Source organism: Ranitomeya variabilis, chromosome 4 (genome assembly GCF_051348905.1).
Source record: "Ranitomeya variabilis isolate aRanVar5 chromosome 4, aRanVar5.hap1, whole genome shotgun sequence".
NCBI lineage: Eukaryota > Metazoa > Chordata > Amphibia > Anura > Dendrobatidae > Ranitomeya > Ranitomeya variabilis.
The window spans coordinates 710,039,087-710,111,175 of NC_135235.1; the positions used below are offsets into that span (position 1 = coordinate 710,039,087).

General features: G+C 46.6%; 1 protein-coding gene and 1 long non-coding RNA gene across 5 annotated transcripts; one reads left to right on the forward strand and one right to left on the reverse strand.

Moving 5' to 3' along the window:
* Window positions 1-15,898: 15,898 nt before the first annotated feature.
* LOC143766482 (uncharacterized) lies at window positions 15,899-20,538 on the forward strand. Its single transcript, XR_013213577.1, has 2 exons — window positions 15,899-16,131; window positions 16,228-20,538. It is a non-coding gene; the product is annotated as an uncharacterized LOC143766482 (long non-coding RNA).
* An 11,733-nt stretch (window positions 20,539-32,271) lies between these two features.
* Window positions 32,272-48,843, reverse strand: LOC143766515 (uncharacterized). 4 transcript variants are annotated; one of them, XM_077254264.1, is made up of 8 exons: window positions 46,927-47,151; window positions 45,795-45,943; window positions 45,486-45,665; window positions 45,280-45,403; window positions 45,099-45,196; window positions 44,476-44,566; window positions 33,213-34,654; window positions 32,272-33,130 (listed from the first exon to the last, which is right to left on the reverse strand). In XM_077254264.1, exons 2-7 carry the CDS (start codon window positions 45,870-45,872, stop codon window positions 33,249-33,251), a joined length of 1,977 nt encoding a protein of 658 aa, XP_077110379.1. In that variant the 5' UTR covers window positions 45,873-45,943; window positions 46,927-47,151; the 3' UTR covers window positions 32,272-33,130; window positions 33,213-33,248. The 4 variants fall into 4 exon arrangements, with proteins under 4 accessions (XP_077110379.1, XP_077110376.1, XP_077110378.1 ...); XM_077254261.1 differs by lacking the exon at window positions 46,927-47,151 and adding an exon at window positions 48,708-48,843 and having other exon boundaries at window positions 32,272-34,654; XM_077254263.1 differs by lacking the exon at window positions 46,927-47,151 and adding an exon at window positions 48,598-48,732 and having other exon boundaries at window positions 32,272-34,654.
* Window positions 48,844-72,089: the final 23,246 nt, after the last annotated feature.

Genomic DNA, 72,089 nt, shown 5'->3' on the forward strand with positions numbered 1-72,089 from the left:
GCACCGTCCCTGCCCACACGCACTTGTCCACATGTCCGAGGTTAGGTGGACTTTCCCAGTACCAGCATTGTTGAGGGCATAGGTAATGTTGTGGGACACGTGCTGGTGTAATGCCGGTACAGCACACTGGGAGAAATAGTGGTGACTGGGGACCGAATACCTTGGGATTACTACCGCCATCAGGTTGAGGAAAGTTTCCATCTTAACGAGCCTAAATGGCAACATTTCAAGAGCAAGCAGATGAGAAATGTGAGAATTTAGGACTGTGGCCTGTGGGGTGTTGGCTGGGTATTTCTGCTTGCGTTCCAAAAACTGGGGTATAGACAACTCAAAGCTGAGCTGGGACAAGGACTTGGACAGGCTTGATGATGTGCAATTTGACTGTGGGCAACAACAGGTGCAGGGCACGAGGCATCTTCGCATGCCCCATGGACTGGGGATTGGCTTGTACGCAAAACAGTGGAAGAAGCAGTGGTGTCACCTGCAGATAGTGTTCTTGGAGCCTGGGGTTCGGCCCACAAAGTCGGCTGCTTTGCTGCCATTGTCGCACCATGCTGGTGGTGGTCAGGCTGGTAGTTTTGCTACCCCTGCTGATGCGAGCATGTCAGGTACTGGAAATGGTCTGTTTGGGGTTATCGGCAGAGCCTTTAAAAAAAAACAGACTCGGGAAGATCTAACAGTTGGAATGGCAACTTCCGTCATGTTGGTGTTTTGGGGAAAGGATGCATGCCTTCTGTCTGCGGCCACCACACTGCTTCTTCCTGCCTGTTGGGGTGCTATGCATCCCTCCCCATGTGTGCTGCTGTCCTGGCTCTGCGTGTCCTCCTGCCAGGTTGGGTCAGTTACTATGTCATCCACTACGTCGTCTTCCACATCCGCACCCTGCTCCTCCTCCTAACTTACTGGCAATTGTGTCTCATCATCGTCCACCTCTTCTGACACTTTCCCACCATCGCCTTCGTGTGACTGTGGCTACTCAAATCTTTGGACATCGCTACATGCGATCTCATCTTGCCCCACTTCAAGTTGACCAGCCGAGAGTCCAGAATCTTTAAAGAGAAAAGTGAACAGCTCTTCGGAGTGTCCAAGTGTGGGATCAGTTGTCTAAGGGCACTCGACATGGTTGGAGGAAGGAGGATCAGGGTGAGTAATATGCGGTCCAGACTCACGGCTACTCAGACTTGACCGTGTGGAAGATGTGGTGGTGGTGGTGGTGGCAAAGTGACTAGAAGCATTATCCGCTATCCAACCAACAACCGTTTCACACTGCTCTGGCTTCAATAGTGGTGTGCTGCGGTCCCCTAGAAACTGGGACAGGAAGGTCGAGCAAGAAGATGTGGGTCTTTCTTGTGGCCCACTTTCAGCTTGGCCACGGCCTCGTCCTCTGCATGCACCATCAGCATCACATCCACTTCCCCGTCCCTTGCCCTATTTAAATGGACTACTGAAATATTTTTAAAGTTCAATACAAATGGATTAATTTTTAGAAAATGTATATGTGATCAGTGTGCCGAAAAAACACTTTTAATTCAATGGAATGTTGGTAAGTTTTTTATTTAGTTTTTAACAAATGTTATTAATAACTAGGGTAAGACACACCAAAATCAGTTCAAAGGAGCACTCAAATGCAGCAATTTTTTACCCACAGATAGAGGAGGTGCACGGGTGTATTCGTGCACTATTATTCGTGTACATTTTTTTTTCAAAGTACTTTTTTTTTCTAAGTATTCGGCAGTTATAACATGGCAGAATATAACAAGCATCTCTTCTCTCTCTCTTCATACAGGTAAACATATCATTCATTCTCTGAACTGAAATATCCTGCATGTCTATTGCTCCATTCCCTGACAGCAAGCAGCTTGGATGGTAAACATATCATTCATTCTCTGAACTGAAATATCCTGCATGTCTATTGCTCCATTCCCTGACAGCAAGTGGCTTGGATGGTAAACATATCATTCATTCTCTGAACTGAAATATCCTGCATGTCTATTGCTCCATTCCCTGACAGCAAGCAGCTTGGATGGTAAACATATCATTCATTCTCTGAACTGAAATATCCTGCATGTCTATTGCTCCATTCCCTGACAGCAAGCAGCTTGGATGGTATCTGAGTCATTATATCTTCGGCATTGAATCCTGCATATATATATATATATTAGTCATGTTATTATGCATTTGTTTGTGTTTATAGATATTTAACTCACTTCTGCTTGTCCTTATTTAGAGAGATCACATAACTTTTTCAAAGGGGTTTATGATCCATGTAGACCTGGACATTTGTTTATCTGATCACTACATTTATTGTGTCCTGCTGTCTCAACTGAGTTAGATTGATTGGTAATCAGAGGGGGAGAAACACCCCCCCAAAAAAAGTGAGATCTAAGAGCTATATAAATGTAGACATAGCTTGGTGAAGCATTCATGCAGGGGTGCATTCGTGCACTATTATTCGTGTACATTTTATTCAAAGTACTTTTTTTTCTAAGTACTCGGCAGTTATAACATGGCAGGTAGACAGGGCAGGAGACAGGTAAGACAATCTAAATCTATTCCCTATTCATTTGAAACAGAACAAATACCCACCATATGTATCTGTATAATCTATATCCTGGCTGCTGCATTCACTCACATTCACCGCCCTTGCACTAACTCTTTACACTCCATCCATATCGGCCCCTCTGTCCTTGCCTCTCCTATGTATAGCACTCATGCTCTGTTCACATTGCTTAACAGCGCAGATCCACACAGTCCCACCATCCAACACAAGAGACGCTCTCACAAATCACTTAACCATCTGCTCACTCTTTCTATCCTCCTTCTCCTAGTGGCTGGAAACTTCTCTCCAAACCCCGGCCCCCCATGTTATAGCCAGTCAAACCTCCCAACTGCTACACCCAGAAACCCCTCTAACCTTATTAATATTCCATGCATGCCTTCTGTCTCTTTGAATTGTGCCCTTTGGAATTCTCGCTCTGTGTGTAATAAACTCTCCTTCATTCATGACTTCTTCCTTTCTAACTCTCTTAATCTCCTGGCTCTTACTGAAACCTGGATCCAGCAGTCAGACACCACCGCTGCTGCTGCTCTTTCATATGGTGGACTACACTTTTCTCATACCCCAAGATCAGACAACAGAGCAGGTGGAGGCGTTGGTCTGCTCCTTTCACCCAAATGTACCTTCCAAGTTATCCCTCAAGTACCCTCACTTGTATTCCCTTCCTTTGAGGTCCATGCTGTCAGACTCTACGTCCCCTTCTCCATGCGAGTGGCAGTGGTGTATCGTCCTCCTGGCCCCTCTCATCAGTTTCTGGATCACTTTGCCACCTGGCTTCCACACTTTCTCTCCTGTGACACCCCCACCCTTATCATCAGTGATTTCAACATCCCCATTGCTTCTCCCCTCTCCCCATCTGCTTCTCACCTTTTATCTCTAACCTCCTCTTTCGGCCTCTCGCAGCATACTAACTCTCCAACGCATGAAGATGGAAACTCCCTTGACTTGGTCTTCTCCCGGCTTTGCTCACTGGATGACTTCACAAACTCCCCTCTCCCACTCTCTGACCACAACCTTCTTTCATTCTCTATCAAGAACTGCTATCCCGCTCAGGTCACCCCCACTTTCCACACTTATAGAAACATACAGGCCATTGACACCGAAAATCTTATGAAGAACTTGCAGTCCTCATTGGTCCCAATCTTCTCCATCTCATGTCCTGATTCTGCTCTGAAGCATTACAATGAAACCCTGCAAAGTGCCCTGGATGAAGCTGCACCTCCTATACATAGAACAACTCGGCACAGATGGCAACAACCGTGGCACACGCTGCAAACACATTTCCTGCAGCGGTGCTCCAGGTGTGCCGAACGTCTGTGGAGAAAATCTAATCTACCCGAAGATTTCATCCATTATAAGTTCATGTTAAAAACATACAACTCTGCCCTTCACCTCTCCAAACAAACCTATTTCAACACCCTTATCACCTCACTGTCAAATAACCCTAATCGTCTCTTTGACACTTTCCAGTCCTTACTCAACCCAAGAGAGCAGGCCCCAACCACAGATCTCCGCGCTGACGATCTGGCCAATTACTTCAAAGAAAAAATTGACCACATTCGACAGGAAATCATCTCCCAATCTCTTCATACCATGCACTGTCCTCCCTCACACACTGCATCTAGTTCACTCTCTGACTTTGAACCAGTTACAGAAGAAGAAGTAAGCACGCTCCTTGCATCTTCTCGCCCGACCACTTGCACCAGTGACCCCATTCCATCACATCTCCTCCAGTCCCTTTCCCCGGCTGTCACCTCTCACCTAACAAAAATATTCAACCTTTCCCTCACTTCCGGTATTTTTCCCTCCTCATTTAAGCATGCCATCATACATCCATTACTTAAAAAACCCTCCCTCAACCAAAACTGTGCCGCTAATTATAGACCTGTCTCTAATCTTCCCTTCATCTCTAAACTCCTCAAACGCCTGGTCCATTCCAGTCTTACCCGCTATCTCTCAGATAACTCTCTTCTCGACCCTCTTCAATCTGGCTTCCGCTCTTTACACTCTACTGAAACTGCCCTCACTAAAGTCTCTAATGACCTACTAACAGCTAAATCTAATGGTCACTACTCCATGCTAATTCTCTTGGATCTCTCTGCAGCATTCGATACTGTGGATCATCAGCTCCTCCTCACTATGCTCCGCTCCATCGGCCTCAAGGACACCGTTCTCTTCTGGTTCTCCTCCTATCTCTCTGACCAATCCTTCACTGTATGTTTTGCTGGTTCCTCCTCCTCTCACCTTCCCCTTACTGTTGGGGTTCCTCAAGGATCAGTCCTAGGCCCCCTCCTCTTCTCTTTGTACACCACCCCTATTGGTCAAACAATCAGTAGATTTGGTTTCCAGTACCATCTCTATGCTGACGACACCCAATTATACACTTCTTCTCCTGTTATCACGCCGACCTTTTTAGAAAACACCAGTGATTGTCTTACCGCTGTCTCTAACATCATGTCCTCCCTCTATCTGAAACTGAACCTGTCAAAAACTGAACTCGTGTTCTCTCCCTCTACTAACCTACCTTTGGCTGACATTGCCATCTCCGTGTGTGGTTCCACCATTACTCCAAAGCAACATGCCCGCTGCCTTGGGGTCATCCTTGATTCTGAGCTTTCATTCACCCCCCACATCCGATCACTGGCTCGCTCTTCTTATCTGCATCTCAAAAACATTTCTAGAATTCACCCTTTTCTTACTTTCGACTCTGCAAAAACTCTTACTGTCTCACTTATTCATTCTCGTCTGGACTATTGTAACTCTCTACTAATCAGCCTCCCTCTTACCAAACTCTCCCCACTCCAATCTGTCCTGAATGCTGCTGCCAGGATCATATTCCTCACCAACCGTTACACCGATGCCTCTACCTTGTGCCAGTCATTACACTGGCTACCCATCCGCTCCAGAATCCAGTACAAAACTACTACCCTCATCCACAAAGCACTCCATGGCTCGGCACCACCCTACATCTCCTCTCTGGTTTCAGTTTACCACCCTACCCGTGCCCTCCACTCCGCTAATGACCTCAGGTTAGCATCCTCAATAATGAGAACCTCCCACTCCCGTCTCCAAGACTTTACACGTGCTGCGCCGATTTTTTGGAATGCACTACCTAGGTTAATACGATTAATCCCCAATCCCCTCAGTTTTAAGCGTGCCCTAAAAACTCATTTGTTCAGACTGGCCTACCGCCTCAATGCATTAACCTAACTATCCCTGTGCGGCCTATTTAAAAAAAACTAAATAAATAAAATAAATAACAATCAGGTTCCTCGCATCATGTTCTCATACACTTCATGCAGTTAATAGCCTCTGTGTCTGTACTGCTACATACTTAGGCAGTTAACTGGTTCATGCAGCTTTACATGAACACCCGAGCCTTACACTATGGCTGGTCCAAATAACTAAAGCAATTGTTACCATCCACCTCTCGTGTCTCCCCTTTTCCTCATAGATTGTAAGCTTGCGAGCAGGGCCCTCATTCCTACTGGTATCTGTTTTGAACTGTGATTTATGTTATGCTGTAATGTCTATTGTCTGTACAAGTCCCTTCTATAAGTTGTAAAGCGCTGCGGAATATGTTGGCGCTATATAAATAAACATTATTATTATTATTAGAGGAGGCGCCTGACAGAGAAACCACAATGTTCAATATGTGGCCTTTTTTTATTTTTTCAAAAGAAAATTACTGTCACGAAGTACGCTAACACAATGCCAAAAAAGTGTAATGTATGCCTCAAAAGCAAGTATTTGTAGACCACAGATAGACCCGGCGTCAGATGGAGATAACAGACTGTTTCAATATGTGGCCTGGAGTTGTTTTTTTTTTAATTTACCACAAAATACTGAATAGACCAAGGGTAGCAGACAGACAAAAAAGTGGAATGTAGGGAGGCGTGTCCAACCACTGTAAGAGCAGGACGCATGGTGGAAGAGCTCCGTAAAACGAGCGAAGTTTAAAGACTTTCCCAGGCACCCACATCTTACCCAGTGCCCCTACTGCACCAAGGGGGACCTAGGACGGAGGAGATAGCTGGCGAGGGATCCCAGGATCAGAGGAATAGGAGCTGACAGCCCGGCGCGCAGCCACACCAGAGACTGCTGCCTCCACGGATCACAGGCAGGAGACAACGGGAGACACAGGCGAGCCGACTGTGAGTATCACAGGCGGCACAGCAGGAGGGCGGACGAGTCACGACTAGGGTTGAGCGATACCGTCCGATACTTGAAAGTATCTATGCGGCGTGCTGGGGGGTCTATGCGGCGTGCTGGGGGGTCTATGCGGCATGCGGGGGTCTCAGCGGCGTGCTGGGGGGTCTCTGCGGCGTGGGGGGGGGGTCTCTGCGGCGTGGGGGGGGGGGTCTCTGCGGCGTGCGGGGGTCTCAGCGGCGTGCGGGGGTCTCTGCGGCGTGCTGGGGGGTCTCTGCGGCGTGGGGGGGGTCTCTGCGGCGTGGGGGGGGGGTCTCTGCGGCGTGGGGGGGGTCTCTGCGGCGTGCGGGGGTCTCAGTGCGGGCATCGTCCGATGGGACTACAAGTCCCATCGGGCTATGCCTGCTACACTGACAGTGATTGACACATTAGCCAATGATGGGACAGTAGTAGTCCCATCATCCGGCTAATGTGTTGAATGAAAAAAAAAAAAATACTTCATACTTACATTCTACATACATAAATACATATAGACATACAGTACATTCATACATTACATACATGACATACATTACATTAAACATAGATTACATACTCACCATTACTTGTCATTTTGATCCCCGAAGCCAGTGTCATCTATAAAAAATGTGAAAAAAACAAACAACCAATATACTCCCTGTCCGCAGAAATCCACGAGTGTCCCACGACGATCTCCCGTGGAGAGCAGCAGCATCAAATAATGCGACCGCTCTCTAGGGGCTCAGAAACACAATGACGGGAGGAAGGTATCCTTCCGCCACTGTATTCCTCCGCCGCTGTAAAAAAAAAAGTCCCTAGTCTCACTTTATGGCATTGCTGTATGAGACATTTTCCCATGCAGCAATTATATAAAGTGACACTTTGAACTCAGGTAACCTCAGTGATGCACTGCAGGAGCCATTGTCTCCTGTCAGTGTGTCACTGAGGGTCCTATAGAGCAGTGACGTCACCCGATGTCACTGTTCTATAGGGGAGATCGTCGTGGGACACTCGTTATTAATTGGACTACGGCGGACAGGTAGTATGCGGTTTATTATTTTACGTTTTTTGCAGGCGCTGAAGTATGGTAAGTATGGTGAAATGAAGAATATTAAAATACTTTTTCCTAATGTGTGCGTGTTTTATTAACCCTTTTCTTACTATTGGATTAATAACGGATAGGCGTCTTATTGACGCCTCTCCGTTATTAACCCGGCTTAATGTCACCTTACGATAGCAAGGTGACATTAACCCCTTATTACCCCATATCCCACCGCTACACGGGAGTGGGAAGAGAGGGGCTAAGTGCCGGAATTGGCGCATCTTACGGATGCGCCATTTTCGGGGCGGCTGCGGACTGGTATTTGTAGCCGAGGGGGGGCCAATATCCATGGCCCCTCTCTAGGCTATGAATATCAGCCCGCAGCTGTCTGCGTAGCCTTTCTGGCTATAAAATATAGGGGGACCCCACGTCATTTTTTGGGGGGGTCCCCCTATTTTAATAGCCAGTAAAGGCTACGCAGACAGCTGCGAGCTGATATTCATAGCAGGCTACAAATATTGGCCCCCGGCCGTCGGCTTTCCCCCTCTGGCGCAGAAAATTGCGCGGGAGCCCACGCCGTTTTTTTCCATTTTTTTTTTTTTTAAATTCAACGCTCATAAAGGCCTCTTTCACCCTTGCGTCAGTACGGGTCCGTCGCTATGCGTCGAGCCGACGTACCGACGCACGTTGTGAAATTTGTACACGACGTGGGCAGCGGATGCAGTTTTTCAACGCATCCACTGCCCATTCTGAAGTGCGGGGAGGAGGGGGCAGAGTTTCTGCTGCGCATGCGCAGTAGAAAATGGCAGACGCGACGGACAAAAAAACGTTCACTGGTGCTTTTTTGCTGCAGGTTTTTGGTGCGGTTTTTGGAAAATAAATAAACGGAAAATGTGCATGATTTGAATGGAAACATGCATGAAAAATAACGGACAAAAAGAAAAAACGGATCCGGTGGAAAAAAAACGATCTGGCGGAAATCAACGGATCCGACTGAAAAAACGGATCTGGCGGAAAAAAACGGATCCTGCAAATGTGCTCGCAGGATGCATTTTTTTTCCCCATAGACTTGTATTAGCGACGGATCGCGACGAATGGCCACACGTCGCGTCCGTTCTGCAACGGATCCGTCGAGTTTTGGCGGACCGTCGGCACGAAAAAACGTTCAAGTGAACGTTTTTTTGTCCGTCGCGTCTGCCATTTTCTACTGCGCATGCGCAGCAGAAACTCTGCCCCCTCCTCCCCGCACTTCAGAATGGGCAGTGGATGCGTTGAAAAACTGCATCCGCTGCCCACGTCGTGTACAAATTTCACAACGTGCGTCGGTACGTCGGCTCGACGCATAGCGACGGACCCGTACTGACGCAAGGGTGAAAGAGGCCTTTATGAGCGTTGAATTTAAAAAAAAAAAAAAAAATGGAAAAAAACGGCGTGGGCTCCCGCGCAATTTTCTGCGCCAGAGGGGGAAAGCCGACGGCCGGGGGCCAATATTTGTAGCCTGCTATGAATATCAGCTCGCAGCTGTCTGCGTAGCCTTTACTGGCTATTAAAATAGGGGGACCCCCCAAAAAAATGACGTGGGGTCCCCCTATATTTTATAGCCAGAAAGGCTATGCAGACAGCTGCGGGCTGATATTCATAGCCTAGAGAGGGGCCATGGATATTGCCCCCCCCCCCCCCGGCTACAAATACCAGTCCGCAGCCGCCCCGAAAATGGCGCATCCGTAAGATGCGCCAATTCCGGCACTTAGCCCCTCTCTTCCCACTCCCGTGTAGCGGTGGGATATGGGGTAATAAGGGGTTAATGTCACCTTGCTATCATAAGGTGACATTAAGCCGGGTTAATAACGGAGAGGCGTCAATAAGACGCCTATCCGTTATTAATCCAATAGTAAGAAAAGGGTTAATAAAACACGCACACATTAGGAAAAAGTATTTTAATATTCTTCATTTCACCATACTTACCATACTTCAGCGCCTGCAAAAAACGTAAAATAATAAACCGCATACTACCTGTCCGCCGTAGTCCAATTAATAACGAGTGTCCCACGACGATCTCCCCTATAGAACAGTGACATCGGGTGACGTCACTGCTCTATAGGACCCTCAGTGACACACTGACAGGAGACAATGGCTCCTGCAGTGCATCACTGAGGTTACCTGAGTTCAAAGTGTCACTTTATATAATTGCTGCATGGGAAAATGTCTCATACAGCAATGCCATAAAGTGAGACTAGGGACTTTTTTTTTTACAGCGGCGGAGGAATACAGTGGCGGAAGGATACCTTCCTCCCGTCATTGTGTTTCTGAGCCCCTAGAGAGCGGTCGCATTATTTGATGCTGCTGCTCTCCACGGGAGATCGTCGTGGGACACTCGTGGATTTCTGCGGACAGGGAGTATATTGGTTGTTTGTTTTTTTCACATTTTTTATAGATGACACTGGCTTCGGGGATCAAAATGACAAGTAATGGTGAGTATGTAATCTATGTTTAATGTAATGTATGTCATGTATGTAATGTATGAATGTACTGTATGTCTATATGTATGTATGTATGTAGAATGTATGTATGGAGTATTTTTTTTTTTTTTTCATTCAACACATTAGCCGGATGATGGGACTACTACTGTCCCATCATTGGCTAATGTGTCAATCACTGTCAGTGTAGCAGGCTTAGCCCGATGGGACTTGTAGTCCCATCGGACGATGCCCGCACTGAGACCCCCGCACGCCGCAGAGACCCCCCCCACGCCGCAGAGACCCCCCCCCACGCCGCAGAGACCCCCCCCACGCCGCAGAGACCCCCCCGCACGCCGCAGAGACCCCCGCACGCCGCTGAGACCCCCGCACGCCGCATAGACCCCCAGCACGCCGCATAGACCCCCCAGCACGCCGCAGAGAGCCCCTCACGCCGCATAGATCCCCCAGCACGCCGCATAGACGCCCCAGAACGCCGCAGAGAGCCCCTCACGCCGCATAGACCCCCCCAGCACGCCGCATAGACCCCCCCAGCACGCCGCAGAGCCCTCCCACGCCGCATCAAGCCCCGGCACGCCGCATCAAGCCTGGGCATACAGCGCCGGCCGCATAGAATGAGATCCCTGGCAGGCCCGCACAGACCCCGCCCGCACAGAGACACGCAGTCTCCGCCCACGCACCGCCCACTTTACATTATAGTGATTTTAGCACTGTGGGGACTTCCGATTCCGATACCCGATACCACAAAAATATCGGATCTCGGTATCGGAATTCCGATACCGCAAGGATCGGCCGATACCCGATACTTGCGGTATCGGAATGCTCAACACTAGTCACGACACTTGCGATACCGTAAAGGAGGCTCCAGCCGAGAATCCCTGCTCGTACCGCACAGAACGTGGAGCAGAGGTAAGGGGGATCCTGCCCGCTCCCGAACGCTGACCGCAAGGCACAGACCACGATGCAGGCACCCTGTAGTGAACTCGATAAGCCCTGCGTGGTTGATCTTACCCTTGAAGCCTGCCACAATCCTAAGCCTGGTGGAGGGGAACCTTGGGAGGATCTGGAGGGAGTGCGGCTGGAACCCGGGATTGATCCCGCCCTGGCGCCATAGTCTGGAGACTTTTTCCTGCCAAAAATACTCACCGCCATCTTGGGAGACTGACTGCTGAAGGGGCAACTCGGCTTTGTGCCCTGAGTGTGGATGTGGGGCTGTATGTGCTGGGCTTTTTTGGCACGAATCGGATGCTTCATTGACTTTATTTTATACCGCACAAATTACTGTCAATTTTATTCTCTGGATTTCCCAGTGTCTACTAAACTGTGTGATTTTATATAAAGACACTGGAATAAGCATTAAGGGGATTCTGGTGACATCTTGTGGCGAATCCTTAAATAACACCAAATTTAGATTATTCCCACAATAATATCTTTTTGTGGACCGTCTTGCAGGACTCTGTGCATGCCCCCAATACTGAGACATACAGGAACTTGATCCGAGATGGGCTTCCTGATGAGGGGCTAGACTCCATGCAGTGATTGCTCCACTCCCCCATATCCCATCAAAATTATAGATACACAATATTAACTACAGACATCTATGGGTAAAACCAGACGGATCCCTGAACAGAAGGCAAACTTAACTGGGGAGACCACTTCAGAGGATATGAAATGCTATCTAAACCCAACTCCTCAGTCTAGACACACAAGGTCCACAATGACGCCTTCTACTAATCGAGAAAATTCTCCATCTAAGGAGTCAACGGGTACACGTGGTTCGCTTGCTGATGACTATGAGGAGGACAACATGGATATGGAGGAAATGAATATTGTAGAATTAATCAAGTATATAAAAGCTCTCCCACAAAAAAAGATCTTGAAGGATTTGCTTGTAGACTTGAAAATTCATATAAGCAAGAAATCCACAACTTACAGAAGGAATTTACCACACGAATTGAAGACGTGGAAAAAACTCAGGAAGATATTTCTCGAGAACTACAGGCACACAGAGACATTTTAATAGACCCTACCCTTAAGCTGGAGGAGATCTCATCCGGCATGGAAGACCTTGAAAACCGCAATAGGCGAAATAATATTCGCATACGAGGTCTACCAGAATCTATTGGTCCTTCTGATCTAGATCATACAGTGCAGAAAATCTTTCTGGATCTGCTAGATGACAAGGAGGGTAATTCTATTGAGTTCAACAGGATCCAAAGCTCTTTGGGCCCCAAATCCACTTCCGATACTCGTCCTCGTGATGTCATATGCAGAATTCATTACTATAGAATTAAGGAAGCCATAATGATGGCCTCAAAGAAAAAAGAGCCTGTCCGATTTGAGGGCCGTCAAATATTAATTCTTTCAGATCTGTCCAGACGTACACTGCTACTGCATAGAGCTCTGAAACCACTATTAGCTGAACTCAAAAAGAAGGACATCCCATACAGATGGGGGTTCCCCTTCCAATTAACAGCTTTCAAGGGAGGCAAAACAGCTTCTTTCAGACGGATGGGCGACCTGTCCAATTTTCTAGGTACTTTCGAACTCCCTCTGATGGATCTCCCTGAGTGGCCCTTGAGTCTGATGCTCCCAGAAGCCCCACCAAAATGGCTTAAAGTTCAGCAGACCAAAAAACGTGACAACAAGCGAGCTTCATCTGATCCGACATGAGGGCTCCTTCCTTTTGTTTATATTCCCTGTTGTGTGAACCTTGATCACAGATAGATCCGGCTTCACATAGAGGCTTCATACAGCCTGTTTTTTTCTTCTTTTTATGTTTTATATAACATAGATGTTCTGCAATCATTACATAGTTTAACTTTGTTTGCACTTTATTTTCATGTTTCTAGTTTCTCAAGTGTGGATAGTATAGGTCATAGGGGGTTATAGTTTTGCAGTAGATCATCTCCCTCCCCCCCTTCGCCTCCCCCCCTTTTTTTTTTTTTTTCTTCCCTAAGGGAGATGTACTGTGAAGGAAGAAATTAAGAAAGAATCTCCATTTTGTGCTTTTCGACTCCATTTTGTTGTTTTGATATAAATTTTGTTAGTAGGCTGAAGGTTACAGCTGTTATGAGATTTTGATGAGACCTTGATTGTTGCAACCTCGGTAGAACATGAGACTGAGGGTGTATTGTTCTACAAAACTTTGACGCACAGATTGTTCCTGTATTCTTATAGGCTAAGAACCGTGAGCGTGTTCTTATGCTGATTGGTTGAAGTGTAATTTCTATGACTGTGATATAGTCATGCAGAATAAACGGGGGCTAGAGATCAGCTCGATCCCCCATACAGAGACACATGTCTCCGTCTGGTCATTTTCAGTTGCCGGCAACACTTTATATATTAATTTGGAAATCACTGGGTTAACCGTGAAGGATCACTTTAAATCCTCCCTCAACAGTTGGTGCCGAAACCCGGGATCCAAGCAGGAACGCTTCTGCCCCCCGGAGGACAACAAGACAAAGGATCCTCGGGCCGGACACAGGCACTGGAAAATTGGGACTGATCATCCCCCACAACAACTACGGTAAGTTGGCAGTTATACTGTCCAGACTGACCGTTTGGTGTGGTTTTCCTGTGTTTGTTGCTGCAAAGAGGATCTGAGGTTTGTCCCGGAGTGGGATGATTCTTGGGTGGAATCATATAGAGGTGTAGTTCCGTTGGAAGCCCAGTGCTTGAACCGTACCTCATAAGGGACGGACACCCCGGATTAACCAGTGATGTAATTCTCTTTACAGTCAAAATACCCTGAATTCCTGATCACCGTTAGAATCAGGCGCGGTGAGGTGATCGAAGATTGGGTAGGATGCGTAACTCAGGAATACATAGATATATATGTGTAGGTCCAGGGGCGTCCGGAGGGGTTAAGTCTGAGACGCCCTCCTCCTTTCACTGAGTACCGCGATTTGTGCGGTGAGGTGATCGAAGATGGGTAGGATGCATAACTCAGGAATATATTGATTTAAATATTTCCAGGGGTGTCCGGAGGGTTAAGTCTAAGACGCCCTCCTCCTTTCACTGAGTACCGCGATTTTGGGTTGTCCCAGCGGGGGACAGGTAAAAACCCTAAGTGGAATAGACTATAAACGGCCGCTCTGGTAACTATACACGACTAAAGTAGGGGTATTTCGCTTTAAAGGAGAATCAGTCCGTGGAAGAAGAAGACTTTGAATTGTGTGATGAAAATTTGATATTGTTAGCCCAAAGAAGGGAAAAGAAATCTGTCAGGAATGCAGGGAAAATATTCTCAATCTGGTATGTGAATTGTGTGATGAAGATTTTGTAGAAATTAATTAAGTCTAAGAACTGCTGTATTTTGTGTTTGTCTTTGGAATATCCGATGGGAGGGGTTGAGCAGCTTCGCTGTTGTTTTTTTTCCCTTCTGCGCTGAGGAATGTTTCCTTATCTCCCCGTTTCTGGTAGGGAGGGGCAGCAGCAGGTCGCTGCGCTCTTGAGTCTCTCTGTGTTTTTTTTTAGTGTTGTACGCGCTGGTAGATCTGTGAAATATTGTAAATTGAAAGTGAAATCTGGTTGTGCCCCTCAATCCTAAGGCACCAATATATATGTTGGGTTGTCAGAACTTAGTGTGCCTCCATCCTGTGATGCGGCTGCGTGGATCTGTGATGTATGCGGAGTTACTAATTCTCAGTGTAGAGGTCTGTTACAATTGTGAAGCAAGAAGACCCGGAGTTGTAGCCCCCACCTTTCCCTTGCTAAACGCTGACAGCAATTCCCCGCCCCAAATACAGCCCCCTTTCACAGCTGTAAGGACAGCAGCGTTTCTTATCAGCTCCAGCCCTCCCACCTTACACAAATCCAGTCTCATACTAAAATATCCCTTTTAACCCTGTCTGGGAATCTCTCTCCCCAGCCCCACCATGCAAATTCTCAGATCAAGAGCTTGTTTTAATTAGAGTAGATGACAGACCCAATAAATATACTCTTATAAAACCTATCCCTGTGGGACCTTTCCCTGAAGTTACTGCTCAGTTCGTAATCTCTCCCTCATGTCCGGTAAATTTACTGGGGGCAGATTTATTATCACAGTTCCGCTCCAGAATACAATTCCAAGATGATGGTCAGATGGTCCTTGCGTTATATAACCCCTATGTAGATGAATATAAAGAGATGTGTATCCTACTTGCCCTTCCTACGGTTATGATGGTCCTGATAGACCCAGATTCTCCCCCAATAATGCCTGTAGAACCAGTAAAAGTGTTTCTCAAACCTGGTGCCCCTTTTTCTAAAGTCCATCAATACCCTTTGAAATATGATCAGGAGCAGTGTCTCAAGGGGCAAATACAAATGTTGTTCGATAATGGTGCCCTGATACCCTGTGTTTCCCCATGTAACACACCCTTGTTTCCCGTTAAAAAAAAGACCCCACCCGGCCAACCCCCTGTGTACCGGCTGGTACAAGGTCTACGGGCAGTTAATGCAGTTACTGTTCCAGAAACTCCGGTGGTGCCTAAGCCACATACTCTTTTGTCCCAGATATCTCAGGATGGCCACATGTCCATGGCTAGACAGTTGCGACTTCAGTGTGCTATTCTCATGCCTACTAATGTGATTTTAAAAAAAAAAAAAAAAAAGGTGCACTGTCCTGAACCCCGCTACTTTTCCCCTAGTTCCTATGGATCCAAAGGGGGGGAGGAGTAGGTGACATGAAAAAGGACACTAAAGGACACTTTCTTTCTAGAATGGATCCAGAGGAACAAGATTAGGTTTCCAAACCACATGATTGTCTAGAATTGATGTCTCAGGAAACGGCTGGTCTCTAGTGTGCCTATTCTAATGCTGATTTTGAGCTTTTTGTAGATGGATCCCGTCACCAAGATGACCAAGGACGCTTCTGTACCGGATATGCTGTGGTCTCAGAACATGAGGTAATCAAGGCAGAGTCAATGCCAGCTCATATGTCTGCACAAGAAGCAGAGCAAACTAGCAGAAGGTAAGACTGTAAATATCTACACTGATTCCAGGTATGCTTTTGGCATTGCACACGGTTATGGGCCTATCTGGAGAGCCAGGACTTTCCTGACAGCAAATGGCCACCCCATTAAACGTGCTGAGGCAGTCCAGCAACTTATGAATGCACTACAGCTTCCCACCCAAACAGGCATTATAAAGGTAAAGGCACATACCAGCACTGATGGACGGACAAAGGGTAACGCATTGGCAGACCAGGCTGCCAAGAAAGCAGCAAGCACTCCTGTAGCCTCTAAAGTACATCACCTAGACACCCCACCATCTCCATTTGTGTTGAAAGACATCTTAGCCCGGTTACAAGAACAGGCAAGTAAGGAGGAGAAAAATAGGTGGCAAAAGATAGGGGCTTGCTCTGATACCGTCACTGGACTATGGGGGAGGGGTGAAAAGGTCTGCCTACCACAGGTACTGTACCCAATGATGGCACAGGTTCTGCACGGGAATGTGCACCACTCGAAGACGGCCATGTGTGACACCCTACAGAGACAATGGATTGCCCCCGGGGTTTTCCACCTGCGCAGAAAGGCAGGTACAGAGCTGCATGATATGTGCCACACATAATCAGAGTAGGACAGTGAAAACCCCATCCAAACACACTCCCCGGCCCCTTTAACCAATTCCAGAGACTGCAGAATGATTATATTCAGTTACCCAGGGTAGGGACGTATGAGTATGTGTTGGTCTGCATTGATTTATTTTCAGGTTGGCCAGAAGCCTACCCAGTTGCCAAAGCTACGGCTAAGACAACGGCGAAGAAACTGATGGCTGAGATCATATGCAGGTATGGAATTCCTGAAGTCATTGAAAGCGATCAGGGTTCCCATTTTACTGGAGAGATCATGTCAGAGGTAATGGCAGCACTGGGGGTAAGTCAAGCATTGCATAGTCCATCCACAGAGCAGTGGAAAAGTGGAGAGACTAAATGGAACTCTTAAGCTTAAAATCCAGAGGGCAATGACAGAGACTGGTAAACCATGGACAGAATGTTTCTCTCTAGCTTTGTTTTCAGTAAGATATACCCCAAACAGGAAGACAGGACTGTCACTGTATGAGATTCTGTTTGGCAGGGGCCCCAATCTTGCATGTTTCTTTCCACAACAGTTGCAGCTCAAGTACCAGGACTTGACTAGCTATGTGCAGGCCTTACATGGACACCTTGCCAAAGTGCATTTAACCGTTTTCAGTTCTTTTCCAGACCCAGACAAGGTTCCTGGACACCATCCCTTTGTGCCAGGAGACCTGGTGTATGTGAAAAAGTTTGTGCGCAGAGATTGTCTCCAGCCGAGATTTGAAGGACCTCACACGGTGATCCTGGTTACCCCCACTGCAGTAAAACTCGAAGGAAAGAGCACCTGGATCCATGCCTCACACTGTAAAAGAGACTGTTGTTTTTGATCCTGGAACTGAGGGCTATCCTCGCCCCTACCTCTTTGGTCCCTATTGTAAAAATAAGAATTCTGGTCCCACTATTCTCTGGGTAAACCTGACAGCCCCGGCAAATATCTGGCGATTTGATTTTTGTGATGTAGTCAAGTGCCCCGAGACTGAACGGGTGGTAGAGGGGACCATCCAGTTTTATATGTGTGTTACCAGAAATGACAACAATAACTGTTATTATTGGTCAGATGCTGCCTGGAATACGGGAGATGATTGGGGATATAAATCTAGTGAAGCCATGTTCCCAAGGATGGGACGGGTAGGAGTCTCCGTGAGAGAATACATCTAACAGCCCTTCTGCAACCACTTAGGGGCTGTAAATGGGGTAAAAGTTGTCACCCCCTCCTCCTAAATCTCGAAAGCCCCCAATCTGCTGACCTGCAGACATTTGTACTGGGAAGGCATTATAATTATGTATTTAGTAGTGGATACCATGGGAATTTAGGCCCAGGTGAGCGTTTGCAAAATGTAGTCAATGAAGTGATCCCCATTCCAGGTCTCAGTTGGCAAGAGGTTTTCTCCATAGAAACACAAACAGCCCCAAGGAAAAACCTATGGTTAGAATGGGTGAGATACAAAGTAAGAGTCCAGAATATCTCTGTAGGATGTATTGCTTGTGCTGCTGCGAATACACATCTATAGACACATATGCATTGCTTTTTCCTGATGACAACACCACTGCCTGTGTCATGAATCTGTTGAAAGGTTTGAAGTCCACTGATTGCCCAGATTATGTCCCACTATTTCATAAGGAACCTAAACTAAAGGTCCCAGGAGAAGTAACCGTATTAGCTGACAATTACACCTGCTATAATTCCCACGACACCACAGGTACACTAGTAGGGATCTTCGAGACAGGTTTCTGCAAAGGGAGCAGTTCAGTTCTCTAGATACTGATTTGCTAATCAAACATACAGAATATATGTACGACATTTATTGGCTATGTGGAGATGGTAAGCTCCGTCCTAGGTTGCCTAATGCCTGGATAGGCCAATGCACCCTTGTTAAACTAGCCATGCAGTTCAAGATTTTATTTTTGGGATCCAAAGATACCTGATGAACTTACCAGAAAGAGGAGAAGTTTTGATCAGCTCCACATGAGTTATGAAGAAGATCCACTAGTATATATTGATGCCATTGGAGTGCCAAGGGGGGTGCCTGACCAGTTTAAAGCCCAGAACCAGATTTATGCCGGCTTTGTTTCTATAATCCCACAGGTGCAGATTAATAAAAATGTTGAATGGATCAAATATATATATATATTACAGTGAACAAAGATTTGTCAATTATAGCTGTGATGCCTTCTAGGGTATAGTTGAGGATTTGGGCCCTAACACTTGTATGACCCGTGCTGCAACCCGACCTAAGAGAATTACACTGAATCCTGTCCAGACAAGATCACATGCAGTGACATAAGGAGCTGACACAGGATTGTGGTTGGTGGATACTGGAGACATTAACTTTTGGGAGTAGGCTGACAGTAATCCTTTTGGGAAGGAGCTGTAGACCAGCATGTCATGTCGCCCCCACCACCAGAGAACCAACCACATCAGGTAGGGTAAGACAGATACAGGAGTATTATCCCTGGAGGCCCTCTGACTAGCTATGCAAAAACAATTGGCTGACCCTGAGAACCAACCTTTCTCATTTTACAAACAAATAATGACAATATGATGGACGTATAAGTGCACCTGGGCAGGCCTAGGTAGTTAGTGAAAGCAACTCCGACTGGCACCTTCCTCAATCAAGAAGTAGACCCACCAGAGTACGATGGTACGGATCCAGGGGAGATCCCTAAGTATGTCCCCCTCAAGAGAGTAAACAGAACCCCTCATTCTCAGATGATGCTAAGAGATTTAGTTTAGGGACAGTGGGAGAACTCCATGTGAGGATAGTGAAGGGTTCAGATGCCTGGAGGCCTCTCGCTAGGGGAGAGTTTCTGAGGTGTCTGGATGAAGAAATCCACCTCCCCTTTTCCCATCACATGGACAGTCTCGAAGGATCTTTCTTTAGGGGAAAAAACTTAGTATTTAGGGGGGATTGTCAAGGTGAAAATATATTTTCTTATATACTTTTTGTACTGCTATACTCTTACACTGTGAAATAATAACTTTTTCCTATGCTTGCAGATATAACTGTATTTAAAATGGCTGCCAGTATTCACCTTTATCTTTGTTATGTATGTAATACTAAAACTTGTTTTTTGGTGTATTTCTGTGTGTATTAGGAAATTCTGCACTAGGACAACTAGTGATGAAACCAAAAGCGTTGCTACCCCTGCTCTTCTCTACACCGATTTCACAAAGTTATCTGATGAAGATGTTGAAGCCAAGCGCATGGCTGTCTTCAAAGGATCCCCACTACTGTTATCAATAATTGTTATTCGTAAATTCTAGTATACAGGGGGGACGGGTACGCCGCAACAGCCATGGCTGGTAACATGGCACCAGCCATGTGAAGACCAGTACCCCTCGAGCTTAGAGCTTGGGATAGTATCTCTGATGCTGGACATTAATTAACAAAATTTATCTAGGGGGGAATGTGAAGGAAGAAATTAAGAAAGAATCTCCATTTTGTGCTTTTCGACTCCATTTTGTTGTTTTGATATAAATTTTGTTAGTAGGCTGAAGGTTACAGCTGTTATGAGATTTTGATGAGACCTTGATTGTTGCAACCTCGGTAGAACATGAGACTGAGGGTGTATTGTTCTACAAAACTTTGACGCACAGATTGTTCCTGTATTCTTATAGGCTAAGAACCGTGAGCGTGTTCTTATGCTGATTGGTTGAAGTGTAATTTCTATGACTGTGATATAGTCATGCAGAATAAACGGGGGCTAGAGATCAGCTCGATCCCCCATACAGAGACACATGTCTCCGTCTGGTCATTTTCAGTTGCCGGCAACACTTTATATATTAATTTGGAAATCACTGGGTTAACCGTGAAGGATCACTTTAAATCCTCCCTCAACAGTACCAACCTAGATAAGATTAATATGACCCATTCGATTAGGTTATTAACCCTTTTTACGCATAGACGATTATACCGCCATTTTGTATTACATGAAAAACAGTCTTGGCCTTGTACTGTAGTATCTGCACAAATAGTTAATCACCTGGTATTTCTCGGTTATATTTTCAATTAGTAGTATTGACAAATTTCTATATATAATTACTCATGATTATCTGGGATGGGGGAGGGGGGTTTATAGCTCACTCAAGGCTTCCTTTCTCCTGATGGGGTTCCCGGGTAGTGCGCTACCAAAATCTACTTCAACGATGCAAAAATTATTGAGCATCGGCTCCATTGTAACTATTGCTATGTTCTTTTCCTTCATTGCTTCTCTTCCTCTCTACTCTACGCTCCTCTTCTCTTTCCTTTTCCTCCTTGTCTTATCTCTCCTCACACTTCCATACTTTTTAATTCTATGGGTCCCTTCCTCGGGTGGATTTTTGAAAATTTGTTGTACCCTGACATATCTAGATCATGGATAAAATAAAGTTTTGCCCCTTCAATGTCAAGGGGCTAAATGTTCCTGAAAAGCGAAGACAGGTTCTATTCAGAAGCCATAAACAGGAAATCTCGGTTTTAATGCTTCAAGAGACCCATTTTAAAACTGGAGTTATCCCACCACGTCTTTCAAAATATTATCCCAAATAGTATCATAGTTCCAATCTATATGCTAAGTCCAAGGGGGTATCGATAGCTTTTCACAAAAATTTCATGCCTGAGGTGTTGAGTTCCTTAATAGACCCAGATGGTAGATATGTTTTCCTAAAAATTTCCTGCGTTGCACGTCAGTTGGTCATAGCTAATGTATATTTTCCGAATCAAGGACAGCAGAACTTTGGGGCAGAGTGTAAGAGACGCCTCGGGGAGTTCGCTGGCTCTTCTCCTGTTATATTGGGAGGTGACTTCAACATCCCCGTGAATCCTGCAGTGGACGTCTCCTCGGGTAAGACTTCATACTCTTCCATTAGTCGAATAAGGAAACAGATGTTTGTTATGAGACTGGTGGACATATGGAGAGTTCTTCACCCTGACACTAGGGATTATAGTTTTTTTTCACAAGTACATAACACATATAGTAGAATAGAATATTTCTTTATCTCACATAACTTACTAGATCTACCAGTGGAAGCCGAGGTGGGCTCGATACTGTGGTCAGATCATGCCCCACTATATTTTTCAATTCTGTTACATCCAAGTACAAAATCGGGCTTCTCATGGCGTTTAAATGAGAATTTATTCCAAGACATGTTATGTAAATCCGACGTTGTAAAAACGATCTCTAACTTTATAATAGATCACGATAGGGACTCCACATCTCCTCCTATGAAATGGGATGCTTTAAAAAGCGTAATAAGGGGTGTACTTATTTCGCATGGTGCACGCTTAAAAAGAGAGAGAATTGCAGAAATAATAAAATTATCAGATCAAATCCATAAAATAGAAACACAACATAAGCGAGATCTTAATGCAGTTACATTCACACACCTATCTACAGCAAGGCAAAAGTTGCTTGCCATACTGGACCAAAAATCTCGATGCTTTAGAGAAAGGCTCCGGAACCGCTTTTACCAATATGGAAATAAAAGCGGTAAACTTCTGGCCAGAAACATTAACCCACATAGTCCAAACACATTTATACCCTTCATTAAGGATAAGGGAGGAAAGAGGGCACATAACACCAGGGACATCCTTTTGGGCTTTAGTGACTATAATAAAGACTTATACAACATAGCTGACAATTACAAAGATATGTCAACACCTTTACTTCATAACAAAATCAACACATATCTACAACAGAACAATATACCCCTCCTATCAGAAGATAAGGTGTTAGACCTGGAAAGGGAATTTACCCTGGAGGAGGTGTCGGAAACTATTAAAGACCTGAAGCAGGGGAAAAGCCCTGGCCTGGATGGGTATTCAGCTGGTTTCTACAAGCTATTCTCTGTTATGATCTGGTGGCCTAGGAGCAGCATGAGACGTGCTCTGGAGAAGGTGGTACCTTTACTGACCGCAGACCCTGAACTTAACACCGCAACTAGAAGTAGCCGTGGGATGTTCCTGTCACTCCCTAGACACCTCGTCACAGCCTGAGGACTAATTACCCCTAAAGAAAGAAACGGGAAAACTATCTTGCCTCAGAGAAAATCCCCAAAGGATAGACAGTCCCCCACAAATATTGACTGTGAGAGGAGAGGGAAATTACATACGCAGACTGAAAACAGAATTTAGCAAAGGAGGCCACGCTAGCTAAAAAGAAAGGACAGAGTACTGTGCGGTCAGTATTAAAATACTACAAAATATCCACCACAGAGAATACAAAAATCTCCACACCTAACTAAAGGCATGGAAGGTAACTCTGCATCTCCAGAGCTTCCAGCTTGGCTGAATAAATCCTTACACAGACAAAGCTGGACAAGAAAAAACATAGAAATGCACAGAGCTATAAGGTCCACAGCATGTGGACTGCAAAAACAAAGCCAGGACTTATCTTTGATGATTTGGACAGTATAGCAGGAGAAACCTCCAAAACAATGGACAACTGGCACTGACTAAAGGATCTAGCCAGATTAAATAGCCCAGTCAGAATTGGTAGTAAGTGAAAGCACCTGATGACTGCTGAGATCCAAAGGAGCAGCAGTACCACTTACAACCACCGGAGGGAGCCCAAGAGCAGAATTCACAACAATTCTCTACATCGTTAAGCCCAATCTTCCTTACAGTATGCAACTTTATCTCTTCGGGTGGCTCCTTTCCTCCTCAGGGTCTATCCACTCACATTACAGTGCTACAAAAACCTGACAAGGATCTCTCCCTGTGTAACAATTATCACCCAATATCTCTGATAAACCTTGACGTTAAAATATATGCAAAGATGATTGCAAACAGATTGGACCCCCTTCTTCCAAGCTTAATAAATCAAGACCAGGTGGGTTTTGTCCCGGGAAGGGAGGCGCGAGATAACCCCATACGGACCATCTCACTGATAGATCGGGGGGGAGATCCCATGTGCATCCTGTCGATTGATGCTGAAAAAGCTTTCAACAGGGTGCACTGGGAATTTGTATTCCAGGCCCTGAAAGGGATCGGTTTAGGAGAGAATATGCTCTATAGAATTATGGCCTTATTATGGCGCCCTTTCCGATGTGTTTGCAATCAGGAATGGCACGAGGCAGGGGTGCCCACTTTCCCCTCTCTTGTACATCATAACAATGGAGTATCTGGCTACCGCAATACGCAATAACCCCTCCATTAGGGGAGTTAAGCCACGATCGGAGGAGCACAAGTTGGCACTCTTTGCCGATGACATTCTTTTATATGTCACATCCCCGTTAACCAGCATACCAAACATTATCTTAGAGTTGCAGAAGTTTGGTCTCTTAGGCTACTTTCACACTAGCGTTAACTGCAATACGTCGCAAATGCGTCGTTTTGCTGAAAAAATGCATCCTGCAAAAGTGCTTGCAGGATGTGTTTTTTCTGCATTGACTAACATTAGCGACGCATTTGCGACGCATTGCCACACGTCGCAACCGTCGTGCGATGGTTGCGCCGTGTTGTGGCGGACCGTCGGGAGCAAAAAACGTTACATTTAACGTTTTTTGATCCCGACGGTCCGCTTTTTCCGACCGCGCATGCGCGGCCGGAACTCCGCCCCCACCTCCCTGCACCTCACAATGAGGCAGCGGATGCGCTGGAAAAATGCATCTGCTGCCCCCGTTGTGCGGCGGAGACAACGCTAGCGTCGGGGACCTCGGCCCGACGCACCGCGACGGGCCGAGCCCGACGCTAGTGTGAAAGTAGCCTTAAGCAATTTTAAAATGAAATCCCATAAATCTGAGATCCTAAATATATCATTACAATTATCTGAGGTGAATCAGCTGCGCGCCTCCTATCCCTTTAGGTGGTGCTTTGATTCGCTTACATATTTAGGAGTCAAAATAACAGTGAAAATCTCTGGACTGTATGACGCAAACTTTAAACCTGCGTTACATAAAGCGGAATTAGGCCATGTGCACACGTTCAGTATTTTTCGCGTTTTTTTCGCTATAAAAACGTGATAAAAACGTGATAAAAACGCCAAAAAACGCTTATATATGCCTCCTATTATTTACAGTGTATTCCGCATTTCTTGTGCAAATGTTGCATTTTTTTCCGCGAAAAAAATCGAATCGCGGAAAAAAAAGCAACATGTTCATTAAATTTGCGGAATTGCGGGGATTCCGCACAACTAGGAATGCATTGATTTGCTTACTTTCAGCGTGTGGCTGTGCCCACCATGCGGGAAGTAAGCAGATCATGTGCGGTTGGTACCCAGGGTGGAGGAGAGGAGACTCTCCTCCACGGACTGGGCACCATATAATTGGTAAAAAAAAAAGAATTAAAATAAAAAATAGTCATATACTCACCCTCTGATGGCCCCGGAGTCTTCCCGCCTCCCATCGGTGCACGCTGCCGCTTCCGTTCCTATAGATGGTGTGTGTGAAGGACCTGCGATGACGTCGCGGTCTTGTGATTGGTCGCGTCACCGCTCATGTGACCGCTCACATGACTGCGACGTCATCGAAGGTCCTGCACACACACACCATCTATAGGAACGGACGCCGCTGAGGAGATCGGCTGTCTGTAGGTGAGTATAACCATTTTTTTTATTTTTTTTATTATTTTTAAACATTCTATCTTTTACTATTGATGCTGCATAGGCAGCATCTATAGTAAAAAGTTGGTCACTTGTCAAACACTGTTTGACAAGTGTGACCAACCTGTCAGTCAGTTTTCCAAGCGATGCTACAGATCGCTTGGAAAACGTTAGCATTCTGCAAGCTAATTACGCTTGCAAAATGCTAAAAAAAAATGCAAAAAAAACGCAAAAAAAAATGCGGATTTCTTGCAGAAAATTTCCGGTTTTCTTCAGGAAATTTCTCCAAGAAATCCTGATGTGTGCACATACCCTTAGGCTTAGAGAGATGGCACAGACTTCAGTTGTCCTGGTTTGGTAGAGTTAGTGTAATTAAAATGGACCTATTGCCACATCTCTTATACTACTTTCAAACAATCTCATTATATTTACCTGCTTTTTTTTTTCTCGCGTCTTAAGAAGGCAATCACCCGATTTGTTTGGTCACATACTAGATCACGTACATCATACTTTGTATTAAGCAGATCCAAGCAAATGGGGGGAATTGGACTACCGGATTTTATGGTTCATGGTCGTGCATCAATAGGAACCTGTATCTTAGATCTATATCACAGCAGGAATAGTAAGAAGTGGGTTAATTTGGAAGGTGACCTCATTGGAGGTGATCCTCAAATAACATTATGGAACACAAGGGAGGGAAAGGAGGGGGGTATTGCCTACCCTTTATGACTAGAAACATGATCTTATTTATATGGCAGAGCGGCGGGCGCCTACAAACCTCAACATCCCCGGGACCACTTACCTCAATATACAATAACCCTAATTTTCCTGCAGGGCTTCACAGGAAGATGTACCTCAACAAATGTAGAGCCTCAAGGTCCATAATATATGATTACTTAAGTCAGACTGGTATCAAACCTCTACATGAAATATATCAAGGGGAGGAGCCTCCTACGGGCACTTGGTTCTTCTATGAACACTTAAAAAATTTCATAAACACGACATCTAAACAAAACAATATTGTAAGAGCATTGACCCCTTTCGAGAAACTATTGCTGGGGAATCTCCGGTCCACACGGTCTCTTTACTATATAATATTTTCCAAAGGGGTCAAACCCCAACGCACAATTTTCCAATATTTTTTTCGAAATGGGAGAACGATTTGGGGATATCTCTATCTCAAGAGGAGAGGGACAAGATCCTATTATTTACTTTTAGGACCTTGTTGTCCTCTGTGTCTCAGCAGAGGAGCTATAAGATCTTGTCGAGGTGGTATAGATGCCCTTCCTTGATACATACTATGTTCCCGGTGATTCCAGATACATGCTGGAGATGCGCAGAGGAAAAGGGAACATATGTCCACATCTGGTGGGATTGCCCGCCCATAAAGAAATTGTAGATGTCAATCTTTGATCTCTATAATAAACTATCTATTCGTAAGGTCTGGCCCACAGCAGAACTAGCCCTCTTGTCCTTATGTGACTTGTCGATATCTGGGTTTAAAAAGAATCTCCTCAGACATTGCCTCACGGCTACTAGGAACTGGATTCCCCGGTATTGGAAACAAGAAAAAGTCCCCTCATGTTCTGAATTTGTTGCGGAACTAAACGATATTTATAGAATCGAGCAATTGATAAATCGGACTACTGGGGATCCTACAAAATTCTACAATACCTGGGCTCCATGAATTGCATTCAGAGAAACTCCAGAAGTAGACATATGGCTATCTAGACCCTGATCTACATTTGGAATAGCTCCAGATGTCTTTACATTCTGAACACTGTTTATCTTATTTCACCTGCTTCCATGATCTGAAACCAATTTTAACAGTTTATCATCTTCTCCGTCGTTGGTCGGGGATGGGGTCCACCCGAGGGAGGGAATCCAGCTCCCCCATACCCAATTACCCATAATATACCTTCGTGTCCTTATCTCTATTCTTTTCTTTTCTCTTTCCTCTTTTCATTATCTTTCCTTCCTTCAAAATCTTCTCATCTTACATGTGATATCTACTATCAATACATGTAATTTAGCATTTGGAGTTAGGAATAGTTTTTCCGATGATTGCTTACTATAATAATAACAACTAACATTATTAAACTGGAAAATAGATAATATTGGCATTGGCCAATAAAACCTTGAAATTGTTGGGACATTAACTTTATGACAGAAATGTAGACTGTATTCTATTAATTAGACTGATTATGTTCCTACTTTATTTCATTTCTGTATTGTTTGTTTATTTGCTTCAATAAACATGATTTAAACAAAAAAGTGGAATGTATGCCTCAAAATCAAGTATTTGTAGACCACAGATAGACCAGGCGTCTGACAGAGATATCTGTTATGGTTCTCAATGGCAAGAGAACATAGCCCAGCAAACATAAGAACTAGCTCTTGGAAGGATGGAAACTAAACTGACCATGAACTAAACCTGCCGCACAACTAACAGTAGCCGGGTAGCGTTGCCTGCGTTTTATCCCTAGACGCCCAGCGCCGGCCGGAGGACTAACTAATCCTGGCAGAGGAAAATATAGTCCTGGCTCACCTCTAGAGAAATTTCCCCGAAAGGCAGACAGAGGCCCCCACATATATTGGCGGTGATTTTAGATGAAAATGACAAACGTAGTATGAAAATAGGTTTAGCAAAATTGAGGTCCGCTTACTAGATAGCAGGAAGACAGAAAGGGCACTTTCATGGTCAGCTGAAAACCCTATCAAAACACCATCCTGAAATTACTTTAAGACTCTAGTATTAACTCATAACATCAGAGTGGCAATTTCAGATCACAAGAGCTTTCCAGACACAGAAACGAAACTACAGCTGTGAACTGGAACAAAATGCAAAAACAAACGAGGACTAAAGTCCAACTTAGCTGGGAGTTGTCTAGCAGCAGGAACATGCACAGAAAGGCTTCTGATTACAATGTTGACCGGCATGGAAGTGACAGAGGAGCAAGGCTAAATAGCGACTCCCACATCCTGATGGAAACAGGTGAACAGAGGGGATGATGCACACCAGTTCAATTCCACCAGTGGCCACCGGGGGAGCCCAAAATCCAATTTCACAACAGATATCAGACTGTTTCAATATGTGGCCTGGAGTGGTTAAAAATTATTTTTTTTTACCACAAAATACTGTATAGACCAAGGGTAGCACACAGACAAAAAAGTGGAATGTATGCCTGAAAAACAAGTATTTGTAGACCACAGATAGACCAGACGTCGGACGGAGATAACAGACTGTTTCAATATGTGGCCTGGAGTTTTAAAAACATTTTTACACCAAAATACTGTATAGACTAAGGGTGGCAGACAGACAAAAAAGTGGAATGTATGCCTGAAAAGCAAGTATTTGTAGACCACAGATAAACTGGGCGTCTGACGGAGATAACAGACTGATCAAAATGTGGCCTTGATTTTTTTTTTGGGCCCACCAAAATTGTGTCAATAAGTAGGCTATGACACTAAAACAAAAATTGGAGTACTAAAATAGTAAAATATTTAGTGCAATGATATGCGATGCGTTTGGCGTACAAATCACAGTGATAAATATAAGAAATGTAGCTAAATATTTTTGGACCAGATAAAGATTTTTTTGGTTAGCAAAATTGTGTCCAAAAATGATGTAAGGCACTCCAAAAAATACTATAGTGCAAAAAAAAAGGCCATAATTTTCTGCGTACTCTCTGATGCCTGGGACAAAAAAAAAAACATTTTAAATTGTTAGATTTTCACGCTTTTGTATTAAAAGGACCTGGCTGTAGTCTGCAGTGTGACCAAGCAAATAAATGTAGAAAAAATGTATTGTTTTGAAATAAAATTAGCAGGTATAAGGTGCAAAAATAAAATCCTACCCACAAATACCTGTAGCTAGGTATATATAAAATACGCAGCAGCAGACAGTAATAGAGCCTTTTGATGTATGCAGTGTGATCTATATACTCACATACAGTGCCTGCATATTTTGCACTGATGTGGATATGTGCACATATACCTAGCACTTCAATCTATATACCCCCGAATTAGCCCTAAAAAGTACTGTTGATTTATCAGGATTTGTGGATTGAACACTAGTAGACCCACACTAACTAATAAAAGATTGAATCTGACCCTATCTCAGCAGCAGCTCTCCCTACACTTGCTGAGTCCGGAGCTGAATGCGCCGAGCAGGGCGACGCCAGGTCTCTTATAGATCTAATGACGCTGTGCAGACAGCCAATCACTGTAATACCACAACAAAGCTGGCTGCAGCATTACAGAGCAAGTCAGACAATCCTTGCATGTTCGTTGTCGCTCTTTTTTGGCCAAGGTAAATATAACGCGAGGGTCACAGCAAAGGTAGCACTACATAAAATTGGCCATATATGCCAAGCTCACTACAGCCAACACTTCCCTGTCTCTACCATGATGATTACTCTCCATCTCTAACTCCTCATCCTATCCACATAGGAGAGACAGGACGAAGCTTGTGTGGGTACTAGATTATGTTGTGCTAGCAACTAGATCCTGTTCCTCCTCTTCATTGCTATCCAATGCGCGCTGATCTGATTAAATGAGGCTGAGCTAGGTAGTATCTCCCTGTCTCATGTATTCTACCATGTCCACCTCCTCAGCATGCATAGCTTCACGTTTAATTTTCAGCGACTGTTTAAGTAGGCACAGAAGTGGGATCGTTGCATGAACTATGGCGTCTTCGCCGCTCACCATCTTTGTGGACTCCTCAGTCTTAGAGAATCACACAAATGACAGACATCCATGCCCACGATTTAGGCACAGTACCAAAGGGCGTGTTGCAGCTCGTATTGCACAACTAGCCTTTTCTTCTCACAAATCGCTACCCATATGTGCAGCGGATTTTCAGCGTGTGGTCACGTCATATCAGTCGGTAAGCTGGCACTTGCATGCACTGCTGCAGCAGACTTGGGGAAATGGGCACTGACACAGCATACCTTGACCAGAGGCTCTGGCAAATCTGGCTGAACGCTGTGCTGGGACAATGATTTGGAATTGCCTAACCTAATGATGGTGCATCATAATGTTCAAGGACAGGTGCAGGGCAGGAGGCATCTGCACCAGTGTCATAAACAGGAAATTGGGAAGCACCTAGTGCAGGAGAAGAGGCAGTGGTGTCACCCGCTTGCACCAATCATAGACCCAGGCGTCAGGTGCTTAGATGACAGGTGCCTAATCATGCTAATGGTGGTTAGGCGCTTAATGGTTAGGTCTCAGAATTCGCTTTAAAAAAGTCTCAGACTGGGGAACTCCTAACTCTTTGATGGATAAATTCAGGAGTGCTGGTACTCTATGGAACAGTTGCCTGCCTTCTCCCTCTGGTCACCTCACTACCTCTTTATGCCTGTTTCAGTACGGTCGATCTATCCCCCTCAGAGCTTCTGACTTCGCTGGGCATGCCACCCTGGGTCACTTACTTTGCCATTCACCACTGCATCTTGGTCCTCCTGACTTGGTGACTTAACAACAACCTGACTCGTCAACAACTGTGCCTCATCATCATCTTCCTCCTTAGACAAGGTGTGGGTGCTCTAAGTTTTGTGCATCATTAAACAGAATGTCCTCTTGTCCCTCTTGGAATATGCAGGTCGAGAGGCCACAATCCAGAAATTATGTTGTAAAGAGCTTCACGGAGTGTCCTAGTGTGGAATCACTAATCTCCAGGGACTCAAAATGGGACTCAAAATGGGAGGATCAGCATGCTAGAAGCATTATCTGCTACCCAACCAACCACTAGTTCACACTGTTCTGTCTTCAGAAGTGGTGTACCTTACCTTCCTGCAAAGTGGGACAGGAACCTATGTGATGTGGATGGGCACGGTTCTTGTACTTCAGCAACAGGCGCAGTCACATCTGTCCCACGTCCTTGGCATCTACATGCACCATCATTAGTACCTCCACTGCTCTGTCCCTTAAGTCAAGCGTTAAAAATTTTCTAATTGCTAGGTCTCTAGAAACCAAGTTTATATTTATAAAAATAAATAAAAAAAATTGGTCGCCTGCAGCAGTCAACGTGTTTTTTTTAGTTTAACATCATCATAATGTAGCACAAAGCATGTAAAAGTGTATGGATGACAAAGTCAATCCAGAAAAAAAAAATTCTCAATGCTTATTTGGAGTGTTATAAACCACTGAAATGCTGCAAAAAGCAAGAGATATTCTATGGATAACATTATAGTCTATTCCCCCCCCAACCCCCCCCCAAAAAAAGAAAGGAATATGGTCAACTGCTGCTGCTATATATTTAGCAAAGGACTGCAAAGCACTAAGCCCCTGTATTCAGCCAATCACCATGCTCATGCAACTGTCCTACACTAGGCTAAGTGAAGAATGCATCTGATAAAAACAACAAAGCACAAGATTCGTCCTTACAATGACTGTTAATATGATGGTTCAACTTCAGCACCAGTAACAACACTAAAGGACTCTGATTCGTTATACTGTGCACACATAGGCCTGTACAATCACTCTCTTCCTCCAATAAGAACTGTCCCTGTGCTGTGCAATGGCGTCAGTGTGCTGAGCATGGTGGCACCTGTTCTTTTATAACCCCTGATTATAATTATATAATACGGCCAGCCAATAATAGTAATGCCACTACTGAGATGGCTACGGCATTACAGTGACTGGCAGGCAATCCCTGCATGTTTATTGGCTGTGTAACAGACACCAAACATGCAGAGTGGGGATTCAAACTTCAAATCCTTGCAACGGCTAATGCGAACCGAGTATTTCCAAGCACCCAGATACTCAAGTGATATCAGTATCACCGAGCACGTTCCCTCATTCCTAGTAATGATCTTTTCTCATTTTATTACATGACTATCTTATGTTTTTGTACATTTTGTCAATGACATATGTAGTGTCTCCCAGTTTTGATGGTCAACAAAATACGATTTTCTAGTAATTTATTTTTCACACTCTACTGTATGCATGATAATAGTATCTCTCTGTGTGGGATTTGTGATGTTTAAAAGGGGATGTCCACTACTTGGACAAACCCTTCTCACTGGAAAAGGAGAGATTGATCCAGCTTCTACTTTACAAATCCAAGACATGTTTAAAATGATGAATTCTTTATTTTATCAAAGCTAAAATATAGTTGTATCAAAAAGTCTTTCTTTCTTGGTTGAAACATGTAGGAAAAATGTATTTAAGGATCATAGGGAATATAGGGAAAAGACTAATAAAATACCAGATGCGTTTCGAAAGCAAGTGCGTTTTTAAACATGGTTCACTGTCTCCACTTTTGTCATGTCAAAAAATAAGAATAAGTCAGAGAGCAGCGGTGGCCCTGGCTTCCTGCTGATGTCCAATACATCCGAAGGCAGGAACAGTGAAGCCAGCGCTGATTTTGTAACAACTTCACATGAGCCCCGGGAACAAGAGTGCTAAACCCACTGGAACAACACAGTCACAGAAAGGGAGTATGAATATTTTTATTTGAAATAGGCCAAATATGAGGAATGCCAAGGGGTTTTCCTAGCAAAGGACAACACCTTTAAGAAATATATTTTTTGGTTAAAACATTTCCAACATTCTGAACATGAAAAAGGCTTCACCCCCTTTGTGGGTTCTCTGATGTATAATGAGATCTGATTTATGGTTAAAATATTTCCCACAATCTGGACAGGAAAAAGGTTTCTCCCCTGAGTGTGCTCTCTGGTGCCTATCCAAATCTGATTTCTGATTAAAACATTTCATACATTCTGGACATGGAAAAGGCTTCTCCCCTGTGTGGGTTCTCAGGTGGCTATTAAGATTTGCTTTCCAGTTAAAACATTTCCCACATTCTGAACAGGAAAAAGGCTTCTCCCCTGTGTGGATTCTCTGGTGCGTAACCAGACACGATTTCTGATTAAAACAATTTCCCACATTCTGAACATGAAAAAGGCTTCTCTCCTGTGTGAGTTATTTGGTGTCTAACAAGATTCCCTTTAAAGTTAAAACATTTCCCACATTCTGAACAGGAAAAAACTTCTCCCCTGTGTGGGTTCTCTGGTGAGTAACAAGCTCTGATTTCTGTGTAAAACATTTCTCACATTCTGAACATGAAAAAGGTTGATCCCCTGTGTGGGTTCTTTGGTGTCTAACAAAATTCCCTTTAAAGTTAAAACATTTCCCACATTCTGAACAGGAAAAAGGCTTCTCCCCAGAGTGGGTTCTCTGGTGCGTAATCAGAGCCGATTTCTGATTAAAACATTTCCCACATTCTGAACAGGAAAAAGGCTTCTCCCCAGAGTGGGTTCTCTGGTGCGCAACCAGAGACGATTTCTGATTAAAACATTTCCCACATTCTGAACAGGAAAAAGGCTTCTCCCCTGTGTGGGTTCTCTGGTGAGTAACAAGATCTGATTTCTGTGTAAAACATTTCTCACATTCTGAACATGAAAAAGGTTGATCCCCTGTGTGGGTTCTTTGGTGTTTAACAAAATTCCCTTTAAAGTTAAAACATTTCCCACATTCTGAACAGGAAAAAGGCTTCTCCCCAGAGTGGGTTCTCTGGTGCGTAACCAGAGCCGATTTCTGATTAAAACATTTCCCACATTCTGAACAGGAAAAAGGCTTCTCCCCAGAGTGTGTTCTCTGGTGTGTAACCAGAGACGATTTCTGATTAAAACATTTCCCACATTCTGAACAGGAAAAAGGCTTCTCCCCTGTGTGGGTTCTCTGGTGCGTAACCAGATACGATTTCAGATGAAAACATTTCCCACATTCTGAACATGAAAAAGGCTTCTCCCCAGAGTGGGTTCTCTGGTGCGTAACCAGAGACGATTTCTGATTAAAACATTTCCCACATTCTGAACAGGAAAAAGGCTTCTCCCCTGTGTGGGTTCTCTGGTGCTTAACCAGATACGATTTCAGATGAAAACATTTCCCACATTCTGAACATGAAAAAGGCATCTCCCCTGTGTGACTTCTTTGGTGTCTAACAAGATGTGATTTGTGCATAAATAATTTAACACACTTGGAACAAGAAAATCTTTTCTCCACCCTGTAAGTTTTTGGATGTTTAAGGAAAGAATTTTCGATGAGAAAACTGTTTCCATATTCTGAATATGAAAATGGCTTCTTTGATTTAGGAGTATTTCCGTGTTTAATGCTTATTTTGTGACTCTGATTTTCCTTAGTTGTTGCTAATGAATCAGAAGACAGGACCTGTTTCAAAGGATCAGATGGGAGACCTTTGCAGTGAAGGGATGATGGTATATCTGGAGTAAAGGCATTCACTTCAATTGTATCCTGTGGGATCTCAAAATTGTCCGATTTAAAAATTGAAGGTGTCAGCAGTCCCTCTGACCTCTTGGTACAGTCATCTGCCAAGATATAAACCAATTATTATTTATGAATAAAATATCTTTGAATGTCATTTAACATTTCTACTTAAACTGTCTGTAAAAATGGCAAATTATGTAAAAATATTGAATTCTTCACCAAGACAATGACAGCTCACAGTCTAATAGAAAATCTCATAGAATGAACCAGTGGAGCATAGTGTTCAACAGTTTGTTCATTCTGTCTCTCAAATATGGAATTAAAAGCCACAAAGAAAAGTTATGTTGACGAACATAATACCAATAAAAACTTCTATTCATCTCACACAAAAAAACAAAGTCCCCACTCAGGTCAACCATCTGTTAGCGAAAAAACAGTGGTTTCCACATTATTAGTTGCTCAAAGGCTCTTGAAAAGTAAAATTGCTTCCATTATCCAACACACTCTCCCAAAGTCAAATATCCCTCTCTGAGCCTGAGCCTTTCGTTGTGCCCAAACCACATTTAGCATCCATGTATTTGGCATTACTATAGTGAGAAGAACCCACTTAAATTCATGGTGTGTGTGTCTCCTGGAGCACAATCTGGGCACTATGTGTTGGGTAATAAAATGGTATATTTGCATTTTTCTCCTAAAAAAACAGGCACTACTTCGATAGATTATGTCACGGGGGTACTGGGTAGACTAAGGCTGGTTACCCGGGCCCCTGCGATATCCCTCAGACTAGGGAAAACCCTGTCTGTCCCTCTCCCAGAATTTACACTAATGGTGTGCTTGTCTGGGCCACCAGGCCTGACCCTGACTCCTGTTTCAGCCCTATGCTGAAACCTCCACCCGCCACCCAGTGATTAGACCACACACCAACCTCAACAGAAAGCACAGACAGGGAAAACTAAAAACGCACCGCGCCGCAGACACACAGGAAAACACTATAACGTGCACAGGGAAAAACAAATACAAATATAGGAAGGAGAAATATGACAAAGGATAATACACCACCAGATACGATATTTCTACTCCAAGACCACCACTTCAGACAGGAATCACTAGGCACAAGCTATCGGTGACGCCCAAAGTCCAGCAGAACTATTTAAAGGGAACCTGTCACCCCCAAAATCGCTGGTGAGGTAAGCTCACCGGCATCAGGGGTTTATCTACAGCATTCTGGAATGCTGTAGATAAGCCCCCGATGTTACTTAAAAGAGGAGAAAAAGACGTTATATTATACTCACCCAGGGGCGGTCCCGCTGCGGGGCGGTCCCGCTGCGGTCCGGTCGGATGGGTGTCTCCGGTCCGCTCCGGCGCCTCCCAACTTCATTCCATGACGTCCTCTTCAGGTCTTTACGCCGCGGCTCCGGTGCAGGCATACTTTGTCTGCCCTGTTGAGCAAAGTACTGCAGTGCGCAGGCACCGGGCCTCTCTGATCTTTCCGGAGCCGCGGCGTAAAGACCCGAAGAGGACGTCATGGAATGAAGATGGAAGGCGCCGGAGCGGACCGGAGACACCCATCGGACTGCAGCGGGACCACCCCTGGGTGAGTATAATCTAACGTCTTTTTCTCCTCTTTCAGGTAACATCGGCGGCTTATCTACAGCATTACAGAATGCTGTAGATAAGCCCCTGATGCCGGTGAGCTTACCTCACCAGCCATTTTGGGGGTGATAGGTTCCCTTTAAAGGCAGTGGGTGAGACCCAGCCTCCAACCTGAGTACCAGCTAAATTAACCCCAGACAACCTAGATAAAATCTAGTAGGTGCCAATGAGTGAATAGTGGACGAATGTGGAATTACCGCTGTCTGTCGGACGCCCTAGTGTGAATATCGTCCAACATGACAGATTAATTATCAGAGAGTTACAATTTCTAAAATGGAGTCATTTTATGGGGATTTCAACTGCTCTGGTTTTCTGAATTTTTTTCATATTAGGGCTTCTGCAGATGACGTGTCACATCTCTTTTCAGATCTGCTCCTAAGATGCCTGCTTTTGTCACCAGGTGTGTCCTTATCCACATGGCAGGCGGGGCTGGTTATGGAGTAAACGTTGAAACCAGAAGCTCTGGGCAATGTAGCCTCAATTTAGCCACTAAGATAAGGGTGCCTGGGGCAATTAGTGCAAACCAGTCTGGCAGTATGGGTGCATGTTCTGTCCAGCTGAAGTAATCTGCTCCCTGATTCCGCCAATTGGATAGCCCCATATTCTACAAAAGCTCAAAGCATATTAAGGAAGCTGCCAGATACAGCCTTGTTCTCGTCTGATTCAGTTCTCTATGCTCACCTCCCGGCTTGTGTATTTGTTTCCTGTTGTGATCCTAGCCTGTTTGTTGACTACTATTGCGTCTTCTGATTTTGTATTTTCTCTGCCTTACAGGTTCTGACCCGGCTACCTAACTATTGTTCTTCCCATGTTACACCACTGAACAGTGGGCAACACTATGGCCCAAGCCTGGGGGGGGGGTCTCTATGTGTCTGCAAAACTATTCCAGTAAGATCTGGATTCAAATAGCTAAATGGCACTCCCTTCCTTCTCAACCCTGAAATGTGCCCAGATAGTAGTGTACAACCATGTATAGAGTAATTTCAGAATCAAGAGAAGTTGTAAAATAATTTGTGAGGTCTATCTGTTTACTATTCCACTTTGTGAAAGTGGAAAAAACGGGGCTTATATTTTGCGAAAAATTCTAAAATTATCACCAAATAAAGTGACACACGTCAGATTTGAAAAATGGGCCCAGATTAGGAACACAAAGCTGGCTGCGGGAAATGGTTATCAGAGTATTTTGGACCCTAACTATTGTAGTCAAAAACTGACTATAGACAATACCACATCTAAAGAAATGATCAAATTCTTCATCAGTAAAGAATGAGTAACTAGTGGTGAAACCTCTCTGGAACAATTACAGAATGGGGCTTAGTGGTTCTTTGCAAACTAAACTATCGTAAGGATCAATATTTTCTGCCAGATGAGTTTCAAGAACAAATATTAGATAGTCAAAGAAAACACTAGAGAAAATATTAGTGCTCCCCATTTCAGGAGAGATTGTGCAGTAATGGAATTTATGACAAGGAGTGAATCCATGAAACCAGGTCTCGAGCCATGCCAACACATCTCCTGCAGGCGTGAGTAAATGTATATTACAGCCATCAGCCATGCACAGCTTAGAGATATATCATGGCACAGGTATAATGTGTTTTATGTAGTTTATCGCAATCCTATTTTAAAAGAAATTGAAGAGTCAGAATAAAGATAAACTGTTGTTATTGTACAGAAATTCACACTTGGCCTCACTGCACCTTTACTGTTGTCGATCATAAAAGTGAAGTTGGGCCTGAAAGACTGGACCTGGTCTTGTAGGGACCATATGAGCACATTCACCAGCACAGAAGGTAGAGAAGGTGGATTCATCCAATAAGATATCAGGGTTCTAGGAAGCCAACAGCATCATTACCCTCCGCTTTCTCTTACAAGCCCACTATAAAATTTTTCTTCAAGTGATTTTTTAACTTATCAGCACTAGAGTTGAGCGACTTTTACTTTTTTCAGATCGAGTCGGGTTTTGCGAAACCCGACTGTCAAAAGTCGGGTCGGGTGAAATCGGCCGATTATTGCGAAAAGTCGGGGGCCGACTGAAACACGAAACCCAATGCAAGTCAATGGGGAATCAAAGTCAGTGAGTGGAGGACAGGAAAACACCTACAGTGCCCATTTTAATGCCAAAAACATCAATTCTTATTCCTGAAGCTTGTCAATCTTAATTTACTTTATAATAATAGTTAGGCATTGAAAACTGGGGGTCATTTGGCTAAAGTTGTGGGGGGCTAGGGCTGGCTCAAGATTTTCGTGGGCCTAGGAAACGCGGAATACGTCATAGCGGTGGAGCAGGGGGAGGTAAGTTTTTCAACTTTGCAAGTACTGTGATCCTGAGCAAGCAGGGGGGACCCACTCGTTGGCACTGGCACAGGGCCCCTCATAGTACGGCGGTGTGTTTGACAGCGGGTGGCGCCTCCCACTGGCAGCGACACTTTTGCGTACTCTGAGGGTCCCTGTGCCAGTGATGTAGCCAACGAGTATATCCCCCCACCTGATGAAGGAACCTGCACTTTCATCTGCACCTTCCTCTTTGTCCCTGTGTAAGGTGGTATAGTATGCGGGAAGGCGAACCTGACTTTCAGCAGGGTCAGATTCTGGCTGTGTAGAGTGCAAGGGGAATGTAGTGGTCTGGGTCAATGTACCAGCAGACTCATCTAGCAGTGGCTGGGCAATGGGCAGGATGAGGAGGAAACACAGATATAGGCCCAAATAATAAAGTAAGCTAAATGCAGTTCAAAATTGGTAACAGGACTAAACAGGCAGCATTGCTTTGTTCAGTGGAGGAAAACTGTAATGAGTGGCTGACACAGTTAGTAGGCCCAAATAATAAAGTGGGCTAAATTTCTGCCAAAAAAATTGTTCATAAATAAACAGGTGGCATAGCTAGGTACAGGGGTGGGCTCTTCTGCTGAGTAGCAGACAGTGGTAGTAGGCGCAAAGTATTAACTGGTCTAAATGGAGGCCAGGGCCCCTGTATATTTTAACTATCATCTATTATTTCAACAAATTTGTATTGGCAGTGCCATTGAAGGATTTAATAGCACAGACTACACAGTGGTGGAGCAGGGAGAGGTAAATATTGCAAGTGGTAGAGCACTGTTCGAGCTGGGGGGGGAAACACTCTCTTGTGGGTGGCGGTACTGGCACAGGGCCCCTCATATTACGACGGTGTGTCTGATGTTGGTTGTGCACCACCATTATGTCACAGCTTTTACGTCAATATATCAGAGGGATCAACTCGTTACTTAGCTTACAGGTATCCCCCCCTATCTTTATTTCTCATTAAAACTTAACTCTTTATTAAAGATTTGAGATCTTTCTTTTATAAAGGCAGCTGGAGCAATTATCGTCAGCTTGTTAACTAGGCCAAGTGTTCTGATAATATTAACAAAATGCTGTATTACAAAACTTCCCTAGGTTAAGTTGGTACCTACTGTATCTATCAGCTGCCTTTATAAAAGAAAGATCTAAAATACTGCACACATATCTCTCCTCTTTCTCACCTACCTATTCATCATCTACCTCACTCCCTGCCACTATAGGGCCCAACAGGGTGAGCAGGGAGAGCCGTCGAGGAGCGGGGGCGCCAGTGCGCAGGTTTAGGGTGCCAACCTCCGCTGGTAGGTAGGTTGAGGTAGGCCAGTTTAGGGGTAGGCACTCCCCCTGGTTGTTTTCTTATTTGGGTGTTGGTATGATGCTAATTATTGAAGTTATTATTGTGCACCACCACCGTCAAAGACACTTCATTGTACTATGAGGGACCCTGTGCCGTCGCCCAAGAGTGGGCCCACCCACCTGTCCAGGCAAACGGCACTCGCACGGGTGCTTGCGCCAGGTGGTGACCACATCCCTGTGTGGGGAGTCAGCCCATTTAGGGAGGTATAAAAATGGCCTATGGTGGACATTCAGCAGCTGCAAATGGAGGAATTGGAGAAGTCAGTAAGAGGAGGCCAAAAGCAAGACATTTTTCAGGCAAGCTACGTGTCAGCAGGCGAAGGTGGGGCAAAATAATTTGAAATCCATGATTGGGTCATTTTAATGAATGTTAGATCATCAACATTTCGGGTTGCCAGAAGTGTCCTTTTTCCGGTCAGGATTGAACTAGCAGCACTGAAGACTCTTTCTGATAGCACACTAGCAGCTGGGCAAGCAAGCTCCTGTAATGCATATTCTGCTAATTCAGGCCAGGTGTCTATTTTAGATGCCCAGTAATCAAAGGGGAATGACCTGTGAGGGAGAACATCGATAAGGGAGGAAAAATAGTTAGAAACCATACTGGACAAATGTTGTCTCCTGTCACTTTGAATTGATGCTGCAGTACCTGTCGGGTCAGCAGTCATTGCGAAATCACTCCACAACCTGGTCATAAAACCCCTCTGTCCAACGCCACTTCTGATTTGTGCACCTCTAACATCTCTGCCATGTTGCCCCTTACGGCTCGTGTGAGAACCATCACCGCCGCTGTGTGCTGGGAATGCCTGAACCAAACGGTCTACAAGAGTGGCTTGTTTGGTAGCCAACATTTGCTCAAGGTTCTCATGTGGCATGATATTTTGCAATTTCCCTTTGTAGCGTGGATCCAGGAGGCAGGCCAACCAGTAATCGTCATCGGTCATCATTTTGATAATGCGGGGGTCCCTTTTTAGGATACGCAAGGCATACTCAGCCATGTGGGCCAATGTTCCAGGTGTCAATTCACTGCTTGTGCTGGGTTGAGGAACACTTTCTTGCAAATCAACATCACTTGTGTCCCGCAAAAACCCTGTACCTGACCTTGCAACGCCACCAGTTTCTATTGCCCCCTGAGAAGCATCTTCCTCCCATAAATATTCATCCCCATCATCCTCCTTCTCCTCCTCTTCGCCCACCACCTCGTCCAGGAGAGTTCCCTGAGCAGACAATGGCTGACTGTCATCAAGGCTTCCCTCCTCCTCGGCTGCAGACGCCTGCTCCTTAATGTGCGCCAAACTTTGCATCAGCAGACGCATAAGTGGGATGCTCATGCTTATGATGGCGTCGTCTGCACTTACCAGCCATGTGCATTCCTCAAAACACTGAAGGACTTGACAGAGGTCTTGTAGCTTCGACCACTACACACCAGACAACTCCATGTCTGCGATTCAACTACCTGCCCATGTATGTGTATCCTCCCACAAATTAATTACAGCACGCCTCTGTTCACACAGTCTCTGAACCATGTGCAGTGTGGAATTCCACCTTGTTGCAACGTCGATTATTAGGCGGGACTGGGGAAGATTCAGAGACCGCTGATGGTTCAGCATATGGCTGGAGTGTACGGGCGACCGGCGGATGTGCAAGCAAAGTCTTCGCACCTTCAGCAGGGCTGGTAACTCCGGATAATTTTTGAGGAAGCACTGCACCACCAGGTTCAAGGTGTGAGCCAGGCAAGGTATGTGTTTCAGTTCTGAAAGGGCTATGGCAGCCATAAAATTCCTTCCGTTATCACTACCTTGCCTGCCTCAAGATGTACACTGCCCAGCCATGACTGAGTTTCTTGCTGCAAGTACTCGGCCAGTACTTCCGCGGTGTGTCTGTTGTTGCCCAAACACTTCATTTGTAACACAGCCTGCTGATGCTTACCACTAGCTGTTCGATAATGGGACACCTTGTGTGCAACACTGGCAGCTGCGGATGGAGTAGTCGTGCGACTGCGCTATGTGGACGAGCTTTCGCTTCTGGAAGAGGAGGAGGAGGAGGAGGGGTGGCGAACGCCTACAGCCAACTGTTTCCTAGACCGTGGGCTAGGCAGAACTGTACCACTATGGCTGTCCCCTGTGGACCCTGCATCCACCACATTAACCCAGTGCGCCGTGAAGGACACGTAACGTCCCTGGCCATGCCTACTGGTCCATGCATCTGTGGTGAGGTGCACCTTTCCACTGACTGATTGCCTCAGTGCATGGACAATGCAGTCTTTGACATGCTGGTGGAGGGCTGGGATGGCTTTTCTCACAAAGAAGTGTCGACTGGGTAGGTCATAGCGTGGTACTGCGTAGGCCATCAGGTCTTTGAAAGTTTCGCTTTCAACCAACCGGTAGGGCATCATCTCTAAAAAGAGATTAGTATAGAAATGTGGGCGTTCAAACCCTGTGTACGCGGATGAGAGGATGAGTACTTTCTTTTCCTAACAAGATTCTCTTGTAGGGTGAGCTGGACTGGAAAGCTGCATATAGTGGAACTAGCGGTGGTGGTGGTGGTGGACATGGCGGATTGAGAGAGGGTTGCTGATGGTATTCTTGATATTGGCCTACATACAGTGTTTCCTACCAAGAACCTTGTGATTCACTGACTGCTTTGGCCTTGTGACGATACCTCCACGTTTGCTGCTGGTGGTGTCCTAACCGGTGGGCTTACAGTGAGGGAAGCAATGTAGCGTTGCTAGCTACCTTCATTCTGAGCAGGTGCACCAACGGTACGGGACGTTTGGTAGTTAGTCCAGGCTTGCAAGTGCATGCTGGTTAAATGTCTAAGCACGCACGTTGTATTTAAATTTTGAAGATTCTTCCCTCTGCTAAAGGTCTTTGATCATAACTTTGCACTGATCATTCGGACCTTGGTTAAAAAAATTGCCACACTGCACTCTTCCTACTATTGAATACCTTTTCAGGCATTGCACGCTGTGCTACTTTGACCGGATGGCCACGCTGTCCTAAAACTGTTTATGTTTTTGACAAACGTTTTTGGCTTGATACGGGCCTGACAGATGACAGCTGTTGCGATGTAGATGGCTGCTGCGGATCATCCTCCTCCGCTTCAGAGCTACTGCCAGCGGCACCCTCTTCCCCCAATGGCTGCCAATCTGGGTCAACAACTGGGTCATCTATAACCTCCTCTTCAATGTCATGTGTTCCTTCCTCTGTGTCACCGTGTAAGGTGCTATAGCGTTTTTTTCCTACTCCCAGATAAGGGAGCCTTCGAGGCCTTGTGTAGCCAGACGACGACTCAACACCTCCAGCCTTAGGTGCTTTTGTGCTTTTCCCCACTACCACCAGATGCACCTCCACCACCACCACCACCATCAGTACCAGCTGGCAACCTACGCCCACGGCCTCTTCCACCAGACTTCCTCATTTTTTGGAAAATCTAACCAAACTAACAACCATTATATCGTACTGTAAAACAAGGGAGAAGGTGTATATAAACTTGTTGAGAATTTGAATCTCACTTTTTTTGGGGGGGGACTGAACCAAAACTCAGGCCCAGTGTATAAAACAACACAATGTAAGTGGCAGAAAGTGGCTGGAAGATATATTAAAAAATACAAGGACTGTAGTACAATTTCAATCTCCCTACAATGATCTCTGGACAAGTATGGCAGCAATAAAAAGGACTGCTGCACACAAAAGTGTGGACAAATAAACAAGATAACTGTGCAGAAAGGAGCAACAGGATTTTTGCTTTTAAAAAAGCAGTTGGTTTGCACAGCAGCGGTGCAAACAGCAATGCAGCTATCAGGGAGCCTAATAAGCTACAGAGCTGATACACAAAAATATAGCCTCCACTGTCCCTGCAAAAAAAAGGTGGTGTTGGACAGTGGAAATCGCTACAGCACAAGCAGTTCGGGGGTTAATCTTCCCTCTCTAATATCCCTTCTTCTGATGAAGCTCCAGCAACCTCTCCCTATGCTAAGATCGGCAGAAGTAAGATGGCGGTCGGCGTGCATGCCCCTTTATAGCCCCTGTGACGCCGCAGAAAGCAAGCCAATCACTGTCATGCCCTTCTCTAAGATGGTGGGGACCGAGACCTATGTCATCACGCTGCCCACACTCTGCGTCCTCCTTCATTGGCTGAAAAATGGCGCTGAACGCGTCATACGAAACGCGACTTTTGCGCGCTGATCGCCGACTTCATGGCCGATCCCACACTAGGATCGGTTTGGGTTTCATGAAACCCAACTTTGCCGAAAGTCAGCGATTTTTGAGTTTGTCCGATCCGCTTCACTCAACCCTAATCAGCACATTCTACGTATGAGGTTATTTGTCTTTGTAGTTTACAGATCTGGGCGGGTAACGGTTAGAATTTCCTAATTTCAGGGGGTATGTGGATCCTCCAGGCTATAGGTACTACAAAAAATGGATTTTAATGCCCAAAGTCATTTGAAAAGTTTTGGATTTTAGAGAAAGCTGTGGTCTAGAGACAAAATGGTGATCACACGATTGTGATTTGGCCAGACTACACCACCGATAAAGCAGCCACAGCCGGTGACTAAGAAGAATCTGTGACTTCTCTGTATTTAGTGGTGGTTACTACTCACCTGGGTAGTCATATGTAGGAATCTCCTCTTTACACCACTCATCACCCCTCACATATGTCTCTGTAGTATTAATATGGGTCAGATCTTCACCCTGAAACAAATATTGTAAATGTCACAGACAGATGGAGAAGTCACATCTATGATCAGCTCTAATCCTGCCATCTCCACCGTTCTCATTATACAACATATAATAGGCAGGAAGGAGGGACAGGGAGTCTTCATGTGGGTAGTATCCAGCTGGAATCTAAGCGAGTTTGTTAGCATGTGTCTGGTGGGTGCCAAACCTGCTGGTGCAGTCAGCAAACGAAGGAAAATATATGTTTACGGCACATCGACCAGTTAGAATGAAAGAAGTTTATTTGGACAGGATTTTAAAAAAAAAGCAATAAAAACAACCTGATGTGTTTCTGGCGTAAAGGTGCTCCCTTAGTCAGGTTGTTTTATTGTTTTATTTTTAATCATGTCCAAATAAACTTCTTTAATTTTAACTGGTCAGTCCTTTCCTTTTCCAAAACATATAATACTGGAGGATAAAACTGAGACTGAGATAAGACTGAGCACAAGACCTTCACAGTCGTCTACATATCAGAAGGGAGATTTCATAACACCTTCTCTCCATCTACCTGATGATCCTGAGGAGCATTGGGATCTTCTTCTTTACAGTCCTGTGGAAGAAGAGGACGGGGACATCTCTCTGGTGTTGTCCTCTTACTGGATAGATCTGGAGGAAACACACACAGGGACTGAATTCATTCTTTACATACAGATAATTATAGGCCGTGTGTATTTAGTCCTGTCTATTACCTGGTGATGTGAGGGGCTGGGGAACCTCCATCATGACGTCCTTGTACAGATCTTTGTGTCCTTCTAAATACTCCCACTCCTCCATGGAGAAATAGACAGCGACATCCTGACACCTTATAGGAACCTGACACACACAATGATACCGTCATCCCCCGAAACCTTCACAGTGTTACTGTATAATGTCCCAGCATTCCCAGCAGTGTCACCTCTCCAGTCAGCAGCTCAATCATCTTGTACGTTAGTTCTAGAATCTTCTGGTCATTGATGTCCTCATGTATCAGGGGGTGAGGTGGAGGCCCTGTGATTGGGCTCAGGGGTCTTCCCCATCCCTCAGACACAGGGCCCTGACAGCGATCACTAGAGGTCTTCTTCACTACTGTGTAATCCTGGTTATGGAGAGACACATTAATAAATCTCACTACAGACATTTCCAGAGTCCTCACCTCTCCAGTTCTGTCCATCTGTTATTCCCATAGATAAGAATGATGTAATGTGACGTCATCAGAATCTCTCACCCCTCCAGTAAGCCGGAAGAGGATCTCTAGGGTGAGGTGTAATATCCTCTCCGCCATCTTGTCTCTGTCCATATCCATCCTTGAGGGGTAAATCAGGAAATTCTCTTATACAGAAGATCTTCAATGAGAGGATCCGATATTGTAGAGACCTGAATGAGAATTAGATGAGCCGATGTAACATCATAAAAATCCTGTGTAATAATACAATTACTGGAGATAATAAGGACAAACATATCAGGAAATAGAACGTGTAGATGTTGTATTCTCTAGTCTTGTATGGACTGGAACATAGGTTGAATTTCTTACTAAGACATCTCCTCCATGCTCCCAATCTCTGGCTATGTTACTCACTGCTTTGGCAACTGATTGGCTGTAGGAATCACAAGATTATTAGGATTGACCAGGAAATACGGAGATTGGCGGGGACCCAATGGTATTGTTATTATTTTACAACATTCAGCTTTTTTCCTGACATCTAATAAAACCTATATATTTAGGCCACAGACAACAAGCAGTTTCTCCCTCGGAGTCGGCAGCTGAATACGTTCCTCATAGACTCATCTTCCATAACGCTAATTCTCGTCTCATTTACCGACCCTGGAATCGGCATTAGTAATACTGCAGGAGATATTCATTACACGTGACAGGAGAAATAACGACTTCATGATGAGGACGACATCTTCATCTTCTACTACGGCTCTAGGAACATATTTGTCCAGAGTCGGTCACTGACTCCATCCCCACCGGCCTCTATATGAAGGTTTCCTGACAATACTGTGTGGAGGCCCCGTACTATGAGAGTAATACAGGTTTCCTTGGTTCCCGTCTTTCATAGTCGTTTGTATCTATCAGCGGAAAAGGAACAAAACCATTGTGATTCTTATAAGGAGACAACACAAAACCCCCTAAATATAACATTTTACAACAACCCCACAATCTGTGACTCTTCAGGGTAAATCGCTCTCTCCCCATTGGATTAGAGCTGATAATATGAAGCTAAAGGGACTAAACAGACTTTCTGTCACCTCCATAAAGGGGCACTTTTCTGTGTTTGTCAGAACTGTCCGAGGATTATTAGAGGTGACAGTTTCCCCCAATTAGAAGGGACACCTGTGGATATTGGGGTCTTTACCTGCTACAGTTCTGGTGTAGACCCTCCACCCGCAGAGCCGCACACCACACAGAGAATAATGGAGCCTCCGACACCGACCTCCACCTGCAGAGCCGCACTCCACACAGAGAATAATGGAGCCTCCAGCACTGACCTCCACCCGCAGAGCCGCACTCCACATAGAGAATAATGGAGCCTCCAGCACCGACCTCCACCCGCAGAGCCGCACTCCACATATAGAATAATGGGGCCTCCAGCACCGACCTCCACCTGCAGAGCCGCACTCCACATAGAGAATAATGGGGCCTCCAGCACCGACCTCCACCTGCAGAGCCGCACTCCACACAGAGAATAATGGAGCCTCCAGCACCGACCTCCACCTGCAGAGCCGCACTCCACATAGAGAATAATGGAGCCTCCAGCACCGACCTCCACCCGCAGAGCCGCACTCAACATAGAGAATAATGGAGCCTCCAGCACCGACCTCCACCCGCAGAGCCGCACTCCACATAGAGAATAATGGGGCCTCCAGCACCGACCTCCACCCGCAGAGCCGCACTCCACATAGAGAATAATGGGGCCTCCAGCACCGACCTCCACCCGCAGAGCCGCACTCCACATAGAGAATAATGGAGCCTCCAGCACCGACCTCCACCCGCAGAGCCGCACTCCACATAGAGAATAATGGAGCCTCCAGCACCGACCTCCACCCGCAGAGCCGCACTCCACATAGAGAATAATGGAGCCTCCAGCACCGACCTCCACCCGCAGAGCCGCACTCCACATAGAGAATAATGGGGCCTCCAGCACCGACCTCCACCCGCAGAGCCGCACTCCACATAGAGAATAATGGGGCCTCCAGCACCGACCTCCACCCGCAGAGCCGCACTCCACATAGAGAATAATGGAGCCTCCAGCATCGACCTCCACCCGCAGAGCCGCACTCCACATAGAGAATAATGGAGCCTCCAGCACCGACCTCCACCCGCAGAGCCGCACTCCACATAGAGAATAATGGAGCCTCCAGCACCGACCTCCACCCGCAGAGCCGCACTCCACATAGAGAATAATGGAGCCTCCAGCACCGACCTCCACCCGCAGAGCCGCACTCCACATAGAGAATAATGGAGCCTCCAGCACCGACCTCCACCTGCAGAGCCGCACTCCACATAGAGAATAATGGAGCCTCCAGCACCGACCTCCACCCGCAGAGCCGCACTCCACATAGAGAATAATGGAGCCTCCAGCACCGACCTCCACCCGCAGAGCCGCACTCCACATAGAGAATAATGGAGCCTCCAGCACCGACCTCCACCTGCAGAGCCGCACTCCACATAGAGAATAATGGAGCCTCCAGCACCGACCTCCACCCGCAGAGCCGCACTCCACATAGAGAATAATGGAGCCTCCAGCACCGACCTCCACCTGCAGAGCCGCACTCCACAGAGAATAATGGAGCCTCCAGCACCGACCTCCACCCGCACAGCCGCACTCCACATAGAGAATAATGGAGCCTCCAGCACCGACCTCCACCCGCAGAGCCGCACTCCACATAGAGAATAATGGAGCCTCCAGCACCGACCTCCACCCGCAGAGCTGCACTCCACATAGAGAATAATGGAGCCTCCAGCACCGACCTCCACCTGCAGAGCCGCACTCCACATAGAGAATAATGGAGCCTCCAGCACCGACCTCCACCCGCAGAGCCGCACTCCACATAGAGAATAATGGAGCCTCCAGCATCGACCTCCACCCGCAGAGCCGCACTCCACATAGAGAATAATGGAGCCTCCAGCACTGACCTCCACCCGCAGAGCCGCACTCCACCTATATGGCTGCACTGTGCACACAGGACCTGTGATGAGGTCACAGGAGAGGAGGAGTCAGGGGTCACATGATCAGGGGCCTCAGTGTATGCAGGACTCTGCTGTGCTGGTTGTCATGGTGCTGGAAGAGGGGAAGTTTATGTGTGGGGCCAGGAGGGGTTTACAGTGTGGATATAGCAGAGTCGTGTGTGTACGAGGTGTATAGAGCGGAGCCGTGTGCGTATGAGGTTTACGGAGAAGCATCGTGTGTGTGTACGAGGTGTACGGAGCGGAGCCGTGTGTGTATGAGGTGTATGGAGCGGAGCCATGTGTGTACGAGGTGTACGGAGCGGAGCCGTGTGTGTACGAGGTGTACGGAGCGGAGCCGTGTGTGTACGAGGTGTACGGAGCGGAGCCGTGTGTGTACGAGGTGTACGGAGCGGAGCCGTGTGTGTACGAGGTGTATGGAGCGGAGCCATGTGTGTACGAGGTGTACGGAGCGGAGCCGTGTGTGTACGAGGTGTATGGAGCGGAGCCATGTGTGTACGAGGTGTACGGAGCGGAGCCGTGTGTGTACGAGGTGTATGGAGCGGAGCCATGTGTGTACGAGGTGTACGGAGCGGAGCCGTGTGTGTACGAGGTGTACACTGCCTGCTGACTCTTTGCTATAATTCATCTGTTGCATTGTATCCAATACTCACTGCTGTACATTCATCATGAGGTCTCTGTAGATGTTATCTGGTGAAAGGTGTTATAACATATAGTTGTAGCGAGGCCTAGTGTATTTGATCTTCTATCCGCCCAGAGTCAGGGCAGGAGACCGGTGACCCACACTATATGCTCCCTTTTAACCATATGCCTTATTTCTATTTCCCTGTGTGCCCTCCACATCCACCGCCCCATCCCCTCTCCATCACAACTCATACACATCAGCCTCTCTCTACTTCCCTCTCCCATGTACAGATCCTATGCGCTTCTCACCTTCCTGAAAAACCTCAGCCCATCTTGCCCAAAGACATTGAACAAGAACTACTTGCTCTTTCTCCTGCAACTTATTTCAGGGGATATCTCCCCCAACCCCGGTCCACCCTCCACCAACCTCAACCCTTCCCCCACCTCACATCAAAACCTTACTAACCTCATTAGCATCAGCTGTACTCCTTCATCTCCCTCTTTTAATTGTGCACTCTGGAATCCACGGTCTGTATGAAATAAGCTTCCTTTCCTCCAAAACTACTTTATAAAAAAACTCTATCTGTTGGCCCTCACGGAAACCTGGATTCAGGATTCTGACACTGTCTCCCCTGCTGCTATTTCTCATGGCAGCTTACACTTTTCCCATTCCCTGAGACCCACAAACAGACTTGGTGGTGGAGTCGGCATACTCCTGTCCCCACAATGCATTTTCCAGCTCATCCCCCAAGCTCCATCACTCTCATTCCCTTCTTTTGAGGTCAACACTATCAGGCTCTTCCATCCCCTCTCCCTCAGAGTAGCTGCCATATACCGTCCCCCAGGCTCACCCACCCACTTCCTTGATCATTTCTCTGTCTGGGTGCCGCACTTCATGTCCTAAAAATTACCAACCCTTATACTCAGAGACTTCAATATCCCCATTAACAGCCCCACTTCCACATCTGCATCCCAGCTCCTAACTGTAAAATCTACTATATAATTGTCTAAGGGTCACTTTCGTCTTTCTGTCTGTCTGTCACGGAAATCCCAAGTCGCTGATTGGTCGTGGTCAAACGGCCACGACGAATCAGTGACGGGCAGAGTGCGACCGCGAAATGGCCGCTCCCTACTCCCCTGTCGTCAGTGCCCGCTCCATACTCCCCTCCAGACAGCGCTCACACAGGGTTAATGGCAGCGTTAAAGGACCACATTATGCCGCGTTGTAGCGCACTCCATTAACGCTTCTATTAACCCTGTGTGACCAACTTTTTACTAATGATGCTGCCTATTCATCATCAATAGGAAAAAGATCTGTTAAAAATAATAGAAAAAATCATTATATACTCACCTTCTGTCGGCCCCCGGATCCAGCCCAGGCCTTTCCCGCTCCTCGCGATGGTCCGGTCCATACATCTCGCAAGACCTCTACGTCATCATCTCGCGAGACCGCAATGCACTCTTGGGACCGGAGCGTCGTGAGGAGCATCGGTAAATGCCTGGGATATGGTGCCACATTGCTATATACTGTGTGGGCTGTGTTATATACTACATCTCTGTGCTATATACTACGTGGCTCTGGTATATGCTACATCTCTGTGTTATATACTATGTGGGCTGTGCTATATAGTACATGGCTGTGGTATATATTACGTGGCTGGGCAATATACTACATTGCTGTGCTCTATACTACGTGGCCTGGGTTATATACTGCATGGGCAGTGTTATATACTACGTCTCTATGCTTTATATTACGTGGCTGTGCAATATACTACGTGGCTGTGCAATATATTATGTGGCTGGGCAATATACTACGTGTCTGTGCTATATAATACGTGTCTGTGCTGTATACTACGTGTCTGTGCTATATACTACATGGCTGGGCAATATACTACGTGGCTGGGCAATATACTACGTGGCTGTGCAATATATTATGTGTCTGTGCAATATACTACGTGTCTGTGCTATATACTACGTGTCTGTGCAATATACTATGTGTCTGTGCTATATACTACATGGCTGGGCAATATACTACGTGGCTGGGCAATATGCTATGTGTCTGTGCTATTTACTCTGTGGGCTGTTCTATATACTATGTGGCTGGGCAACATACTACGTGGCTGTGCTATATACTACGTGGCTGTGTTATATACTACGTGAGCTGTGTTATATACTATGTGGCTGTGCTATATACTATGTGGCTCTGGTATATGCTACATCTCTGTGCTATATACTATGTGGGCTGTGCTATATACTAGATGGCTGTGGTATATACTAAGTGGCTGGGCAATATACTACGTGGCTGGGCAATATACTACGTGTCTGTGCTATATACTACATGTCTGTGCCACATACTATGTGGCTGGGCAATATACTACGTGTCTGGGCAATATACTACGTGGCTGGGCAATATGCTACGTGTCTGTGCTATTTACTATGTGGGCTGTGCTATATACTATGTGGCTGGGCAATATACTATGTGGCTGTGCTATATACTACGTGGCTGTGTTATATACTATGTGAGCTGTGTTATATACTATGTGGCTGTGCTGTATACTACGTGGGCTATGTTATATACTACGTGGCTGGGCAATATGCTGCGTGTCTGTGCTATTTACTTTGTGGGCTGTTCTATATACTATGTGGCTGGGCAATATACTACTTGGCTGTGCTATATACTACGTGGGCTGTGTTATATACTACGTGGGCTGTGTTATATGCATAGCTCTTAACCGTCCCTCATTGTGCGGGACTGTCCCGGTTTTGTTGCTTCGCCCCGCTGTCCAGCACGGGACGCTCTGATCCCGCAGACAGAAGGAGAAGCAACTGACATGCTCCTTGTGTTAAGCCACGCCCCCCTGCAGTCTGTTTATCTCCCCCCCCCCGACCGCCCACCCTCCTTGAAGACGATACTCACCCTGTTCCAGCGATGGTCTCGGCGTACACAGCTCGTCCTGAATGAGCGGTCACGTGGTACCGCTCATTAAGGTCATGAATATGCGCATATTCATGACCTTAATGAGCGGTATCACATGACCGCTCACGCAGGAAGAAGGTGCTGCGCCGGGAGTCGGGACAGAGTGAGAGGGATGTCGGCGCGGCCGCGCGATGTGAGTCAGGTGAGTATGAAGGACAGGTGAGTATGGGGGACGGGGGATGAAGGGGGACATAAGCCGGCGCGCCATGCAAGATGGGAACAGGAGTGGGAGCGGGGGGGTGGAGAGATAAGCCATGCATTCAGGGGGGAATATGAGCCATGCATTCAGGGGGGAATATGAGCCATGCATTCAGGGGGGAATATGAGCCATGCATTCAGGGGGGAATATGAGCCATGCATACAGGGGGAAAATATGAGCCATGCATACAGGGGGGGGAAATGAGCCATGCATTCGGGGGGGAATATGAGCCATGAATACAGGGGGGGGGGGAATATGAGCCATGCATACAGGGGGGGGAGATATGAGCCATGCATACAGGAGGGGGAATATGAGCCATGCATACAGGGGGGAGAATATGAGCCATGCATTCAGGAGGGGGATATGAGCCATGCATACAGGGGGAGAATATGAGCCATGCATTCGGGGGGGATATGAGCCTGAGCCATGCATACAGGGGGGGGGAATATGAGCCATGCATACAGGAGTGAGGGGGTAATTATACAGTATTGAGCATCATGTGGGATCATTATACAGTATGGAGAACTGTGTGTGGCCATTATACAGTATTGAGCATCATGTGTGGCCATTATACAGTATGGAGCATCATGTGTGGCCATTATACACTATGGAGCATCATGTGTGGCCATTATACAGTATTGAGCATCATGTGCAGCCATTATACACTATGGAGCATCATGTGTGGCCATTATACAATATTGAGCATCATGTGTGGCCATTATACAGTATGGAGCACTGTGTGGCCATTATACAGTATGGAGCACTGTGTGTGGCCATTTTACAGTATGGAGCATCATGTGGGGTCATTATACAGTATGGAGCACTGTGTGGCCATATTTTTTTTTGTTTATAATTATTGTATATAAAACAGTGTGATCAGCAGTGCTAAATGGGTGTGGTTGGGACGTGGATATGGGTGTGACTAATTATGAATGGGTGTGGTCAGAGGCGTGGCCTAAAATTTGCCACGGCGTGCGTTGCACGCCGAAAACTTTGTCCCTCTTTCCCATCTTCAAAAGTTGGGAGGTATGTATATGCTAGTTGGCTGTGCTATATTTCTCTGCTGTATCTGTGCATCATGAATCGTGGTATGTGTTAAAGAGGGGGGCCACTGAGACTCTTTCGCCTGGGGCCCTCAAAAACCTTGAGCAGGCCCTGGCTTCACTGATTGGTCATGCCCGGCCGCCCGCGAACAATCAGCAACAGGAGCAGTCCACCCGCGAATTGGCGCGGAATTTGAACCACGCTTTGCTAATTGGTCGCGGCCGGCCGAATCCTTTGTATAGATTGCATTATTCTGAAAACTTCATAAATAAACTACATACATATTCTAGAATACCCGATGCGTTAGAATCGGGCCACCATCTAGTATTAATATAACAATAATAAAAAGTATAGATTACTTAATATACTGTATATGCAGAGTCTAACTAGCAAGCAGAGATTCTGGTTAGTGTGTGACAGCTATTTTGAGAATCTTGCTAGATACATCTGTTCTCTGTTTGTCATAACTATAGGCCTCTTGTCAGAACTGTCAATATGTGGCTATTTGGAGATAGTAAATGGGTCACAAGCTATATGCTAAAGCATTTCAAAATGAGGTAATGTACAAAACTAATATTCATATTCTATAAGTTACTAGTGTTCTTCTAATATGGTAGAAGCTACGAACATAGCGGCAGATCACCATATGTGGTTATGAGATAGAAAAATAGAAACCAATGTAAGTCTATGGGTCAAAATAGTATATAAGCCGACCTAACTCCTGTTCAGACAGATCTCTTACACCTTGAGAATCTCCAACACGGACCACATCATGCCTCAAGACCATATGTAAGAACAAATGAATGCTTGTTTTCTCTTATTTTTTGTGTGCTATGAACTTATGAACTTTTCCTTACTTTTGTAATCACTTTTTGAATCAACATTAAACAAGATTTGTTTTATCCACACAATTCAATATTGCTTTCCTTTTTATCCTCACCATTCTCTTACTTAAAAAAGTAAGGAAATGATAATTTTTCTAGCATTATGGCGAGCCACAGCCAAATCTGATTTTATGTGCTATTTTGTGTGGATTCCTTTCCCTTGCACACGGGGTAGGATAGCTCTGCTAAACACCTGTTGTTCAAGGTGCAGGAATTCCACTACATCACGTCACAAGGATCAGACAAAGCCTAGAGTGAAGATTTGTGTCTCCAACCATAAAGAGCTGCATGTGTCCCATCCAGACGAAGGTCTGAGGAATCAGTAAAGACACAGAGGACCATCCATTGACGGCTGGATCAATCCAGGAGAGGAAAAGATATTCCATAGGTGAGAAAATGGATTTTATTCATGATTATTCTAAGAAAAGTACCGTATATACTCGAGTATAAGCCGAGAATTTCAGCCCATTTTTTTAGGCTGAAATTGCCCCTCTCGGCTTATACTCGAGTCATACCCTGGGGTCAGCAGGGGCGGTGGAGTGGCAGCTGTGTAAGCATACTCACCTGCTCCGATTAACGCGCGCCGCCCTCTGCCTGAACAGTCAGTGCAGTGGACGGGGAACGTAGCGGCGGCTGGCAACGGTGGAATGCAGAGCAGGTGAGTATAGCAAGTGCCGGGGGCCTGAGCGACGAGAGATGAGTATGTGATTTTTTTTTTTGTATCGCAGCAACAGCATATGGGGCAAATGACTGTATGGAGCATCTTATGGGGCCATAATCAGCATTTATGGAGCATTACATGGGGCAAATGACTGTATGGAGCATCTTATGGGGCCATAATCAACATTTATGGAGCATTACATGGGGCAAATGACTGTATGGAGCATCTGATGGGGCCATAATCAGCATTTATGGAGCATTACATGGGGCAAATGACTGTATGGAGCATCTTATGAGGCCATAATCAGCATTTATGGAGCATTACATGGGGCAAATGACTGTATGGAGCATCTGATGGGGCCATAATCAGCATTTATGGAGCATTACATGGGGCAAATGACTGTATGGAGCATCTGATGGGGCCATAATCAGCATTTATGGAGCATTACCTATTAACCGCCAAGAGCAAGCGGCACTACTCTATCCTCCTCCTCCTGGACCTGTCCTCTGCCTTTGACACAGTGGACCATTCCCTGTTGCTGCAGACCCGCTCATCCCTTGGCATCACAGACTTGGCCCTATCCTGGATATTGTCATACCTAACTGACCGGACATTCAGCGTCTCCCACTCACACACACCTCCTCAACTCGCCCCCTATCTGTCGGAGTCCCGCAAGGTTCAGTTCTAGAGACCCTGCTCTTCTCCATTTACACCTTTGGCCTGGGACAGCTCATAGAATCTCACAGCTTTCAGTATCATCTCTATGCTGATGACACACAGATCTACATCTCTGGACCAGATATCACCACCCTACTAACCAGAATCCCTCAATGTCTATCCGCTATTTCATCCTTCTCCGCTAGATTTCTAAAACTTAACATGGACAAAACAGAATTCATCATCTTTCCCCCTTCTCACACGACCTCCCCAACGAACCTATCCATTACAGTAAATGGCTGCCCACTCTCCCCAGTCCCACAAGCCCGCTGTCTTGGGGTAATCCTTGACACTGATCTCTCCTTCAAACCACATATTCAAACCCTTTCCACTTCCTGCCGCCTCCAACTCAAAAATATTTCACGGATCCGTACATTCCTAAACCAAGAATCTGCAAAAACCCTAGTCCATGCCCTCATCATCTCCCGCCTCGACTACTGTAACCTCCTGCTCTGTGGCCTCCCCTCTAACACTCTCGCACCCCTCCAATCTATTCTAAACTCTGCTGCCCGACTAATCCACCTGTCCCCCCGCTATTCCCTGGCCTCTCCCCTCTGTCAATCCCTGCACTGGCTCCCCATTACCCAGAGACTCCAGTACAAAAGCCTGACCATGACATACAAAGCCATCCACAACCTGTCTCCTCCATGCATCTGTGACCTCGTCTCCCGGTACTTTCCTGCACACAACCTCCGATCCTCACAAGATCTCCTTCTCTACTCCCCTCTTATCTCCTCTTTCCACAATCGCATACAAGATTTCTCTCGTGCATCCCCCCTACTCTGGAACTCTCTACCACAACATATCAGACCAGGGGTGGATTAAGGGTAGCCAGGGCCCCGGGCTGTTCAGACACTGTGGGCCCCCCCCGGTCATGTGACGGGGGGGGGGGTGTCATGTGACGGGGTCATGTGACGGGGGTCATGTGATACCCGAACCAGATTATTCCAGAAAAATGGCCGAGCCCTTCTCTACTGTAACCTATTAAATATTTGTTAAAATCTGCAATACAATTTAGGTATATTTTGACCAATAATATCACATACAAGGAACAAATACCAACGCGCCATGACCAGACCACAAATTACAACCACAGTGATCGAATAATATCACATACAAGGAACAAATACCACTGCACCATGTCAAGACCACATATTACCACCACCTGGTGACCAAATAGCACATTCAAGGGACAAATACCACAACACCGCCAAAGTCGCGTTTCGTATGACGCTGTTACCGCCGTTTTTCATCCAATGAAGGAGGACGCAGAGTGTGGGCAGCGTGATGACATAGGTCTCTGTCCCCACCATCTTAGACAAGGGCATGGCAGTGATTGGCTTGCTGTCTGCGGCGTCACAGGGGCTATAAAGGGGCGTGCACGCCGACCGGCATCTTACTTCTACCGATCTGAGCATAGGGAGAGGTTGCTGCAGTTAGTCAGAAGCAGGGACAGAGTTAGGGAGGAAATATAAACCCCCAAACCGCTTGTGCTGGAGAAATTTTCACTGTCCCACACCACCTTTTTGTGCAGGGACAGTGGAGGTCGTATTTTAGTGCAGCAGCTGCATAGCTGTGTGCACGGTGCTGTGCAAGCCAACTGCTTTTCTCAAAGCAAAAATCCTGTTGCTCCTTTCTGCACAGTTACCTGTCTTGTTTATTTGTCTACCAATTTTTTTGTTCAGCAGTCCTTTTTATTGCTGCCATACTTGTCCTGAGATCATTGTAGGAAGCTTGTTATTGCAGTAATTTTTTTTTTTTTAGAATAATTACAGCCACTTTCTGCCACGTTCATAGTGTTGTGTTATACCACTGGGCCAGAGTTGTGGTTCAGTGTCTCCCCCCAAAAGTGAGATAGTAATTCTCACACAGTTTATATTCTGCTGTACTGCTAGTGTGTCATATATCAGGCAGCCACTTTCTGCCACGTTCATAGTGTTGTGTTATACCACTGGGCCAGAGTTCTGGTTCAGTGTCTCCCCCCAAAAGTGAGATAGTAATTCTCACACAGTTTATATTCTGCTGTACTGCTAGTGTGTCGTATATCAGGTAGCCACTTTCTGCCACGTCCATAGTGTTGTGTTATACCACTGGGACTGAGTTGTAGTTCAGTGTTTCCCCCCAAAAAATGAGGAAGTCTGGTGGAAGAGGCCATGGGCGGGGGTTGCCAGCTAGTACTGATGGTGGTGGTGGTGCTGCATCTGGTGGTAGTGGCAAATGCACAGTAGCACCTAAGGCTGGATGTGTTGAGCCTGCGTCATCGTCTGGCAACACAAGGCCTCGAAGGCTCCCTTACCTGGGAGTAGGAAAACAGCTTTTAAAGCCGGAGCAGCAGGAAAAAGTTTTGTCTTTCTATGCTGACTCAGACTCTAGCTCTTTCGCCTCCTCTTCCCAAAGTTCAAAATCTAAGAGCAGCCAGTCGTCAGTGGATGCTTCCGGTCCGGAAAAAGAGGTTTCCTCGTGTCCTTCTCCCAAACCAAAAGTGAAGGATGCGTCAGGCGACACTACAGGTTACTCCATGGAGCTCTTTACCCATACCGTGCCAGGGTTAGAAAGGGAAATTGTACATTGGCCATTACAAGAAGAATCGGACATGGAGTGCACTGATGCACAGCCACAGCTAGATTATGATGCTGTTCCATTGACTCAGATCACAACATTGACCTCGCAGTTTCCTGAGCCAGAATCTGACCCTGATGAGACTATGGTGCCCTGTCCCGAACGCTATAGCACCGGCTTACACGGTGACACTGAGTTAGGTGCACATGACATTGTGGAGGAGGAGATGATAGATGACCCAGTTCTTGACCCAGATTGGCAGCCATTGGGGGAAGAGGGTGCCGCAGGCACTAGCTCACAAGCGGAGGAGGGTTATCCGCAGCAACACCAATCTACATCGCAACAGCTGTCATCAGCCAGGCCCGTATCAGGCCCAAAACGTGTGACAAAAACAGTTTTAGGACAGCGTGGCCAACAGCTGAAAGTTGCACAGCGTGCAATGCCTGAAAAGGAATTCCATAGTAGGAAGAGTGCAGTGTGGCATTTTTTTGACCAAGATCCCAATGATCAGTCTAAAGTGATCTGTAAGAAATGCTCAAAGACCTTTAGCAGAGGGAAGAATCTTCTAAATTTAAATACAATGTGCAGGCGTAGACATTTAACCAGCATGCACTTGCAAGCCCGGACTAATTACCAAACGTCCTGTACCGTTGGTGCACCTGCTCAGAATGAAGGTAGTCAGCAACGCTACATTGCTTCCCTCACTGTAAGCCCACCGGTTCGGACACCACCAGCAGCAAATGTGGAGGGATCGTCGCAAGACCAAAGCAGGCAGGGAATCAGAAGGTTATTGGTAGGAAGCACTGTATGTAGGCCAACATCACCAACTGTCTCTCAATCCGCAATGTCCACCACCACCACCACCGCTAGTTCCACCATCTGCAGGTCTCCTGTCCAGCTCACCCTAGAAGAGACTCTCATGAGGAAAAGAAAGTACTCATCCTCTCATCCGCATACACAGGGTTTGAACGCCCACATTGCCAGATTAATCTCGTTAGAGATGATGCCCTACCAGTTAGTCGAAAGCAAAGCTTTCAAAGACCTGAAGGCCTACGTAGTACTACGCTATGACCTACCCAGTCGCCACTTCTTTGCGAGAAAAGCCATCCCAGCTCTCCACCAGCATGTGTCTATGCACTGAGGCAGTCTGTCAGTGGAAAGGTGCACCTCACCACAGATGCATGGGCCAGTAGGCATGGCCAGGGACGTTACGTGTCCATCACGGCGCACTGGGATAATGTGGATGCAGGGTCCACAGGGGACAGTCATAGTGGGACAGTTCTGCCTAGCCCACGGTCTAGGAAACAGTTGGCAGTAGGCGTTTGACACCCCTCCTCCTCCTCCTCCTCCAGAAGCGACAGCTCATCCACAGAGCGCAGTCGCCTGGCAACTCCATCCGCAGCTGCCAGTGTTGCACACGAGGTGTCTCATTATGGAACAGCTAGTGGTAAGCGTCAGCAGGCTGTGTTGGAAATGAAGTGTTTGGGTGACAACAAACACACCGCGGAAGTACTGGCCGAGTTCTTGCAGCAAGAAAATGAGTCATGGCTGGGCAGTGTACATCTTGAGGCAGGCAAGGTAGTCAATGATAACGGAAGGAATTTTATGGCTGCCATAGCCCTTTCACAACTTAAACACATACCTTGCTTGGCTCACACTTTGAACCTGGTGGTGCGGTGCTTCCTGAAAAATTATCCGGAGTTACCAGCCCTGCTCTTGAAGGTGCGAAAACTTTGTTCGCACATCCGCCGGTCGCCCGTACACTCCAGCCGTATGCTGAACCATCAGCAATCGCTAAATCTTCCACAGCACGGCCTAATTATAGATGTTGCAACAAGGTGGATCTCCACACTGCACATGGTTCAGAGGCTGTGTGAACAGAGGCATGCTGTAATTTATTTGTGGGAGGATACGCATACACGGGCAGGAAGTTGGATGGCAGACATGGAGTTGTCTGGTGTGCAGTGGTCGAAGCTACAAGACCTCTGTCAAGTCCTTCAGTGTTTTGAGGAATGCACACGGCTGGTAAGTGCAGATGACGCCATCATAAGCATGAGCATCCCACTTATGCATCTGCTGATGCAAACTTTGACGCACATTAAGGAGCAGGCGTCTGCAGCCGAGGAGGAGGGAAGCCTTGATGACAGTCAGCCATTGTCTGGTCAGGGAACTGTCCAGGACGAGGTGGCGGACGAAGAGGATGACGAGGAGAATGATGGGGATGAATAGTTGGAGCGCCCCCACTGCCGCAGGGTCGAGGGGTACCCGGTACCGGGCCTCTGAGTCTCTGTTCTGGAGCTGTCACGGTGGCTAGACCCGGTCCGTGACCCTGCTGAGGGGCGTCCAATGAAAGATGTGGATGGTGGTGATGTTGTGGTGCAATGCAGGTCGCAGTAAATAATGAGGACACCAGGTTGCAGTCTCTTTACCGCTTCAGGATCCTCAATCCAGAGTACGGTTAACCGGCTACCTAAATCCAGCCGGTCCAATGGCACCTCCAGAGTTCCCTTTGCAGGTGGAAATCTGTGCCTACCTTCTAGCGCTTGTGTGTTGTGGTCCTCCCCTGCTGTGCTTACGGGATAGTCCCCACAACTGTTGTGTCTGTTTCTGAAGTTCCCTCACAACTCGATTAAGATGTTCTGCTTCGTCCCCCAGATGATATGGCTAGGACGCACCCGTATGACGGGTAGGCTCGGAGTTCTTCCGGGACCCTAGAGTCGCCCCTCTCCAAAGGTTGCCCCCTATGTCTTCTTAGGTGATTTGAGTGAGACAGCCCGCCTATAACTGACTGTCCTGCCGTAGGTTTGAAGTTAGGCCTGGAGCTCTATACTTCCTCGGAGTTTCCGGCCACCGGCTGCGCGCCTCAGTAGTATGTTGCCTCGTCTTACAGCACGACTCCTACTGGTGATTCTCCTTGTTGCGTTGATCTCGTTTCTCACTCAGCACAATAAACCTCGCTTCTTGTCCTTTCTTGGGGTACCGCCGCTATATAGTGCAGGCACGGTCCCATAACGTTCTCTCTGTTCGCTAGGCCTCCGTCAGGATCCCACCCCTGACAGGGACCTCCCTGAATCTTCCCCTGCAACACCCTCTGCCACAGGATGTTGCCTGGTTCCAACCCAGTCAGCTTTCTGTCTAACTTCCTATCTAACCCCCAGTTTTACCAGACTGTGAGGAGTGGCCTAATACATAGCGCCCTTAGCTCCCCCTGGAGGCCAGACTGTGAAGTGTATTGGTGTCTGTGATACCTGGTCAGGTGAACTCCTTCAGTGCCATCAGACGTACCATAGCCCCCCTTAGTGGCGGGGCATCAGTACTGCAACGACCAGGACTCTGGGGCGCTGCATATGTATGGGAGGAGGGAGCTTCTCAGGGGGCAATAGAAACTGGTGCCGTTGCAAGGTCTGGTACAGGTTTCTTGCGGGACACTTGTGATGTAGATTTGCAAGAAAGTGGTCCTCAACCCAGCAGAAGCAGTGAATTGACACCTGGAACATTAGTCCACATAGCTGATTTTGCCTTGCATATCCTAAAAAGGGACCCCCGCATTATAAAAATGATGACCGATGACGATTACTGGTTGGCCTGCCTCCTGGATCCACGATATAAAGGGAAATTACAAAATATCATGCCACATGAGAACCTTGAGCAAATATTGGCTACCAAACAAGCAACTCTTGTAGACCGTTTGGTTCTGGCATTGCCAGCACACAGCGGCGGTGATGGTTCTCACACGAGCCGTAGGGGGCAACATGGCAGAGGTGCTAGTAGTGCAGAAATCCGAAGTGGTGTTGGACAGAGGGGTTTTATGACAAGGTTGTGGAGTGATTTTTCAATGACCGCTGACACGACAGAGACAGCTGCATCGATTCAAAGTGACAGGAGACAGCATTTGTCCAGTATGGTTACAAACTACTTTTCCTCCCTTATCGATGTTCTCCCTCACAGGTCATTCCCCTTTGATTACTGGGCATCTAAACTAGACACCTGGCCTGAATTGGCAGAATATGGATTACAGGAGCTCGCTTGCCCTGCTGCCAGTGTGCTATCAGAAAGAGTCTTCAGTGCTGCTGGTTCAATACTGACCGAAAAAAGGACACGTCTGGCTACCCAAAATGTTGATGATCTAACATTCATTAAAATGAACCAATCATGGATTTCAAATTCTTTTGCCCCACCTTCCCCTGCTGACACGTAGCTTTCCTTTAAAAAGGTCTTGCTTTTGGACTCCTCTTACTGACTCCAATTCCTCCATTTGCTGCTGCTGAATGTCCACCATAGGCCATTTTTAACACCTCCCTAAATGAGCTGACTCCCCCCACGGGCCCATGGTCACCACTTGGCGCAAGCACCCGTGCGAGTGCCGTTTGTCTGGACAGGTGGGTGTGCCCACTTTTGGCCGTCGGAATTGGCACAGGATCCCTCATAGTACAATTAAGTGTCTCTGGCGGTGGGGGTGCACACCCAACGTCAGACACACCGTCGTAATATGAGAGGCGCTGGGCCAGTACCGCCGCCCAAGAGAGAGTGTTCCCCCCCCCCCAGCTCAAACAGTGCTCCACCGCTGTTTAGTCGGTGCTGTTAAATCCTTCAATGGCACTGCCAATACAAATTGAGAGATGATAGTAAATATATACAGGGACCATGCCCTCCATTTTGACCTGTGAATACTGTGCGCGAACTACCACTATCTGGCACTCAGCAGAGGAACCCACCCCTGTACGTTCCTTTGCCACCTGTTTATTTACGAACATTTTTTTTGCAGACATTTAGCCCGCTTTACTATTTAGGCCAACGTACTGTGTCAGCCACTTATTCCAGTTGTCCTCCACCGAACAAAGCAGTGCCACCAGTTTACTCCTGTTACCAGTTTATAACTGCATTGAGCCAACTTTTTTATTTTAGGCCTAGTAAGTCTGTCTGCGCCACTCCTAGCAATCGTCCTCCGCTGACCAAACCAGTGCTGCCTGTGTACCCCTGTTGCCCATTTTAAACTGCATTGAGCCAACTTTTTTATTTTAGGCCTAGTAAGTCTGTCTGCGCCAGTCCTACTAATCGTCCTCCGCTGACCAAAACAATACTGCCTATGTACCTGTTACCCATTTTGAACTGCATTGAGCCAACTTTTTTATTTTAGGCCTAGTAAGTCTGTCTGCGCCACTCCTAGCAATCGTCCTCCGCTGACTAAACCAGTGCTGCCTGTGTACCCCTGTTACCCATTTTAAACTGCATTGAGCCAACTTTTTTATTTTAGGCTTAGTAAGTCTGTCTGCGCCACTCCTACTAATCGTCCTCCGCTGACCAAAACAATGCTGCCTGTGTATCCGTTACACATTTTGAACTGCATTGAGCCTACTTTTTTATTTTAGGCCTAGTAAATCTGTCTACGCCACTCCTAGCAATCGTCCTCCGCTGACCAAACCAGTGCTGCCTGTGTACCCCTGTTACCCATTTTAAACTGCATTGAGCCAACTTTTTTTATTTTAGGCCTAGTAAGTCTGTCTGCGCCACTCCTAGCAATCGTCCTCCGCCTAACAAAACAATGCTGCCTATGTACCCCTGTTACCCATTTTTAACTGCATTGCGCCTACTTTTTTATTTTAGGCCTACTAAGTCTGTCTGGGCCACTCCAGTCCTGACAATCGTCCTCCGCTTAACAACGCTCTGCCGCCTGTGTACCCCTGTAACCAATTTTAAACTGCATTGAGCCAACTTTTTAAATTTAGGCCTACTACCTGTGTCTGTCTGCGCCACTCAATACAGCTGTCCTTCACTGCACAAAGCAGAGCCTCAATTTGCAGCCAATATCACATATTAAAGTGCATTTGGCCTACTAGTTTGGTTGGGCCTACTAACAGTGTCTGCTGCTCCTTGGTATTCTCCTGTGTTTTTCTCCTGAGCTTCAATCTTCAGGCTTTCGACCTATAGGAATTTTAAAACTGCATTTGGCCTACTGGTTTGGTTGGGCCTACTAACGGTGTCTGCCGCTCCTTGCTGTTCTCCTCCACTGAACAACCTGTTTACTCCTGTTACCAATTTTGAACTGCATTTAGCCTACTTTATTCTTTGGGCCTATATCTGTGTTTCCTCCTCATCCTGCCCATTGCCCAGCCCAGAAGAGTCTGCCGGTACATTGACCCAGACCACTACATTCCCCTTGCACTCTACATAGCCAGTATCTGACCCTGCAGAAAGTCTGGTTCCCCTTCCCGCATACTATACCACCTTACACGGGGACAAAGAGGAAGGTGCAGATGAAAGTGCAGGTTCCTTCAACAGGTGGGGGGGCATACTCGTTGGCGACGTCACTGGCACAGGGCCCCTCATAGTACGCAAAAGTGTCTCTGCCGGTGGGAGGCACCCCCGCCATCAATCACAACGCCGTACTTTGAGGGGTCCTATGCCAGTGGCAATGCGAATGAGTTTGCCCCCCCTGGTTGCTCAGGATCACAGCACTTGCAAAGTTGAAATACTTACCTCTCCCTGCTTCACCGCCGTGACGTAGTCTGCGTTTCCTGGGCCCACGAAAAACTTGAGCCAGCCCTACTCCCCCCACAACTGTTGCCAAATGACCCCCAAATTTTCAATGGCTAACTATTATTATAATTTAATTTATAAGGTAAATTAAGATTGACAAGCTTAAGTAACAAGAATTGATGTTTTTGGCATTAAAATGGGCTCTGTTGGTGTTTTCCTGTCCTCCACTCACTGCCGACTTTGATTCTCCATTGACTTGCATTGGGTTTCGTGTTTCGGTCGGATCCCCGACTTTTCGAAATAATCGGCCGATTTCACCCGACCCGACTTTTGACAAAGTCGGGTTTCGCGAAACCCGACTCGATCCTGACAAAGTAAAAGTCGCTCAACCCTACTGATCAGTAATTAAAAAAAAAACAAAAAACACAATACTATCACCATAAGTGCCAGTATTCACAGGAGATCTGTACTTAGTATGCAGTGTCTGTGTAGAGGTAATACAGAGATCACTGGTGACATTATACACAGGAGCTCTGTATATAATGTATAGGTAATACAGTGATCACTGGTGAGCCACTGGTGGATTTATCAAAGATGAAGGTGGGGAATGTGCTCACCATCTCAGCAGGATTGCTTTCCTCCTCTAGTGATTCCAAGTTGGCAAGTGTCTCAATTTCCTCATCAGTATTCAATGTCAATCCCATGTTGGTTTTCTCATGAAATCTCTTTAAAATTACTTTTCTTGCGAAAAGGTGGACATCTTTTACTGTCGTGAAGGGGTCTAGATGTTGTGGAGGAGAAAAAGTTAGGCCCTTTTCAAGCAGAGACATATGTTCAGCAGAAAAAATGTGAGAAGACAAATTAATTACCTTAAGATGATCCTTTCTTTTATTGTTGAAGCCTGCTCCCTGTCTCCCTTGATTGCCTTTTTTACCTCCAAATCTAGTCCCCATACTTCTAAAGTTGTGATGTTCTTGTTCCCAATTTACATTTAATAATGTCACGAGTCTCCCCCTGTACTGCTCCCATATACACAGTATGATGCTCTTTTATACATAGTATAATGCCCCCACACTGCAGAGTACCACCCACACAGTATACTGACCACATTGGCAGACTCTGCAGTATAAGGCAGCACCTCCATAGGCAGACCCTGTAGTATAAGGCAGCACCCCCATAGGCAGACCCTGTAGTCAGACCCTGACGTATAAGGCAGCAAACCCAAAGGTTGACCCTGTAGTATAAGGCAGCACACCATAGGCAGACCCTGTAGTATAAGGCAGTATCACCATAGGCATACTCTATATTCACAAGGCAGCACCATAGGCAGACTCTGCAGTATATGGCAGCACCCCCATAGGCAGGCTCCGTAGTATAAGGTAGCAACACCATAATTAGACCCTGTAGTATAAGGCATCACCCCCATAGGTAGACCCTGTAGTATAAGGCAGCACTCCCATAGGCAGACCCTATAGTATATGGCAGCACACACATATGCAGACCCTGCAGTATAAGGCAGCACCCCCTTAGGCAGACCCTGTAGTATAAGGCAGCACCCCAAAGGCAGACTCTAGTATAAGGTAGCCCCCTATAGGCAGACCCTGTAGTATAAGGCAGCACCCATAGGCAGATCCTGTAGTATTAGGCAGCATTCCCATAGGCAGACTGTGGTATAAGACAACACACCCATAGGCAGACCCTGTAGTATAAGGCAGCCCCCCACAGACAGACTCTAATATAAAGCAGCCCCCCATAAGCAGACCCTGTAGTATAAATCAGAACCCCATAGGTAGACCCTATAGTATAAGGCAGCACCCCCATAGTTAGACCCTGTAGACCCATATGCATATTCTATATTCACAAGGCAGCACCCATAGGCAGACTTTGTAGTATAAGGTAGCACCCCATAGGCAGACCCTGTAGTATAAGGCAGCACCCCCCATAGGCAGACCCTGTAGTATAAGGCAGCAACCCCATAGGTAGACCCTGTAGTATAAGGCTGCGCAACCATAGGCAGACTATATTCACAAGGCAGCACCCATAGGCAATCTCTGTAGTATAAGGCAGCACCCCCATAGGCAGACTCAGTAGTATAAAGGCAGCAACCCCATAGGTAGACCCTGTAGTATAAGGCAGCACAACCATAGGCAGACTCTATATTCACAAGGAGGCACCCATAGGCAGACCCTGTATAAGGCAGCACCTTATAGGCAGACCCTGTAGTGTAAGGCAGCACCCCCATAGGCAGACCCTGTAGTATAAAGCAGCACACCCATAAGCAGAAACTGTAGTATAAGGCAGCACAACCACAGGCAGACCCTGTAGTATAAGGCAGCACCCATAAAAAAACAATAAGTATATGCTCACCTCTCTTCTTCCTGATTCCTCCGCTGCTATGAGCGCCTGCACATCTTCTGACCGTGGACGCCGCGCAATGACGTCATCGCATCCGCTGTCGGTGTCAGCGTCGTTGATGTCAAACGCTGATGGGGGATGATAGGAGAAGGATTGTAGCGCTCCTCTCATCAATGCATTCAGCTGTATCGGCTAGTTCTCGATACAGCTGACCCTGCGATGATGAGCGGGGGGCCCAATGCTGACACCAGGCCCCCCAACTGCTCAGGGGCCGCATAGCGGGTGGGTGGCAGAGCAGGCAGATCGATTTTCCCTGCTCTGCCGATGAATGTAACTGTATCGGTGCACTGGGCACGCCAATACAGTTTGATAGCGTAGCTCCGGGTGGGCCCCTCTTAGAGCATGGGGTCTGGGGTGATGGCCCCCTCTGCCCATCCCCCCAGTAGCTACGCTACTGCTAACCCTCCATCAGTAAATGGATTGCCCAGATAAAAAGTATCAGAGAAGACAAGCGCACAAGTGCAGGAAAAAAGCGCTTTTCCATGTGAGTGCCAAGTGTCACCCACACTACATTACGGGATAGGATCCCACTTGGGCACTGGCATGAAGTGGCGTGGTTCGCTGTTACGGCCTCACTAAACTTTGTGTGGTATCCCAAGGTCTCTCTTTTTTTACTAACCAAGTGCTGCCGCAACATTTGCTAGGTAACATCATTAGAGTAGTTACCGTTTGGTCACCAGTTACTAAGCGATGTGGCAGCTGTTATGATCCTGGTGGTTAGGATCACAAAACTGACCTGATAGGTAAACAGAATTTAGGACAAGCTCTGGGGATGTGGGAACTTTACTGACCGCAACCCTGATCCTATCAACACACACTAAAGGCAGCCGTGGAGCGTTCCTAAAATCCTAGACGCCTCTTCACAGCCTGAGAAACTAGCTACCCCTAGAGAGAAAGCAAAGCCTCACTTGCCTCAGAGAAATTAGCCCAAAGTTTAGACAGCCCCCCACAAATAATAATGGTGAGTTAAGGAGAAAATACAAACGTAGAAATGAAAACAGATTTTAGCAAATGAGGCCCGCTAACACTAAATAGTCAGAAGATAGCAAGGGATCTGTGCGGTCAGTATAAAATGCTATCAAAAATTATCCACGCAGAGAATACAAGAACCCCCACACCGACTCACGATATGAGGGGCGCAACTCTGCACCCCAGAGCTTCAGCAAGCGAGAAAATCACATGTAAGCAAGCTGGACTGAACTCATCATATACTGAGAAACATTTTCAAGGAAACAATGAGCAAACATGAACTAGCAAGACTTAGCTTCTCCTGGAGGAGACAGGTCACAAGGGCAGTCCAAGAGAGACCAGAACCAGTACTGAATACAACGACAGCAGGCAACAAGTAAAGGTCCAGGTGGAGTTAAATAGGAGCCAGAATAGCAGAAAACGAGGCAGCTGAGCCCAGCTACAGACCAGCCGTATCGCTAAAAGCCACCAGAGGGAGCCCAAGAACAGAACTCACACAGTACCACTCATGACCACAGGAGGGAGCCCGAGAACGAAATTCACAACAGCACCCCCCCCCTTGAGGAGGGGTCACCGAACCCTCACCGGAGCCCCCAGGCCGATCAGGATGAGCCAAATGAAAGGCACGAACCAAATTGGCCGCATGGACATCAGAGGCGACAACCCAGGAATTATCCTCCTGACCATAGCCCTTCCATTTAACTAAGTACTGAAGCTTCCGTCTCGAAATACGAGAATCCAAGATTCTCTCCACCACATACTCCAATTCTCCCTCGACCAACACCGGAGCAGGTGGATCAACAGAAGGAACCACAGGCACCACATACCTCCGCAACAATGACCTATGGAACACATTATGAATGGCAAACGATGCTGGGAGGCAGGGCTGCCACTAGAAATTTCGGGGCCCCATACTGGCAAAATTTTCGGGGCCCCCTTGAGACTCCGCCCAGGCTCCACCCCAGCCCCGCCTCCACGCTCCACCCCTCGAACTGTCCACAGTCCCACCGCTCTCTCTTGGAAAAACTCCACTTCTCACCAATCCCACATTGAGGGTACGTGTCCACCTTCAGGATGGCCAGCGGTTGCGTTGGAGCGGCAAACCTGCTTGGCGCTAAGCCCCGCCCCCTACTGTGACGCGATGATGCCGGATGTGTTCATTGCACACATCCGGGATCATCGCACTCCACACATAGGGCCCTGTGTTATAGCTTGCGGCGGCGCAGCTGCCGGGAGGAACACGGACATGCTGCGATCTTAAAAGATGTGCCGCATGTCCGGAGTCGCAGGGCCGCCGGGTGCGTGTTACCACGCATAGTGGAGACGGGATTTCATAAAATCCCCTTCACTATGCTGGAACATCTGGACGCTGCGTGTTTGACGCTGTGGCCCCACGCAGCGTCAAACACACAGCATTTACTTAACGTGGACACATACCCTAACAGTTCCCATCACCAGATCACACATATAGCCGGCAGCTTTTGTTTTGGCCAAAAGATTTTGTAAGCCGCCACCATAACACGGTAGACTCTTTTGGTGAGGCCCTACTCTGCTGTAACCTATTAAATATTTGTTAAAATATGCAAAACAATTTAGGTATATTTTTATTTATTTTTCAATTTTTAAAATGACCAATAATATCACATAAAAAGAACAAATACCGCTACACCATGACCAGATGACATATTACCACCACAGTGATCGAATAATATCACATACAAAGAACAAATACCGCTACACCATGACCAGATGACATATTACCACCACAGTGATCGAATAATATCACATACAAAGAACAAATACCGCTACACCATGACCAGATGACATATTACCACCACAGTGATCGAATAATATCACATACAAGGGACAAATACCGCAACACCATGTCCAGACCACATATTACCACCACATAGTGACTGAATACTACAATTCTGATCAGTAATTAAAAAAAAGCACCACACTATCACCATAAGTGCCATTATACACAGGAGATCTGAACTTAGTATGCAGTGTCTGTGTACAGATAATACAGTGATCACTAGTGAAATTATACACAGGAGCTCTGTATATAGTATACAGTGTATAGTGTCAGTGTATAGGTAACACTGACTCACCAGTGACGTCTCTAGGTGAAGTCCTTCATCTTTCATCCAGCACAGACCGCCATCATGTCTTCCAGCCAGGACTCGTCTCTGCAGGAAATAACAGAGTTATCTCGAGCTCCGCTTGTAGAACACATTACTTAATTTTTCCCAACTTCTACATTACACTGCATAAAGAAAAAGAGGCGACATAGTGTCACTCTACACAGTAACAGGACCGCCCCCTCATTTAAAACAGTGTCCTCAAAAAATAAATACATCACTGCAGTAATAATATCCCTTAATTAGCCCCTATGGTAATAATATTCCCCATCCTGGCCCCCGTGTGTCTCATTCCTGGCGTCAGCCATATGTTCTCCCATCCTGCCCTCATGAGTATCCTTTCTGCACCATATGATCTCCCCATCCTGCCCCATGATCCTGCACAATCTGTCTCCAATTCTGCCCCCAGTGTCTCCAATCATGCCCCATCTGTCTCTAATCATGCCCCATCTGTCTCCAGTCATGCCCCCATGTCTTTCATCATACCCCATATCGCCATTCTGCCCCTGTGTCCAGCATTATTCATAGCCCCTGTGTCCAGCATCTCTGCCCCTGTGTCCAGCATCTCTGTCCCTGTGTCCAGCATCTCTGCCCCCTGTGTCCAGCATCTCTGCCCCTTTGTCCAGCATATTGCCCCTCTGTCCGGCATACTGCCCCTGTGTCCAGCATTCTGCCCCCTGTGTCCAGCATTCTGCCCCATGTCCAGCATACTGCCCCTTTGTCCAGCATTCTGCCCCGTGTCCAGCATCTCTGCCCCTTTGTCCAGCATACTGCCCCTGTGTCCAGCATCTCTGCCCCTTTGTCCAGCATACTGCCCCTGTGTCCAGCATTCTGCCCCCTGTGTCCAGCATCTCTGCCCCTTTGTCCAGCATCTCTGCCCCTTTGTCCAGCATATCTGCCCCTTTGTCCAGCATGCTGCCCCTTTGTCCAGCATTCTGCCCCTTTGTCCAGCATTCTGCCCCCTGTGTCCAGCATTCTGCCCCGTGTCCAGCATTCTGCCCCTTTGTCCAGCATTCTGCCCCCTGTGTCCAGCATTCTGCCCCGTGTCCAGCATACTGCCCCCTGTCCCTGTGTCCAGCATCTCTAACTCTGCCCCCTGTCCCTGTGTCCAGCATCTCTGCCCCCTGTCCCTGTGTCCAGCATCTCTGCCCGTGTCCAGCTTTCTGCCCCAGAGTGTCCAGCGTTCTTCCCCGGGCCCCCCCCCCCCTACACTAGCACTAGCCCGCACGTCAATACTCAATAGTGTCCCGCAGCGCCGGCAGGGGGGGCCCGCAGCGCCGGCAGGGGGAGGCCCGATGAGCAGATTAGACGGGGCCCGATGCGGGCCCCCTCTGCTCACCGGGCCCCATACGCCAGTCATGGCTGTCATGCCCTGATGGCGGCCCTGCTGGGAGGTCCAAACGAAATGACACAGGGTTGAGGATTTCTAAAATTTTATAAGGACCGATGAAACGAGGCTTGAACTTATGAGAGGAAACCTTCATAGGAACATAACGAGAAGACAACCAAATCCCCCACACGAAGTCGGGGACCCACACAGCGACGGCGGTTAGCAAAGTGCTGAGCCCTCTCTTGTGACAATGTCAAATTGTCCACTACGTGGTTCCAAATCTGCTGCAACCTATCCACCACAGAATCCACTCCAGGACAGTCAGAAGGCT

Coding starts and splice junctions, on each gene's coding strand:
- LOC143766515 (XM_077254261.1), bottom strand. CDS start 45,872: ATGGATATGGACAGAGACAAGATGGCGGAGAGGATATTACACCTCACC. Junction 45,666..45,794: donor TCTTCCGGCTTACTGGAGGG/GTGAGAGATTCT, acceptor CTCCATAACCAG/GATTACACAGTAGTGAAGAA. Junction 44,567..45,098: donor ATGCTCCTCAGGATCATCAG/GTAGATGGAGAG, acceptor TATTTGTTTCAG/GGTGAAGATCTGACCCATAT.